The 72,089-nt window shown below is 42.6% G+C and overlaps 1 protein-coding gene across 1 annotated transcript; it reads right to left on the bottom strand.

Annotated features, from left to right (window-relative positions):
* Positions 1–22,416: 22,416 nt before the first annotated feature.
* Positions 22,417–39,339, bottom strand: LOC126456856 (hexamerin-like). The gene is made up of 10 exons (XM_050092670.1): positions 39,195–39,339; positions 33,054–33,187; positions 32,810–32,968; positions 29,967–30,144; positions 27,700–28,007; positions 27,450–27,608; positions 27,200–27,364; positions 26,989–27,117; positions 26,568–26,883; positions 22,417–22,931 (listed from the first exon to the last, which is right to left on the bottom strand). Exons 1-10 carry the CDS (start codon positions 39,268–39,270, stop codon positions 22,534–22,536), a joined length of 2,022 nt encoding a protein of 673 aa, XP_049948627.1. The 5' UTR covers positions 39,271–39,339; the 3' UTR covers positions 22,417–22,533.
* Between the last annotated feature and the right edge of the window lie 32,750 nt (positions 39,340–72,089).

Below are 72,089 nucleotides of genomic sequence, written 5' to 3'. Positions count from 1 at the left end.
TTCATTTTTTAGAGGTTTGTATTCCCTTCCGCCCATTTCATTTGCTGCATTTTTTTATTTTCTCCTTTCATAAATTAAATTCAATACCTCTTCTGTTACCGACGGATTTCTATTAGTCTTCGTCTTTTACCTATTTGATCCTCTGCTGCCTTCACTATTTCCTCTCTCAAAACTCTCCATTCTTCTACTACCGTATTCCTTTCCCCTTTTCTTGTCAGTCGTTCCCTAATGCTCCGAACAACCTCTAGTTCTTTCAGTTTCTCCAGATTCCATCTCAACAAAATTTCAATCTTTTTGTAATTTATTCAGTTTTAATCTACATTTCATAGCCAATGAATTATGGTCAGAGTCCTCATCTGCACATGGAATGTCTTACAATTTAAAATCTGGTTGCTAAATCTCGTTCTTAACATTATATAAGCCCTCCAGAGTCTCCAGTTATCTTGCACGTATGCAACCTTCTTTCATGATTTTTGAACCAAGTGTTAGTTGAGAAGATGTGGTATCATAAGCATTGAGATGCAGCAAAACAGCGGTATGAGGTATGACGATATAATTTATCACAATTTTGATACTAATAATATTCGTAACAAATTTTGGAGACACCACCCACTCATACCCTGTACCACTGAATGTACCTGCAAAATTATATCCTTGTACGACTCACGGTTCAGGAGAATGACGTCATAATTACTGAGATATGTGAAAAATTAGGTTTTCTTAAAACAGAGCTCAGATTATTCCGACTATAATAGCCCAGTGTTGGTTCTGAGAGCACTTAGAGACTTCCAAGCAACTTTAAACTAAATTTCAAATCTTTACCTAGCCTTTTCTGATTTACATCCTGAATATTGAAACTAATTCATTTATGAAGTAAGCAAAAGTTTGAAGCTGTTTTATACAGCCGAGTCGATCATTAAGGAATCGAGACTACTCGTTACTTACTATCAGGAAAAAAGAAGCGCTGTGGGTCCAAGACCTATGTAGATTCCGTAGGAGTGGGAACGAAGAGGGGGTGAATTTGGAGCATATCACAGGAACACATGGAGAAATTTTAAGCAAATCTGTTAGGTACGTTGCTATTATTCGCGTGAAAATATTGTGGGATTACGATTCTCCACGACCAGTAAGGGGATGTGTGGATGACAAGAGGTGACGTAAAATTGTTCTAAAATGACCTATTGATATTTATTTCCTGTATCTAGTTGAAATGGGATAGTTTTAAAAGTATGAACTGCAATTTCTCTCTTATTTATGTTGTTTAGTGTGTCAACTAGGTCGCGAGAATGGGCACTGAAATAAACCAATAATTTTGTCAACGTGTTTCGGGAACAAAGCTCAAGCCCCACGGCTGGGTATTGTAGATAAATTCCATGTCCTCTCTGAAGTCTTATAGTGCAAAAGAGTAAGAACCAGATATGCACGTGTGCATTTATCTGACATACACATATGTTCAGCATGTCCTCGTAAGCCCATGGTTCGATTTCAATCAAACTTGGTAAAACTGTTAGTTAGTATCTGGAAAGAAATAATCTGGGGAGAGGGGGGAGGGATGGGTGTGGGGTTGATAATGGGGGATTGACAGAGAATGGGGAAGAGGAAGGTGGACAGGTAGAGAGTAGATGAGGAGAACTGTACAGAGACAGAGGGCGAAAGGAAACGCTCATTATAGAGAGAGGAGGCAGGAGGCGATGTGCAGAGTGAAGGGGTTGGAGGGGGAGATGTGGGAGGGGGGAGTGTGTAGAGAGAGGGTAGAGGAGGAGATGGACAAAGAGATGGTGGGGGGAGGGGGCTGATGTTCAGGGGGGATTGATAGAGGTGGGAATGGAGGAGGAGGTGTATAGGAACAGGGGAAGAGCAGATGGACAGAGAAGAGCGAGAAGGAGACGCAGTAACAGAAGATAGGGATAAATAAATACCCAGACAAGACCATGTTTCTCCGCTAGAACTCTACAGAGGATCATATATCACAACTTTTAAATTTTATTTCGTGGATTAATCAGAAGAAAACAGTCAGAGAATGAATATTTTGTTCTGAGAAATAAAGGGAAATAAAAGATAAGTTACTCACTACACAGTTTCTTGAAGCAACCTGATCCGTTGCAGCTGTAGAGTGTCCAAACGTCACTTAACTATGTAATTTGTATTCTGAAAATAAACTATCCTTCACAATGATGAATTCATTGACGTAATTTAGGAAATAAAAAATTACGAAAATCGCACAAACTTGTAGACTAAAATTAGCATGTTACCTCTACAATATAAATATACCGCTTGGATATCCCATGAGAAGCGAGACAGAAAAGAAAATAAGTCATTTTTCCCTCAATTACTTCGCAATAAATAATTGCCAACATTCATAAGGAATTCCGGCCGACATACTGACTTCATATGTAGATGTCTGCATTATATAAATATTGCAAATGACAAAAAATTACTTGCTTCGTTTGATTTGACAATAACTGGTATCAAATTGAAGTGTTGCCGCAACTGGTAGATAGAAAGGAAGCATAAACAGTCAAAGAAAACACTACGAGTATGTCAACCAATTAGCAATCATGAACTCTGTGAATTTTGATGTCGAATCTTTATGTGTTTCCGCGCCGGACGAGACTACATTGGGCTCTTGATGTGCTCGAAATACTGAAGCACTTGCACACACAAATTTAGTAACCCACTATCACTGACTATTTAGTAAATGACAGTTATTTCTAATACCGTGGATTAAAGTTGAAAATGAGCATTTCTAGACGGAGGCCCCATTGTCCACGTGGATATCCAAGCAAAGACGAGCTGCAGAGGTTCTGCAAAGCTGGTCGTGAAAACTTAACAAACTCGTTTGTCCGGCTCCAGATTTAGGGTTTCCCGTGATTTCGCCAAATGGCTCCAAGCCAATGTCGGTAGGGTTCCTTTGAAAATGCAAGGATAATTTCTTTCCCCATCCTTGAAACAATCCTAGCTTCTGCTCTATCGCTTATGACATCGATGTCGGTGGACAGTAAACCCTTAATTTCTCTCCTTCCAACTGATTTTCCTTCTTCTGACTTTGCGACGGATGGATTTCAAGTTTCTTAACAGTGTTTTTTCCACAGGTTACGGGAAACAGAACCAAAATCGTTCGTCTCTTGTTATCTTGCTTCATATGTAAATGAGTGTATAATTCTGTTACACATCTGTAGCCGACGTTTCAATGCAACTTCGAAAGCTTTACTTTGCGTTATGTATCCTTGCATTTTATTATCTATAAACAGATTTATACGGGCCAATAAATAAAAAATATAGGTCTTCCGTGATGAAAACGCTTTCGTTGTTACTCACACTTTAGTTTTGGCGAGCATTTCCCCATAATCAGCGGACTTTTATTCTGAAAAAATAGTGGGATACGTGATGAAACTACGTTTTACAGTTCACAGTCGCCTGATCGGGAATGTGAGACAGTTTCCGTTTCAAAATGAAGTATAACTGGACTATTTACTGGCAATAACATAAAGGTCGTATTTTGACAATATATCGACATTTTTGGCCTGTGAAGAGAAGCTGCTATGCTACCTTTAGTGACTATAACATCGTCACCAACAATCCTCGCCTTACTTTTGCGATTCAAACTGTAAGCCATGTACTTATTGGCCAGCTCCCAGAAACCTCAAACAATATGAAGGCATTTTACAAATGAGCATAGTTTACAAATCCTTATGAAGCCAAATTTTCGAAAGTTGCTCCCCAGCTCTAGGAGAATGAGGCCCTGATAAATTTTATTACTAAGTAGATATATTCCTTCTCGCAGTTTTAAGTAGCTGAGAGAAGGACTGTGTGAGTGAGCAAGCAGTGCAGTTAGCTCTCTCTCTCGCTCTCTCTCTCTCTCTCTCTCTCTCTCTCTCTCTTCCCCATTCTCTACGTGTGTGGTCTGTGGTCGTATGGCGGATGACAGCCAGGTTGGCATCCCACCGCTCTCCATGGCGCCTCATCTTTGATGGTCATCGCGACTCAGTTCGAAGCGGGAATCATCACTGAAGACAATTCTACTCCAGTTAATGAGATTCCAGGCCGGAGGCCTCTCTGGAGACGCCCCAGGCGGTGGGATACCAAGTTGACAGTCGTCCGCTGACTTATTTTGAGTCATCAGTCTTCTGACTGGTTTGATGCAGGTCACGAATTCCTCTGCTGTGCCAGCCTCTTCACCTTAAATCAGCACTTGCAACCTTCGTCATCAATTATCTGCTGCATGTAGCTCAATCTCTGTCTTCCTATACAGTCTCTACTCCCTAGCACCATGGAAGTTATCCCCTGATGCCTTAACAGATATCCTACCATGTTGGCCATTCTTCTTGTCAGTGTTTTCCATGTAATCCATTCTTCGCCAGTTCCCTGGAGAATCTTCTCATTCTTTTTTTAATGAATCAACCTAATTTTCAATATCCTTCTGTAGCATTACATCTCAAATGCTTCGATTCTCTTCTAGTCTGGTTTTCCCACTGTTCATGCTTCACTATTGTACCATGTTGTGCTCCAAACGTACCTTCTCAGAAATTTCTTCCTGAAATTAAATCCTATACTATTAGGCTAGGATCCCCTTTTTGTAGGGCTAACCTGCTTTTTATGCCTTCCTTGCTCCGTCCATCATTGGTTATTACGCTGCCTATGTAGCAGAATTTCTTAACTTCATCTACTTCGTGATCGCCAGTCCCAATATTTAGTATCTCGTCTTTTTCGTTTATGCTACTTCTCATTACTTTCGGCTTCCTTCAATTTACTCTCAGTCCATATTTTGTATTCATTAAACTATTGGCACCTTTCAGCAGACCTTGTAATTCATCTTCAAAAAATGGTTCCAATGGATCTGAACACTATGGGACTTAACATCTGTGGTCATCAGTCCCGTAGAACTTAGAAGTAATTAAACCTAACTAACCTAAGGACATCACACACATCCATGCCCGAGGCAGGATTCGAACCTGCGACCTTAGCAGTCAATTTCATCTTCACTTTTACTGAGGATAGCATTGTTAACAACGAATCTTATCATTGATATTCTTTGACGCTGAATTGAATCTTTCTTTTATTTCCGTTACTGCTTCTTTGATGTGTCGACTGAAGAGTAGGAGTGAAAGGCTACGTTCCTGTCTTACACACTTTTTAATCCGGGCACTTCGTTCTTGGCCTTCTAGTTTTTTTGCTACCTCTTGGCTTTTGTACATATTGTATATTATCTGTCCTTCCCCATAGCTTACCCCTATTTTTCTTATATTTTCGAACCTCTTGCATCATTTGAAATTATCAAACACTTTTGTAGGTGGACAAAGCCTTTGAACATGTTTTGATTTTTCTTCAGTCTTGCTTCAGTTCTCACCTGCACCGGCACAAATGCCTCTCCGTGGCCTTAACCTTTCCTGTAGCGAAACGGATCGTCATATATCGCATCCACAGTTTTCTTTTTCATTCTTCTGTGCATTATTCTTATAACAAATTGGATGCATGAGCTGTCAAGCTGATGGTGCGATAATTCTCGCACCTGTCGGCTCTTTTAATCTTCGGATGTATGAGGATGATGTTTCTCCAGAAGTCTGATTGTATATTATCAGTTTCATATATTCTACACCCCAACGTGGATAGTCATTTTGTTGCCACTTCGCCCAGTGATTTTAGAAATTCTGATGGAATGTTATCTATTCCTTCTTCTTTATCGGATCTTAAATCTTCCAAAACTCATTTAAATTGTGGTTCTTTTACTGTTTCCGCTGCCTTTTCGACTTCTGTTTTGTCTTCTATTTCATTATGAGACAAGTCTTCCCCCCTCATAGAGACCTTCAGTGTAATCTTTCCACCTATCTGCCCCCTCGTCTGCATTTAACAGTGGAATTCCCGTCGCACACTTAAAGGCGACTTGTATTTCTGTATTTATGAATTTCGATGGACATTTTTGTACTTCCTTCTTTCATCGATCCAGTAAAGTATTACTTCTGTTACCCCAGCAATCTTCGCAGTTACCTCCTTTGTACCTATGTTTTTCTTTCCCACTCCTGTGATTGCCCTTCTAGTGAAGTCCACTCCCCTTCAGCTGAATTGCCAATTGAGCTTTTCCTTATTGCAGTATCTATAGCCTCAGCAAGAGAATCATTTCTTAGTACTTCCGTATCCCGCTTCTTTGCGCGTCGATTCTTCCTAACTAGTCTCTTAAATTTAAGACTACTCTTCATCACTACTAAATTGTAATCTGAGTGTACAAGGTGTTTCACAATTCATGTTACACACTTGCAGAGGTTGTAGACTTATTAGATCAAGTTTTACATAGGAACCCACGTTCGGAAACGTCATCCAACGACGCTACAGACCATCAAAATTATAGGCGCTGGCGCCTGTAAATGTATATATATATACAGGATTATTCCATGATGATGTTACTAACTGTCTAGGATGATGAAGGATAAGTGCATCAGTCTGAGATAAGGGTCCCTGTACCGGAAACGAACGAGACGAAAGTCTTGAGCGAAAACCCTTCTCATACCTCTAACAATGGAATGTTACCGTTATTGCTAAGGTTGTAAGTTAGATAACTTTGAGAGAGATACTATGGACGGAAACAAGGAAAAATGTCCAGAAAACATGGTCTCTGCAATTTATAGCTAAGGAACTATGAGCACTTGTCCATCTTCGCTACCGTGAAATACACTCCTGGAAATGGAAAATAGAACACATTGACACCGGTGTGTCAGACCCACCATACTTGCTCCGGACACTGCGAGAGGGCTGTACAAGCAATGATCACACGCACGGCACAGCGGACACACCAGGAACCGCGGTGTTGGCCGTCGAATGGCGCTAGCTGCGCAGCATTTGTGCACCGCCGTCGTCAGTGTCAGCCAGTTTGCCGTGGCATACGGAGCTCCATCGCAGTCTTTAACACTGGTAGCATGTCGCGACAGCGTGGACGCGAACCGTATGTGCAGTTGACGGACTTTGAGCGAGGGCGTATAGTGGGCATGCGGGAGGCCGGCTGGACGTACCGCCGAATTGCTCAACACGTGGGGCGTGAGGTCTCCACAGTACATCGATGTTGTCGCCAGGGGTCGGAGGAAGGTGCACGTGCCCGTCGACCTGGGACCGGACCGCAGCGACGCACGGATGCACGCCAAGACCGTAGGATCCTACGCAGTGCCGTAGGGGACCGCACCGCCACTTCCCAGCAAATTAGGGACACTGTTGCTCCTGGGGTATCGGCGAGGACCATTCGCAACCGTCTCCATGAAGCTGGGCTACGGTCCCGCACACCGTTAGGCAGTCTTCCGCTCACGCCCCAACATCGTGCAGCCCGCCTCCAGTGGTGTCGCGACAGGCGTGAATGGAGGGACGAATGGAGACGTGTCGTCTTCAGCGATGAGAGTCGCTTCTGCCTTGGTGCCAATGATGGTCGTATGCGTGTTTGGCGCCGTGCAGGTGAGCGCCACAATCAGGACTGCATACGACCGAGGCACACAGGGCCAACACCCGGCATCATGGTGTGGGGAGCGATCTCCTACACTGGCCGTACACCACTGGTGATCGTCGAGGGGACACTGAATAGTGCACGGTACATCCAAACCGTCATCGAACCCATCGTTCTACCATTCCTAGACCGGCAAGGGAACTTGCTGTTCCAACAGGACAATGCACGTCCGCATGTATCCCGTGCCACCCAACGTGCTCTAGAAGGTGTAAGTCAACTACCCTGGCCAGCAAGATCTCCGGATCTGTCCCCCATTGAGCATGTTTGGGACTGGATGAAGCGTCGTCTCACGCGGTCTGCACGTCCAGCACGAACGCTGGTCCAACTGAGGCGCCAGGTGGAAATGGCATGGCAATCCGTTCCACAGGACTACATCCAGCATCTGTACGATCGTCTCCATGGGAGAATAGCAGCCTACATTGCTGCGAAAGGTGGATATACACTGTACTAGTGCCGACATTGTGCATGCTCTGTTGCCTGTGTCTATGTGCCTGTGGTTCTGTCAGTGTGATCATGTGGTGTATCTGACCCCACGAATGTGTCAATAAAGTTTCCCCTTCCTGGGACAATGAATTCACGGTGTTCTTATTTCAATTTCCAGGAGTGTATATTCGTGTGTCGAACGAGGGTTCATAGTTCTTAAGGTATGCATTTTAGAGCCTGTGTTTGCTAGACTTTTTATCTTGTTTCGTCCATACTACCACTTCTGAAAGTTACCTATCCCACAATCTTAGCAACAATAGTATCAGTACATGTGTTCCATTGTTAGAGCTATCAGAACGGTTTTCGCTGGTAACTTTCGACTCGTTCGTTTCCGATACAGGGACCGTTACCTCCAATTAATACATTTATCTTTCTCGCTCATCTTAGAAAGATTATAACAGCATCAAGGAATCCCTGTTTATGTGCATGCATTTACAGGCGCCGTCACCTATAACTTTGACACGCTGTAGCTTCGTTGAATGACGTTTCCGGTCATGGGTTCCTATGTAAAACTTGATCTACTAAGTCCCCTCTACAACCTCTAGAAGTGCGAAACATGAATTGTGAAACACCCCGTATACCTCCTCCTGGGTACGCCCTAGAATCCTGTATCTGATATAGGCATCTCTGCTTTGTCATGAAGTAATCTGACATCTCCCCGTACCTCTCGGCCCTTTCCAAGTATACTTTCTCTCCTTGTAATTCCTGAACATATTCACTGTTACTAGCTGTAATGTATTGCAAAATTCAGTTAGTCTTCCTCCTGTCTCATTCCAAGTAGCAAGCCTAAGTTCTCCCGTAACCCTTTCTTCTACTCCTTCCCCTACAACCGCATTTCAATTCCCCATAACAATTACATATTAATCTCCCTTTCCCAACTGAATTAAGTGTTCCTTATTCTCACTTATTTTGTCTTCAACTTCGGCTTGAAACGTCGGCATGTACACCTGAACTGTCGTCGTCTGTGTTGGTTTACTGTCGATTCTTATGAGAACTGTTCACAGTAACTCGGTCTCTGCCCAATCTTCCTATTTATAAGGAATCCTACTCTCATTACACCAATTTCTGCCAATTTCTCAAATGATAATAAATTCCTGTCTTATTTCCATTGTGCGTCCCTGTCTCCTAGTATTTGTAGACTCAGCCTTAGCCTTTCCTTTTTCAGATTTTCTTGTTTCCCTTCCACGTTCGACTTTCTGACATTCCACGCCCCAACTCGTAGAACGTTACCTTTCATTGGTTATTCAACCTTTTTCTCACGGTCATCTCCCCTTTGGCAGTCGCCTCGCGGAAATCCCAATGGGAGACTAGCCCGGAATCATTAGCCAATGGAGAGATTATCAAAACACTTTTCAATTAAAGGCCACATATCCTGTGGATTCACAATATATGTCTTTAATGAGGTGGTTTCCGTTGCCTTCCGCAACCCCATGCTGTTAATCATGGCTGATTCTTCCGCATTCTGGGGCAATTTCCTGCCCCAAGGACAAGAGAGTGCCCTGAAACTCCGCCCGGTCCTCTGTTCTCTTTGACATGGCCGTTGAGGGAGGATGACTTCATGACTTCATATGACAGAAGACTTCGGCCGCCAGTGTGATGATTTTTGTTCACCATTTAAGCGGTGGTGGGGTTCTAATCCATGACCGAGGATGTTTTGTTTACTCATCGAAGACGCTATCCTTAAACCACGGCCGGACAACCTGGAGTAATATTCTAGGATGCTATTTTTTTTTTTACAGCAGGACTCCTTTGGTTGTGATCCGCAACATCGTTATAGCCCAGCAATACGACGTCGATATTCCACGCTCTGTTTTGTTTCCCTTCATGACGATCCGTCCTGCACATACATTTCAACAAGATATTGCCAGCCCCCACACGGCGAGAGTTCCTGCTGTTTCTCTTCATGCTTGGCAAGCCCTACCTTGGCCAGCAATTTCACCAGTCTCTCCCCAATTAAGAATATTTAGAGCTTTATGGGTAGGGTCCTTGCGAACTTGGGATTTTGATGATCTAATGCGCCAGCTGGGCGGAATTTGGCACGATGTCCCCCAGGAGGACATCCCAAAATTCTGTCAATCAATGCCAATCCGAATAACTGCTTGCATAAGGGCCATAGGTAGACGTGCTAAATTTGTGACGATTTTTCTCTTGAATAAATCATCCAACATTTCTGAAATTGTAATGATTTTTTTGTTTTTACATGTACATCGCATCTACCGATTTCCATCGCATTCAGATAATTCATTCGTGTTTCTTCGTTTTTTTTTTTTTTTTTTTTTTGTCTTCGTGTGCACACAAAAAAGAGAACAACGACTGCGAAAAAAAACTCCATTAATTAATTATTCGTATGCTCCCGTGCTGATTTAAATTGGTTTCGTTCACTACCTAAATTTTCCGTCGTGTGAACTAATAATAAAAATGTTTTGCTGGCAATTTATTGACTATTTTATTAGAAGCCTTAAAATTTCTGTGATTGTGAAAATCGTATTTTGCAAAAACAGCACATGTACAATCTACATAAGTCTCAATAATTGCCTGATATGTCACATGTCGGAGCAGTGTTCCTTTCAGTATTGTGGCAAAACATGATTTCAAAGTTGCAGGAAAGTTTCATGATCAAATTTATTGTGTTTTAAATTATGTGTGAAGTTTTTTGTGTCTATTGATCATTTTCATTTTTGTGAGATATGACCTTTTGAAACTTCTTTATTTAATAATTTTTTTTTTTTACTTAAACTGCTGAGTGAAACTGAATGTAAGTAAACCTGCTTAAACTGCTGAGTGGAACTAAACGTACTGTCTCTTTGCTTGTCTTTATCATCTCAACACTGACCTACAAAAGTTGCCTTGACAAACAGAACTCAAACTTTCAGAATGAGATTTTCACTATACAGCGGTGTGTGCACTGATATGAAACTTCCTGACAGAGTAAGACTGTGTGTCGGACCGAGGCTCGAAATGGGGACCTTTGCCTTTCGCGGGGAAGTGCTCTACCATCTGAGCTCCGTAAGCATTGTGGTATGCACATTCACATTTATACTCACCTTTCATAACTCCTAAAGAACGATTCTTGGTTTCCAACATTTTTTTCACAAACCAGAGTCCCTAACCACTACTAATTATTCCTTACCTTATCACACATGTACATACTCATCCACACTTCTTCAATATTTCATCATAATAAACATGTAGCATAATCAAATTCCTCACATAACATCATCTCACTGATCATAAACATACCTCAACATTATAATACACATCGTCGTCATAATAATGTTACCATAATCATATTCCCGTGCAAAATATATCACTCAAATCTCTCACAGTATCACAATGGTTCAGAAAATATATGTGAACAGTTCACAAAACGCAGACAAGTTACAATTTCATAAGTGTGAAGTAATGTAACTGTGTAATTACCTAGACATATGTCAGTGACGTAGCAAAAATAATGTTCAATTCCCTCTGCCAAATGACCAGATAGCTGTGTAATTCTGTGTTAGAGAGATATGGTACCAATGTGTAAAATTGTATAAGCAAATACAATATTAGCTAGGGCTCCTTGCACTTGCCACACACATAGTACAAAAAATAGCTGTACCCCCATGAGAGCTAATGTAATTATACCTTCAGATGCTACAGATGGAAATTGCTGAATAAAATGTATCACCGAAAACGTTTTCTCTATCACAGTAGTTCAAAAATATTTCTTAAAAATGTTCCAAGTACAAAAATTAATCAATCAAATGCGTTTCCTGTAGTGGTAAACTGTGCTTCTTGCTGTAAGATAATTTCTGTCATTGCTTAACGGTAAAAATGTACCAAGTGTCGTAGTTATCGTCGTTCATAAGCAAAGTTCTCCAAAAATCTATGTACTTACCTTTGTCATATTGAAAAGTAAAGATCTATGCGTATAACCGTCGTAGTTATTACGTACATTGCCGTGACCGTGAAAGTACTATACTGTAACGTATTGTTCTGTCACGAAAAATACCTGTCTCACTGTGGCCATGCCACAAAAGTCATCAGCAAAACATATATTACTTTTCAGAAGAACGCAGAAAAACTGTGCAGACATAAAACAGATACAGCGCAAAAGCAATAATGAAAATTGTGTCACTCCTTAGTAGAGTCGCATTACAATCGTGCAGCTGTCGAACAAACTAAATACTGTGTCCTATGTGACCTCTCCGGAAGTGCTTTAATTAAAAAATGTCTTTTCAAGTAAACCAAAGTATTGCATAGTACGTGTTACAACAATGTGAACTTTATAGTCGTGTCGTAATCGCGCAACTAACAAGCAAAAATGTACACATAAAACGACTGTGTCGTCTGTTCCCTGTAAAAGATTACTGTATTAATAGGTTCCATAGCTTCTTGACTAGATAGTTAACTTCAAAACATCGCTGCATGCGAAATGTGACAAACCGTAATAGTAAGTTGAAATGAAAAATTTGATAGCAACCACTAAGTCAGAAAACAAATTATTTCTCAATAAACGGTTTTATACGAGTAATGTGGTATAATCTTTTGTTATTTTCTTTGTTTGTGATTTAATGACCAATTAGGAGGAAAGCAATAAGGAAACTGATGAAACCATGCCCGTGGATGTATATCATTACCACAATTCTTGAATGTTCTAAATTTAAGCGTTGTGGTGAAAAACCTACAGTCAAAGTCATCATTACGCCGAGTAGCAAATCTGTCGTTCTTTCGTCGTGTCGGCGGTTTCATCTCAAAGTTCGGTGCACCCCGACGACTCCTTTCAAAATCTCCAAAACACCCTGTTTTGTTACTTTCTGACTTTTCCTTATTTCTAAATCCCTCTCCCCGTGTCAGGGCGCGACTCTCCTCTGAAATGTGTAGTTCTTGTCCCACATATGACAACTGAACTTGTACCTCCCGCATTTCTCTTTTGTATTGTGTATTAATATGATTTTGATTTTGTTAGAATTTCCTAATTAACTTGCACTCCTCTGTGTCAGCGAAGGCTACGTTCGTAGATAAATTTCTTAACAGGTCCGAAAGTTCGGCTACTGTTTCCGATAACGAGCTAATTTCCTCCGTGTGTTTTTCCGAATCAAGTTTTAGTGTGTCCATTTGTGTTGTAATCGTATCTACTGTGTCCTTTCAATTTTCCTGACTTTTTGCAAGTTGCGTAACCGTATTGGTAGATGCAACTAAGTCAATTTTGGCCTGCAAGGTGTGAATTTCGCGAACAATAATCTGCCGTTCATTTATGGCTGCTTGATGATTCTGTAATGCGCTTTCCTGTCGCGAAAAGCATGCTCTGAAAATTTTCACAAATTTGTGTTTTTACATCTTCAGAAACTTTTTGATGTTTCGACTCGATTTCGGATGTCTCAGCTGTTAAATCTTCACGTGTTTGTTCAAGTGGCTGTTCAGTTGTGTTAAATTTTTGCTGTTGTTGCAGTGTTTGTTTCTGATATTGTTCCATTTGTTGATGCATTTGTTTCTGATTTTGTTCCATTGTTTGTTTCATTTGTTGCATTAATTGCAATAACAATGCCTTAGTGTCTGAAACATGTTCCATTGTGTCTTTCGTCAGTGTGTTTGCACCGGCAACATTCATATTTTGAAAAGCAGAAAATGTGTTTTGAATTAATTAAGAAAAGGGTGATGACGCGAAACCTGAATCCACAGTATTTGCAAGATTTTGATCTGTCATTTCGCATTCCTGAGGCGAATAGTTAGTGATCGATCGATCGACAATAGTTCCGAACTCACTTGATTGTTTCCATTTCTACATAGTTATTTACTACCTGATCCATGTCCTTACACACAATTACCCAATTATTGTTTTAAATACTAATGACTTCATTACTAGATGGAACTAACTAGCTACATTCGTCTTCACTGTCATCTCTCAATTTACTTTCAGCCTAATATCACACTATTACACACGATAGTACAAAAAAAACAACACAATTTTAAAAGCACAAAATAAGAAGACACACTAAATTAACACTGAAAATAATAAATATCTAGTTTGTTGCAAACGCGACTGCGAGATACTTAATGCCATTTCACATGCATGACACAACTGCTTTGCTCATTACAGTACTGAACAACAATAAAAAACTACAAATACAAAGGAAATTCTCTATACAATTACACACTAGCATAAACAATAACTAATTTCTAATCGTGCACTAATTATTCGAACTACAAGAAAATCATAAGATTCTAGTGAGGTTTCCTCGGCTATGAGTCAGGCGAAATACCCTCAGACTTCAAGAAGAATATAATAATCCCAATCCCAAAGGAAGCAGGTGTTGACAGATGTGAAAATTACCGAACTATCAGTTTAATAAGTCACAGCTGCAATATACTAACGCGAAATCTTTACAGACGAATGGAAAAACTGATAGAAGCCGACCTCGGGGAAGATCAGTTTGTTTTCCGTAGAAATGTTGGAACACGTGAGGCAATATTGACCCTACGACTTATCTCAGAAGAAAGATTAAGGAAAGGCAAACCTACGTTTCTAGCATTTGTAGGCTTGGAGAAAGCTTTTAACAATGTTGATTGGAATACTCTCTTTCAAATTCTGAAGGTGGCAGGGGTAAAATGCAGGGAGCGAAAGGCTATTTACAATTTATACAGAAAGAAGATGGCAGTTATAAGAGTCGAGAGGTATGAAAGGGAAGCAGTGGTTGAGAAGGGAGTGAGACAGGGTTGTAGCCTATCCCCGATGTTATTCAATCTGTATATTGAGCAAGCAATAAAGGAAACAAATGAAAAGTTGGGCGTAGGTATTAAAATCCATGGAGAAGAAAAAAAAACTTTGAGGTCCGCCGATGACATTGTAATTCTGTCAGAGACAGCAAAGGACTTGGAAGAGCTGTTGAACGGAATGGACAGTGTCTTGATAGGATGGTATAAGATGAACATCAACTAAAGCAAAACGAGGATAATGGAATGTAGTCGAATTAAGTCGGGTGATGCTGAGGGAATTAGATTAGGAAATGAGACACTTAAAGTAGTAAAGGAGTTTTGCTATTTGGGGAGCAAAATAACACTTCAGATTTATCGCGTAATAACTTCATTACAACATTTCCTTTGTTAAAAGCTCAGTGTCCGAAGGAATAAGTATATCGAGTGGCAAAAAAATAATAGTACACATCAAAAAAGAAGGAGAAACGTGGTGAACGGTGCGAAAAAGTTCAGAATACAAAATTGTGCTTGCGTGTCGGTAACAAAGTGGTAGTGCGAGCTCCATACCAGATGAGAGGAGAGCAAGATCACAGCAAATAGTAAGTAATTACTTATTTGCATAAAAAATCGCGACGTTAACTGTTTGATACTCTGAAAATAACAAAACTGTATCGCTATAGGCCCCACTGATGATGCCTAAGAGCAAGAAAAACGCGAAACGCGTCTGGGAAAAATATGGCAATGGGAAGGAAAGCGTTTCTGAAGAAGAAAAATTTGTTAACATCGAGTATAGATTTAAATGTCAGGAAGCCGTTTTTGAAAGTATTTGTATGGAGTGTAGCCATGTATGGAAGTGAAACGTGGACAATAAATAGTTTAGACAAGAACAGAATAGAAGCTTTCGAAATGTGGTGCTAGAGAAGAATACTGAAGATTAGATGGGTAGATCACATAACTAATGAGGAGGTATTGAATAGAACTGGGGAAAAGAGGAGCTTGTGGCACAACTTGACTAGAAGAAGGGATCGGTTGGTAGGACATGTTCGGAGACATCGAGGGATCAGCAATTTAGTATTGGAGGGCAGCGTAGAGGGTAAAAATTGTAGAGGGAGACCAAGAGATGAATACACTAAGCAGATTCAGAAGGATGTAGGCTACAGTAGGTACTGGGAGATGAAGGAGCTTGCACAGGATAGAGTAGCATGGAGAGCTGCATCAAACCTGTCTCAGGACTGAAGACCACAACAACAACAACACCCTCGGCTTAGGGTCGACAGATGAAACCTCTGTATTTAATAATATACTTTTTTTACTTAAACTGCTGAGTGAAATTGAATGAAAGTGAACCTGCTTAAACTAATTAGTGAAACTTAAAGTACTGTCTCTTTGCTTGTCTTTATCATCTGAACACTGACCTACAGAATTGGTCCTGACAAACAGAAGTCAAACTTTTCCTATTCATTAATTACTCACAATATTCAAGGATAATGCGATCTGACTGTTTTAAAATTAACTCAAAAGAATGTCCCTGAATTAGAGAAAATCCTAACAATAACCTATACATTACATAAGTGACTTACTTCACAAAAATCTTCATTACATGAACTACAGCAATGCCGCATGCACCAATACGGCTAGCTAAATAATAGATTCTAACTACTTAAGGCTCAATAAAAGATTCTAACTACTTACGGCTCTAACTACTCATAGGCATTTGGTTAGCAAAGGAAAAATTTTGTTGTCAAGCAAACAATGTATTTTTACCTTAATATTGTGACATCCAGTTCCAAAAATATATATAATAGTCTGTGACATCAAGTTCCTAAAATTATATAATAATGAGTAATATTCAACCTCCAAGTTGGACACATGCAGATCGTCCGCTCGCGCTAATACTGCAAACCTCCAACACTGCTAATTATTAACCTCTAACCTCCATCACTGCTGACTACTGACACCCAATTTCGATCACTGCTGGCTGTTCACCTCCAAGTGCTAGTGCGACCATCCACAGAGTCTCTTACAAAGTGCTGCATAGCGCTGCCAACATCAAACACACAAACATGCTACTTACACTTTCTGCAGCTTGCAATTCAAATGTGCTATCTTGTTTGGCACGGCACAGCAGGAAAATCATTTACTAATGGCTGCATTAAACGTGGGTTCCATCTTGTTAGGTCACCAGTGTTGCCAACTGCCGGACATGAGACAATAGCAGGCGAAATCGAGAGACTTCTGTCGACTTGGACCGTGATTGAGGATGTTTTGTAGCTAGCAGTTACGGTTAGAAAGTACTGAGTGTTGAGATGTGCTCGTGACTGATGCGTTAACGACCAGTTTAGTCACGAACAATGAAAGCATACCTAACGGCCACAGTCATACTAAAGGACGTCATCTTGACATACCTTACATATGACACTCACGTGGAATAAGGGTAAGAAAAGCTATACAAATATTAGTAATGTATCGGATGCCTCTCATTTGTTGGGAGATATTACTGGTATGTTGCCTAGAAACTTCAAGCCAGAAGTGACGTAACAGTCCAACGCATATTATACTCACCAAATTATCAGAACGACTGAGTGAGAGCAATGTGGAACAAGTGTTGTAGCAGTTTTTTTGCGGTAATTTCATATAGGAAGTGGATAAAAGTAAGCGGATCTCTTGAATTCTGCTGCCTGAACCTAGTTCAATCACATCACATGACAACTTTCGACTGTACGACTGAAATTTAATCTACGTGTTGGACCGATGCAGTTCGTAAGTTTCATTTCAAGCTGTCTACAGACTGCACATGAGTCCACAGATATCGAGTTACTCTCAAAGTGTAACTACACGACAATGTCGCTTTCCTTCTCTAGAAGAGCTTCCTTTCAAAATTTATCAAGTTATTACGCAGGGGTTCCGAAAAGGTGACTTAGATGATACAGTGAAACGTTCAGTGTTCAGCGAGGAGAGCGTTTTGAAGAATCTTAAAGAACTATGTAGGTAAACGTAAACATTGGTGCATCATTCATGAAATGATTCTCGTAGACAACTTTCAATCTAACTGGATGCACTTTTTTTTTTTTTTTTTGGCGGTGTTCGTAGCGACAAGCAATTCGCTGTAGAACGGCTTACGAAGTCACCGCCACACTTTTAATAGCGGGCCGACCGGTCCGCTGGAACAGTGAACAGAAAGATGAAAGCCCAAACACTCATATTAAATAAAAGTCGGTACTTATCTTTATTAATGAAGATACAGTAACACAGTAGTGAACTCGGTGTCTACAGAAATCTGTCTAGTTCGAGTCGGAGCGGCTAGGTCAGCGTCGGCTGACGACAAACAACAACTCTGCTGCGATGAACACACAACTGACTAGCAAGTACACAATTCGGTGGCGAGTATACAACTGAGCGGCGAATACAGAACTGTCCTAGCGCTCGCGACTCCAGCGCTTAAGAAGCCAGAAGCCAGCGGTGGCGCGCGCAGACTTGCGGCGATTTGCTGTCTCGCTGGCGCTGCTTATGCGGACGGCGTCCGGACTTTGATGCTGCCAACCTTTTGGCAGCGGGCTCGGGTGGCATTACTGGCTAGGACATAACACTTTTAATATAAATGTGTAAAAGCACTATTTAAAATTAAGCCTTGAGTCTAATATTTGGCGGTCTTTATGAGAAAAGACGCGATTTCTCCTAAGCTTTTTTTTACTAACTTTTACCAGTTATTTGCATTCTCTCTGTTGTTTTCATCATGACAGCAGTCTGGCAGACAGTAGCTCTTTAGTCATTCACACATATCCTTCATATAATTATGTATGATGAGATACTGTGAAAGACCATGGGACAGGTGTGAAACTGATGTTGTATAAATGAATTTGTAAGCGATAAGCATACTAGTAACCGTAGGATTCAAAGTAGGGAAGAGTGAGATCTGTTGGAGCTCTCATCTGGGAATATAAGGTGGAGATATTTCGATAGTGATCAACGGGAGGGACGATGGCGCTTAAAAATTCCTCAAGGTCTAGAGTGTTTCGAGATTAGAAATTAGTGGGATGTGCTGATACATCTGCAGCAGTGGGTCAGGATTTTCAAGGAAGGAGAATACAGTACGGGCTGTTATTCAGGTTCGCGTGGGATATAGGGCAGTTGGATACGGAAAGAAAGAGGGAATGCTATAATGTTTGGGGAGAGGAGATCCAAGCAGTATGTGCATTGCTCAGAACTGGACGAACGTTTTTATTCTCCATAGATAGTAGAGTGTTGGGCTTTCTTTTTGATGGCTAATACACTACAAGCCATTAAAATTGCTAAACCACGAAGATGACGCGCTACAGACGCGAAATTTAACCGACAGGAAGAAGATGCTGTGATATGCAAATGATTAGCTTTTCAGAGCATTCACACAAGGTTCGCGCCGGTGGCGACACCTACAACGTGCTTACATGAGGAAAGTTTCCAACCGATTTCTCATACACAAACAGCAGTTGACCGGCGTTGCCTGGTGAAACGTTGTTGTGATGCCTCGTGTAAGGAGGAGAAATGCGTACCATCACGTTTCCGACTTTGATAAAGGTCAGACTGTAGCCTATCACGATTGCGGTTTATCGTATCACGACATTGCTGCTCGCGTTGGTCGAGATCCAATGACTGTTAGCAGAATATGGAATCGGTGGGTTCAGGAGGGTAATACGGAACGACGTGCTGGATCCCAACGGCATCGTATCACAAGCAGTCGAGATGCTAGGCATCTTATCTGCATGGCTGTAACGAGTTGTGCAGCCACGTCTCGATCCCTGAGTCAACAGATGGGGACGTTTGCAGGACGACAACCATCTGCACGAACAGTTCGACGACGTTTGCAGCAGCATGAACTATTATCTCGGAGGCCGTGGTTGCGGTTACCCTTGACGCTGCATCACAGACAGGAGCGCCTGCGATGGTGTACTCAACGACGAACCTGGGTACACGCAAGGCAAAACGTCATTTTCTCGAATGAATCCAGGTTCTGTTTACAGCAACATGATGGTCGGATCCGTGTTTGGCGACATCGCTGTGAACGCACCTCTTGTTCGCATTAATGACACTTTGAATGGTGGACGCTACATTTCAGATGTGTTACGACCTGTGGCTCCAATCTTCATTCGATCCCTGAGAAACCCTACATTTCAGCAGGATAATGCACGACCGCATGTTGGAGGGGCCTTTCTGGATACAGAAAATGTTCGACTGCTGCCCTGGCCAACACATTCTCCTGATCTCTCACTAATTGGAAACGTCTGGTCAATGGTGGCCGAGCAACTGGCTCGTCATAATACGCCAGCCACTACTCTTGATGAACTGTGGTATCGTGTTGAAGCTGCTTAGGCAGCTGTACCTGTACACGCCATCCAAGCTCTGTTTGACTCAATGCCCAGGCGTATCAAGGCCGTTATTACCGCCAGAGGTGGTTGTTCTGGGTACTGATTTCTCAGGACCTATCCACCCAAATTGCGTGAAAATGTGATCACTTGTCAGTTCTAGTGTAATACATTTGTCCAATGAATACCCGTTTATCATCTGCATTTTTTCTTGGTGTAGCAATTTTAATGGCCAGTAGTGTAGTTAGGGAATCAACGTTAATTTCTCATTCAACGAGCCAAGATGTAATTGAACGAAAGGCAAGAAAGTAGTAGAAAGATAATCTCTATATATTATATTGATAATAACTGCTGTGTTGCTTAATGTTACATATGCCCATAACAATTAGATGCAATCAAGTCTATAAAACAAAAGTTTCTATTTTGAAAGAAGCTGCTGTGTCCTTACTTATATCACCTGCTTTTTATTTGCTATTCGTAATTTGTATAAGTGTATTGCTGTTTCTCAAAGATGATACTCTGAGCAGCTCAAAACTTTTGGGTCAAATTGAATCAGGTAATAGGCGGTCCACAGTTGATTATACTGAGACAGAGAACCAATGATCGGAAATGCATATTTATTATATTATAGGCATACACAGTGTACACCGCATTACTACAACGTAGCTCATAGTAATTGTTCAGAGTGAAGACCGCCAGTATCAGTGCATGTATCGCATTGACGCATGCAGTTCTTCTGCACTCTTGCAAAGACCCTGGTTGACTGTCATACAATGGAACAGGCAGTGGGTGACAAACAACATGCACCCCTGACAATCAAACATACATGCTCTACACAACTTAGCTCAGAGTACGTATGTTGTGTGACAACTGCATGCATCGCACCAGCGCATTAACCATTGCCACAGACACACTATTCTTGGTGTCAGTTGTCCATTGCCTCAGACACCTTGTGATGTGCCCATGGTGAGGTGTGTTACTGTCTAAAGTGCATCATGTGTAGCCAGAGATGGTACACTACTCGTCACATAAGTTAGCATAAATGCATTTAATGTATGTTGCGGCGGGATGTAGTGCCCGTAAAGCAGCACGAATCTACAGAGAACCCTTTTACAACAGGCGTCATTCTAACTAGAAAACGTTTACCACCGTGGATACCAGCTTACGACAGATGGAATCTTTCATGCCACATGAGTTGGCCAAGGTTCCCGCCACAGACATGTCCTTATGCAGTGTATGCTGTGTATATCCATAAATCAACAAATACGTATTTCCGATCAACGGCTTCCTATCTGAATATAATCTGTTGTGGACCCACCATCACCCCAGTTTGATCTACAAGTACTGGGCCTACTTACAGTACACCACTAATTGTCTTGCAACTTCACAATGAACACAGTTACTTACCCTGGAGCTAACAGCGCGTTTCAAGATTTGAATCTAGATATTCATTTGTAGAAAGAGTTCAAAATGTGTTCCTAATTCACTGTTGAATTCCCAGTTTCTGGCTTTAGATTGGATGTGTGGTTGTTGAAAATCTTCCCACTAGAATATATAGCTCTGTTGTCAACTCTAGACAAATGGTTCAAATGGCTCTGAGCACTATGGGACTCAACTGCTGAGGTCATTAGTCCCCTAGAACTTAGAACTAGTTAAACCTAACTAACCTAAGGACATCACATACATCCATGCCCGAGGCAGGATTCGAACCTGCGACCTCAGCGGTCTCGCGGTTCCAGACTGCAGCGCCAGAACCGCGCGGCTACTTCGGCCGGCAACTCTAGACAAGCAGGTAAAGTCTACACATACAAGATGTAACCGATACATGTGCAGATATTTCTATATGTGTTACATTAATATGTACACACGTCAGTATATTGGTTGCTTTAGCTCTGCGTCGAACAGTCTTCCCACAAACACGTGCCAAACTATATGACCTGATGTTTTCTGCTTGCTCATATTGCATCATTACGTGGACTACACCTTTCACTGTAGACTAATCGTATTGCGTGCACATGTTCACATATCTTCAAGACTTGACAAGCTGCCCATGGGAAAATAAGCATTAATAGTTTGAACTTTCCACATGTATTTGGAGGTACTAAGCAACCCAAAAACGCCATACTTATAATGGCTATAATTATTAGTCTGCAAATGATGTAAATACTGATGTTATGTTGTTCAGTACACCATCATGTCACCAATATCAATATCTGCGCTTTTGCCCGGTAAACCATGTATAGTTCATAGTATTTTCTTATTTAGTGAGCCGGACGAGATAGTTGTAGGTTGTTTGACAGGCTTGCGATGGTAGCTTTCCTTGTAGTTTTCCCAATAATTAATATCTGATTTTCTACTGCTTTGGTGGACAAGTGTTTTCTTTATTGATTTTTTCTTCTGGGGAGTTGAATAAAAACATGAGAGACACACATTCGCTTCAGTTTCAGACTTTTATTTTTGGCGAAAAAGTAAAAAAGACGTATAAAAAATGTCAGCGAGAGTCGATGAGCAAGTAGGTCAGTCTGATGGAGATGCTCGAGGAACTTTGGCTGTTCAGGCGGTGGATGCGATGTCCTCCTGGCGGCGGTGCACGACGAACGTCTCGTCGAAGTGCGCGTTGGGTACGTCGAGCTCGAACTCGACGACGCGCCTGTCGAACGGGAATCCGGCGGGGTGGTTGTCGCCGCGCTCCAGGATGGGGTGCTTCTCCTCCGAGACGGCGGGGGTGACGATGGCGAAGACGCTGAGTGGCAGACCGCTGCGGGTACCGCGGGGCAGCGCCAGGCGGTTGGGGAAGCCGAAGTGCGAGCGGAACTCGTCCAGGAAGAACTTGCTCTCGCCCTTGAGGGCGGCGACGGTCGTGTGGAACAGGTCAGAGTGCCTCGGTGGCTCCTTGCCGTACAGCAGGAAGTCGCTGCAGCTGCGCTTGATGTCGTTCTCACCAACGGACACTGCAAAAGACGAAGCATCGGGTCAGCACGAATTACCTGCGCCTTCTTGTAAGGGATTCAAGAGCGCTGTGTATAAATCTTAATTTTCACTGTGTTAGCTGCACTCGTCAGGAAAATGGCCATGAACAGCCATCGCGGCAGTGCGTAAAGTAGAACAGATCGGGCTTTTGCTATTCTTTCTAGTTCAGGTACAAAATCAGGAATAATTGAACCGTTGGATAACGATATGCCCACTCACAACCAAACTGTCACCCTCCAACCTAAACTAGACCTCCAGCTACATTCTGTCACAAAAATCTACATCCCAAAAAATAACGTGGATGCAGACGACATTGTGAGTGTTCCTTTATCCATCTGTTTTCACCCTCTAATGTTACATGCCACATTATCATTACATTATGCGACAAAGCTAGTAGATTCACAACTGTGGCAGCTAAGTACTCTGGGTGCAGCTACTCACAGAGGTGCAGTGTGGGTTGTAGTTGTCGTATGGAAGCGAAACTTAGTAGATGCTCTAAGGCATTAATGCAGATCAGATTTACACTGCAAAAGAATAGTTCCAAAATTGGCCACCAGATGCAAATCTGGCGCTGTGAATCCAAGAAATGTGTATAGAAATATTTCCAAATGTAACGGATTAGGAACTAGACATGGCAGAGGAGGTAAAAAAAGTGAGAAAGGTGTACTGTTGATTTTACTATTAACTGCCGTTTACATAGTTTGTTGAATATGAACATCAGAGACGTCGAAGAAACGCTGCACAGCGCTAGATTTGCACTTGGTGACAGAAACTGGAACTATTTTCCCAGCGTAAATGGGTTCTACGTTAACACATTACAATGTGCACCAAGTTTCGCTGCAATACGATAATTACAGCCCACACTGGATCTTCGTCAAAAGCTGCACTTTCATTATAACCATCTGGTACCTAGTGCCGGATAAGAGGAAGTTTTAAGTAATTGCAATATATCTAATGTTTGTTGGGCTGAGGATTTCGATCACTCTCGTTTAACGGTAAAGGAAGAAATTGCAGATGAAGGATATCACAACGCAACTGGAGGCAGTGGACCACTGAAGAAACGAAGCCAGACCTAGAATTCAGTACTGCAAGTGTTCATGAGCCACGCCGACTTTTCGCTTGCCCCCTCCCAAAATTGTCATACTTTAAATAAGGAAACGGTGAGCTTAAAAATCTTTGATCAATCTTCTCCTGTCCACAGGTAAAAAATGTTCCTCAGCAGGAACAGCGAGAGGAGAAGCAAAACCGAGAGGAAGAGAGAAAAAAGGAAATACTGCGTTCTAGAAGGGTGAAATCTTCATTCTGCAAAAACAGAATCGCTCACACCTGCTCACAGAACTGATTCCACACAAAACTGCATTTTCGCAGTCTGTGGATGCGACTTTGTTGATGATTAGTCATAGAGTAATAATTGTGAAGAAAGGAGGCATGAGGATTGTACAGGTTAGAAGGTGTACTGTTTCAATTATCACTACTAAAGAATAACACTGGTGAACTCTTTGTAGCCAAATGTTTCGTACCCACGCGTCTAGAAAATATCTACCTTAAGAGCAAATATGGATTTATTTTTACAGTGAATACTTTGTAGGAGCTTAAATGACTAATTGGTGTATAACTAAGTTATAATAAAAGGTTAGATTTCTTTCTTTAATTAAGTGCTATAGTTTGTGATCTTCTTTATAATGCTACTAGTATTCAAGGAAACCTAGACTTTGTAATCTTGTTGGCTTCTAATTGGAAGCATAGATCAATATTTTTCTGATCGGTCTTTAGAGAAAGACTCCTGGTTCAGATAGGCTAGTATCCTTGAAGGAAGAGACTGTGGTCATGTTAAAGAAACTATCCTAGAAATAACCTCAATTAATTATACATAAGGGAAGCACAGTTCGAAAGAGAATGAGACAATGTTGTAGCATGTGTCCGTTGCTATTCGGTCTGTAGATTGACCAAGTAATACTGGAAACCCAGGACAAATCTGGATACGGAATTTAAGTTCAAGCAGGATGTACTAAATCCTTTAAACTGTCGTGAAGACATTGCAGTTCTGTCAGAGACACAAAGAACTGGCAATAATTGTTGAATGGGAAGGAGTGTGCTGAAAAGAGGTATAGGAACTAAATCCTAAATTTGTACAGCTAAAATGAAAGTATTTGATAAAAACAATGTATAGCTGTAATCTGCGGTGTTATCGGTTTCATATTGGATTATTAGCCATTGAGTAAAACCGGTGACTGCCTTAGTATAACAGATATAACTCGAATACATTCTAGAATTGTTATTAAGCTGACTGCAGCTACTATCCTCCTAGATTTTAATTACTTTCGGGAATAACGGTATGGATATCAAAGTATTGATTTAAGTGTATGAAATATAAGTCATCGAAAATAGTTCTTTCTTGTCTGAAGCCGGCCATTGTGGCCGAGCGGTTCTAGGCGCTTAAGTTCGGAACCGCGCTGCTGCTACGGTCGCAGGTTCGAATCCTGCCTCGGGCATGGATGTGTGTGATGTCCTTAGGATAGTTAGGTTTAAGTAGTTTAGGGGACTGATGACCTCAGATGTTAAGTCACATAGTGCTCAGAGCCATTTGAACCATTTGAACCTTGTCGAAAAGTGGCAGTTGACCCTAAATAACGAAAAGTGTGTGGTCATCCACATGAGTGCTAAAAGGAACTCGTTAAACTTTGGTTACACGATAAATCAGCCTAATCTGAAAGCCGTAAATTCGACTAAATACCTAGGTATTACAATTACGAACAACTAAAATTAGAAGGAACACATAGAATATGTTGTGGGAAAGGCTAAGCAAAGGCTGCGTTTTATTGGCAGGACACTTAGATAATGTAACAGACCTACTAAGGAGACTGCCTACACTACGCTTGTCCGTCCTCTTTTACAATACTGCTACGCGGTGTGGGATCGTTTTCAGGTAGGAGTAAATCGAGAAAGTTCAAAGAAAGGAAGCACGTTTTGTAATATCGCCAAATATGGGAGAGAATGTCAAAGAAATGATACAGGATTTGGGCTGGAAATCATTAAAAGAGAGGTATGTTTCGTTGCGATGGAATCCTCTCACGAAATTCCACCAACTTTCACCTCCGAATGCGAAAATATTTTGTTGACACCGACCTACATAGGGAGGAACGATCACCACGATAAAATAAGGGAAATCAGAGCTGGTATGGAAAAATATAGGCGTTCATTATTTCTGCGCACTGTACGAGATTGGAATAATAGAGAATTGTGAAGGTGGTTCGATGAACCCTCTGCCAGGCACTCAAATGTGATTTACAGTGTATCCGTGTAGATGTCGATGTCTTTATCTTTCGTGCTTCTGCTTGAAATTTAAAAAAAAAAATTGGAAATTTGGGGTAAGGTCTTATGGAACCAAACTGCTGAGCTCATCGGTCCCTAAGCCTACACATTGCTTAATCTAACATAAACTAACTTACGCTAAGGACGACACACACACACCCATACCGAGGGAGGACTCGAACCTCCGAAGGGGGGAGCCGCGCAACCAGTGACAAGACGCCTAAGGCCAAGCTGCTAAACCGCGCGGCTTCTTGAAATTAGTAGAGATTTTGTTTCAGGTAAGAAGTATTCGGATCGGCACTTACGCTTATGGTTGAAGATGTCCAGCAGAACGTAGTACTGCTTCCTCTCCTCCAGGCTGAGTTCGCGGCCGAGGACGTCGTATTTGGGACCAATGAAGACACGGACGACGGTGTCGACTTCCTTGTCGCTCTTAACCTTGAGATGATAGAAGAACGGCTTGTGGTTGAGGCGGCCCTGGCGTGCCAGGAAGTTCACCTTCTTGTACTCTTCGGGGTCAGAAAGTGGCAGTGCGTTGTTAATTTCAAAGTCGATGGTGTCGAAGTAGGTAACGAGTTTGTCGAAGACGACATCTTCAACAGTGACACCTGGCAGCAACAGCTGAAATTAAATAGAAGGTTTACCTCGTGACAGACGCAACACTCTTCGAGAAAGTATACATCTAAGATTTTGATACTGAGTCTTTCTCTCCATCTGTATACTTACCTCCTCGTGAGTGTAAGGCTTCAGAAGGTTCTTGTAGTGGTAGAAGATGGAAAGAACGCGTTTCGCGATCCTGTAGAAGAGTGGGTCCCTCAGCTGGGTTTCTGGTAGTTCAAGGACGCTAACAGGAACCTAAAAAAAGAGTACGTTATGCATTCTCGCATCCAAATAAGACCAGTGTAACTTCAGAGAGGCAGACATCATGCGGACATACTCCGTATCGGTGGACAGGGTCGACAATGTGGCCGAAGAGGGAGATGAGGTTCCTGAAGAATGCGCCGTAGAACTGCCTGTTGATGGACTCGTAGTTGCCCTCGACGATGTTTCCGAGGATGTTGGTGAGGTCCTTCTCTCTCACATTGTGCCTCTCGAAGTCGTACTGTTGTGTTGGAAACGTAAGCATTACTGATGGACGCATTCTGTACGAAATCATATTAGAGACAAATTTGCGAGAACACACTTACGCCTGCCAGGTAGCCGTAGTCGATTCCGTCACGGATCCTCCTCTCGTAGTTCCTGATCTGTTCCACGTATAGGATGTCGACGTTTTGGGGGAAGACGCCCTCTGGGCGAGCTGGGGCCTCGAGTCCGTTCTGCAGCCTCAGCTCAGGGTAGTAACCGACCTGCAAGCATGGCAGAGAGTTTAGTGTCGCCGTTGAACGGTGAGGCCATGTCTTTGCAACAAAGTAAAGCTGGTGCAGGAATTGAACGTACCAGCACTGGGTGTCTGTAGTCGATGGCCTTGACATCAGGCAAGTGGTTGGACAGCCTCTCCAGGTGGTAGCGAGCCAGAAGCTGCTGCAGGACGAAGAAGAAGCTCTCGCCGCGGTGCTTGTACTCTGGAAGGCTGTAGTTGGCGGGGTTCAGCCAGAAGGGGTACTTGTAGTTCAGGTAGGCGTAGAAAGAGTTGAGGCCGACGTCTTCGGTAAAGTAGGAAACCAGCTGCTCGGGGTTGCTCGGCACTGGGTAGCCGCTGTGGTTGGCGTGCAATATATAAGGAGCCTCCTTAGAGCTGACTTGACCTGCGGAAAGGAACAAGTGAAGGTGTTAAATGTTTAAGGGTTTGATTGTCAACTTACGTTCAGCTCATATACTTGTTTGTACAATCAATAGAAATACAACAACAATTTCATGTAAACGGCGACAATGATTGCAATCTATGACAAGTAACCCCTCAGTAAGTATTGTAGTATTCAACACAACTTTTATGTGACAGCGTAGCCATGTTGCTATACATAACAACGTCTGAGCCATTGTTGTAAATACTTTATATCAGTCACCCTGATGGAGGTCACTTGCAACTCTCGTCAAAATGCTGATTTGCACAACAACGTGACGAAGTGATCACCTCTACGGTTAAGATTTATTCGAGATGACAATGGCCGCAGAAGCCTTCGCTCGCACGTAAGACAACAGTCATTTTTAGTGTTACCTACAGTTGTTGAGAAGGGAGAGACAGGGTTATTGCTGTCCCGGGGGTGTTTCGGTCTGAGAATTTAACCAGTTTTCGAGAAAACCAAGGAGATACTTGGAAAGAGAATAAAATTAGAGGGGAAGAAATGAAAATTGTGAGGGTAGTTGTAGACATTTAAATTCTTTCAGATATGGTGCATGATTTAGAAGGGATAAAGTCTCGAAAAAAGCTGGAAAGTAAAACAGAGGCAGTGGAACGTGAGCGAATGAAAACAGGCGATGACGAGGGAATTATAATTGAGAAATGAGATACAAATAGTAGTACATGAGTTCTGCTATTTAGGTAGGTAAATAATTAATTGATGGACAGAATAGATTTTCATGCCCTCTCACTGACTACGTGCATCCTGTTAGTCCTGTATAAAAAATGAACTTGTTCTTTAAGTAGGTAACGTAATGTAGTTAAATTTTGTATTGGAATGCGTTTTTCTAGAGGCCGTAATGTTCGAATTATTCAAGAAAAACGTACAAAGGTGACATTCAAACGCGATTTTCTGGAATAACTCGGAAACCATTCCCTGTAGCGGAAATATATGCCAGAACCAAAAGTAGCTACTTTACATTTCCTACAAAAAGATTCTGTACATATTTTTTCATAGGACTAATAATTTGCACATAGCCAGCGAGAGAATATCAAAACAATTCTCATGGTACTTGAAAGCTCTGTGAGCTGCATAAAGCTCACATACACGGGCAACTGAATCACAGTATGTGCATATAACACAGACTAAAAACAGCCAGAAAACCATTTATGAAATAGATACATTTGCAGACATCGAATATACGGGTTTAGACGTTACGAAATCTTTTCTCAAGGTATTTCTCTGGAGTACAGTCTTGTTTGGAGGTGAACTGTGGAAGGTAAATAGTTAACAAGTGGGGAAAACTTTTAGAAACATGGTGGTTAGCGAGAATGATAAATAATACATGGATAAATAGAATTGGGAAGAGAAATAAATTTGTTGTTGAATTTGAGTATAATAAGGGGTCGGTTGATAAAATTAGAGAAAAAGAACGGATCAGTTGATAGAACACGTTCTGGGTGACCTAAGAATAAGCAGTTCGGTAATGGAGAGAAGCTGATTTGGGGGGGGGGAGGAGGGGGGGGAGGAGAGGCACAAGTAGTAGAGGAAAGCAGAGGCTTGACTGCCATAAGTAGCTTCTTACGGACGCTGGTGTTTCACTAGTTACGCAGAGGTGAAGAGGCTTGCACTGGGTGTTCTAGCATGGAACCAGTTTATACCAGCACCGCCGCCGCAGCAACAAAAATAAGAACACGATAGTGCTGTCCGAACAGGTAAGTGCTCCGTAGACGTTCGTAAGTATATATGTACAATTATTACACGTGCGATGGAAGAATGAGAATCATCTGTCTTTGAGCCTCCAGCAGAAGCAGCTAACTTCAATAGTTTTAGAGAAAAAGAAATTTATAGCTGAACTGATGTTTTGCTTTGCACAGTAATGGTGGCTCTGTCAGTCACACATTCGCATAGTTTGCGTGCACACACCTCGCAGGCGGGCGTCATACGCCTTCTGGATGACCTCTGCGTTGACGAAGAGCTGCGGGTAGATCTCGTAGGGAGCTGGCAGCGTGACGTCCTTGGTATCCTCGCGATGCAGCACAGCGACCGTGAATGAGTAGGCGAACAGCGCCTCGTTCAGGTGCTCCCGGGCCCAAACGGCCGTCTGGAATCAAAAGGACACTCGCTGTACAAACGGAATATTTCGAAGAAATGCAAACTTACTTTCCTAGGATGCAGACATAGATAATGATGCAGCTGAAGGCAGCTGGCCCTCAGTGACTCCTTCACATTACTGGCGGCAGGGAAAGCCTGACAACACGAGGCAGCAACAAACAGTCTCAAGGCGTTCCAACTAAGATGCTGACACTGAAGTGACTACTTCAACATTGTCTGTTGTAAGCATCCACTATTACCTGCAGCCAATCCTGATCTCCAGGAGGCCCATAAAAGAAGACATTTGATCGAGAGTTGTCTCGTGATGGTGCTATAGGAATGAGGACGCATAGCGGAGACTGAGGAGTTACGACGATTTAAAAGCCTAGAGATGCTACATCTATGATGATGATGATGTTTGGTATGTGGGGCGCTCAACTGCGCGGTCGTCAGCGCCCGTACGAAGTCCCAATTTTCAAACAGTCCAAGTGTTTCACATTCCAATCTAACCGCTGTTACGAATGATGATGATCATGAGCGTGATGGAATGATGAGGACAACAGAAACACCCAATCCTTGGGCAGAGAAAATCCCCAACCAGGCCGGGAATCGAACCCATGACCCTGTGGTAGAAAAGCAGCAACGCTAGCCACTAGACCACGAGCTGCGGACTCAACTATTACGTTTACTTGTGCACGTGTCGGACATATTTCCCTAAAAATCGGAGGCATTTCAGTATATTACTTGAATTGCACAAGTACTTTTATACGAAAGATAAAACCAGGTCGAACCTGATGACAAACTCAGGCCTAAACCAATCATTTGGTGAGATTATGCAAAATAATTATGGCCCTCTCTGTGCATTATAATTCAGTGCTTACCTAGACTTATGTCTAGTGACAGGTTTATTAAGGATTACGATTGTGATGTTCGTCAGGCGTTGATGTTAACTAATAGCCGTGTTCCGATATTAAGAGCTGTTAATTATATATTGTACCGAGAAAAGGAAGCTCCAGCAAAATAAGGAACGAAACTGAAAGAGACGGATATATGGTAATAACAATGCTCACAAATGAGATTTTCGATGTCCTAACTCCAAAAAGTTAATCTTATTCTTCCTCCTAAACCGTGACAGTGGATATTTCGGTGACTGCGCATTCATTAACGATTTTGAGATTTGTGAAATTTACTTCGGATGAACGTCTCAGATATGTTGGCCACGTTACTAAAAGCGCTTTAGTTGGACAGCCAGATGAAAGCCATCATGCACGTTATGAAAAGAAACGTACGCCCAAAATTTCTTCCTAACTGTGAAATAATGTTATTCGGCGAAGGGTTTTATACCAGTGTTAGACAAATAACCTGGAGAAAAAATTTGCTCGGAAACAAAACGAAATGGTTGAAAGTATATTATTCTTTACAGTATATACACTATGTGGTCAAAACTATCCGGACACATGGCTGAAAATGACTTACAAGTTCGTGGCGCCCTCTATCGGTAACTCTGAAATTCAATTTGGTGTTGGCCCACCCATAGCCTTGGCAGTTTCCACTCTCGCAGGCATACGTTCAATCAGGTGCTGGAAGGTTTCTTGGGGAAAGGCAGCCCATTCTTCAAGGAGTGCTGTACTGAGGAGAGGTACCGAAGTTGGTCGGTGAGGCTCGGCGCGGAGTCGGCGTTCCAAAACATCCTAAAGGTGTTCTGTAGGATTCAGGTCAGGACTCTGTGCAGGCCAGTCCATCAGAGGGATGTTATTGTCATGTAACCACTCCTCCAGAGGCCGTCTAGTATGAACAGGTGCTCGATCTTGTTCAAAGATGCAATCGCCATTCCCAAATTGCTCTTCAACAGTAGGAAGCAAGAAGGTGCTTAAAACATCAATGTAGGCCTGTGGTGTGAGAATTCCACAAGGGGTGCAAGCCCCCTCCATGAAAAACACGACCACACCGTAACACCACAGCCTCCGACTTTTACTGCTGGCACTACACACGCTGGCAGATGACGTTCACCGGGCATTCGCCATACCCATACCCTGCCATAGGATCGCCACATTGTGTATCGTGATTCGTCACTCAACACAACGTTTTTCCACTGTGCAATCGTCCAATGTTTTCACTCCTAACACCCAGCGAGGCGTCGTTTGGCATTTACTGGCATGATGTGTGGCTTATGAGGACCCACTCGACCATGGAATCCAAGCTTTCTCACCTTCCGCCTAACTGTCATAGTACTTGCAGTGGATCCTGACGCAGTTTGGAATTCCTGTGTGATGGTCTGGATAGATTACACATTACGACCCTCTTCAACTGCCGGCGGTCTCTTGTCAGTCAACAGACGAGGTCGGTCTGTACGCTTTTGTGCTGTACGTGTCCCATGTAGTTCCCACTTCACTATCGCATCGGAAACAGTGAACCTATGGATGTTTAGGAGTGTGGAAATGTCGCGTACAGACGTATGACACAAGGGACACCCAATCACCTGACCACGTTCGAAGTCCGTGAGTTCCGCGTAGCGCCCCATTCTGCTCTCTCACAATGTCTAATGAGTACTAAGGTCGCTGATATGGAGTACCTGGCAGTAGATGGCAGTACAATCCACCTAATATGAAAAACATATATATATATATATATATATATATATATTTGATTAGCATTTTGTGTCGAAGTATACATACCTTGTAGAACGTTTCAAAGTCCTTGGCGAAGTAGAATAACTCGAACACTGACCGGGCCTGGTAGTAGTGAATCCGGTAGTAGACGGAAAACACTTCTCCTCTGGGCAGGAAGCCATAATTGACATAGTACTTCCAGAATAGTTCGATCTTCTCCTTGTGCTGAAACGTTAACCACGGAAGATCGCTATAGTTCCCTCCTGATTCAAAACATCAGATCGTGAGTGCCAACGTTACATATTTATACCTCATAGTTGTCGATGTGTTCAATAGGTTTGTAAGACTTCGCTATTTCCTGTTCTTCTTTAACGAGTGATGGTTGCTGTACGTGGTACAAGAGCCGTAAAAGCTTCACTTGTTTTTCCAGAAGTTCCTTACCAGCTGGAACAAAAAGAAAGAAAAAAATATGTAGACTAACTCTCGTCCTGGTGGTGAGATGACATGAAAGTTTTTCAGTATATGATATTTTATTCTCTCTCGACAGTGGCGTATTGTACACGCACAACATTTGACGGTAGCACCTGTTTTAACTATAATTCATGTACCGTACGCAGTTTCTTACACCGAGGGAGGCGAAATAATGGGGCATCCTGTTCCCCAGTCCCCACTCCAGCAATCTGGATGTCAAGCCATCTGACCTGTAAGCGCGCACTTACATATTGTTTCGCGCCGTTTCGAATGTACTTCCCATAGACAGTTGCAGAACGACTTAGAGCTATAAAACAGTGTACCTCTTGTATGCTTATACATATTCCGCTTACAGGACTAAAAAAAATGTTCAAATATGTGTGAAATCATATGGGACTTAACTGCTAAGGTCATCAGTCCCTAAGCTTACACACTACTTAACCTAAATTATCCTAAGGCCAAACACACACACCCATGCCCGATGGAGGACTCGAACCTCCGCCGGGACCAGCCGCACAGTCCATGACTGCTGCGCCTTAGACCGCTTACAGGACTCACATAACAGTTTTGCTGTGTACCATATTCACCGGTGTTTCAGTGACAGCTTTTTTTTTCTTCATAGACGTCAGTGATTATGACACTATTCACATATTACGTAATTTTCATGAAAATCTAGTCAGGCTACTGGGCATATTAAGAAATACAGAGAAATGAAGACAAAGCGAATGAGAGAATATAATGTTTTCTTTTTCTCGTTCTAGCTACCAGCTTTATTTTATAGCAATCATTTCGAAACCTTTGTGCCTTGATGTAGACAGATGTTACCGTCTTTATTTCTTCCATATATATGTTTTGGTTGGTGTTATTGTATACGATTTAAGGATTTTGTGCTTAAGTCTTCGTTATTTATTTCAGCGTATACTGAATATATTTTTAAAGCATTCTACCCAATCTCATAGATGCATTTAGCAACTGAGTAAAAACGTTCTTTTATACAGTTCATAACGAAAGCAGCAAAATTCCTACGAGAACTTCTATTTTCATCGACTGCTTCCTTCTACAGGCCTCAAATTACGATGAACACTATCCAGTAATGATGTACAGCATAACTTCGATTCATCTGTTATTTCATAGGACAAAAGGCATTTCACACCGGGATCGGTGAGTCAGTGGTCATCGTCAGTCTAGAAAATATACTGCAGGTTATGAAGTAGATACTTACGTTTACAAAGCAACGTGAACGTTACAACGCTAGCAGAACATGCATTAAGTGCGTGGTCACTGATTGGTCAAATAGGTTACTACAATGTGAAACGCTTTTGTGGATGCATCGTAAAAATTAAAGGGAGATAATCAGTCACTTAATCTCCACTGGCAATTTGCCATTTTTTTCTACACGTTAGGACAAGCCTTGCAAATGGTGCTGCATTGTTCACGAACGATGACTTCGATCCACTATTTCTGAATACCGTGAACTTCAATCATAATATTTATATCAACACTCACAGTGATCAAGTGTTGCCTCTCGCTCTACATCTTCATGATGACTATGCTGTGAACACTCGTGTTCCAAGATGACAACTGCCATGATCAGTGAGGGGGGAGGAGTGACACGCATTCATTCACGTTCTGAAAAGCATCGAGGCACCTTATCACATCTCGACTGGACCGTTAAATCATTTGATGTTAGTCCCACACGAAATGCCTGAGACTACTTGTTTCCAGAATGTTTATGTTTGGATTATCGCAAGAGGGTGTAGCAGTAATGTCGCACAGTATACGAGTCATGGGCGTTGTTAATTTCTCCACGATGAGATGTCGAACATACATGTACTCTGCAATCAATCTAATACGTATGCTACTTCTGCTACCACCATCATTCTTCCACCTTCCCTCTGCATGAACCCTAATTCCCCTGATTTTCTCGTCATTGTCACTTCATGAGAAACACGTGGAAGAATTAATACACTTGCTAAGAAACAATTGCCATTGCCACGGAAGAACTGACAGTTGTTATGGAACACTTGACCCACGATAGTAAAGGAAAATGTTGAGGGCGGGACGCGTTAACCACAGCGCCAGATCATGCAGTAAAATGTTTGAGGAGAGTTGTCGTGGAATCGACTAGTTCGACATTCCGTATAACAAGACAACAAGCTAAAGACGAATGTTGACAATCAGGTGGACTGATAAGGTAGGGAATGAGGAGGTTCTGCGCAGGATCGGAGAGAAATAACTTCCGTGGTACTAGGAGCTGCAGCGGGTAAAACTTTAGAGCAATACAGAGATCGGAATACATCCAGCATATAACTGAGAACGTACGTTGCAAGTGCTACTCTGAGATACAGAGATTGGCACACGAGAGGGATTCGTGACCGCGCGGTTTGAGGTGTCATGTCACGGACTGCGCCGACCCTCCCGCCGGAAGTTCGTGTCCTCCCTCGGGCATGGGTGTGTGTGTGTGTGTTGCTCTTAGCATAAGTTCGTTTAAGTAGTGTGTAAGTCTAGGGACCGATAACCTAAGCAGTTTGGTCCCTTAGTAATTCACACACAGCCGGCCGGGGTGGTCGAGCGGTTCTAGGCGCTACAGTCTGGAAACGACCGACCGCTACGGTCTAGGGGACTAATTACCTCAGACGTTAAGTCCCATAGTGCTCAGAGCCAAAAAAAAAAAAAAAAACAAAATCACACACATCTGATCACTTGGAATTCGTGGCGGGCTGCATCAAACCTATCGCATTACTGATGACTCGGAAGAAAAAAACGGCAACATGTCTTCGAGACATCATTTGAATGCTTACGATTGTGGACTAGTTAGACAGTTCGAAGGCAGTCAACTTGTCACTACTGTGGCAACAGTAACGGGTGTGTCCAAAAGTGTCATCTCGCTAGTAAAAAGGGTCATTCAAGGTGTGAATGCTACACGTAAACATGTAGGAAGTCGCAGACTGACCACCACACAACAAGAGGATCGATACGTAGCCCTAGTGTCAGAGAGGAACAGCATCTGACTCCCAGGCAGATCAGTGCAGACTCTGCTACCGTCACCGGTACACGTGTCTCTGCGACGATTAAATCCGGCTTTTTTGTATACTCGGTAGCCTGTTAAATGCATCCCACTTGAACCACGTCATCGTCGAGAAAGAGTTCATTGAGGTAGGGAGCACGTAGGTTGGGGTCAGTAACAGTGCTCCACAGTGATGTTCTCAGAAGAATCTCGCCTCACTGTGGCAAGTGACTCTGGCCACCAGTTAGTGGGGAGGAGAGAGGGCAACGCATCACATACCACAGAATGTTCTTGGACGTCATCGGTGTGCCCTAGGCGCTAGGGTGTGGGGCGGAATTATGCAAAATGGCCGAACACCGCTGCATTTCTTTGCATAAGATACCGTTACGGCACAGCAGTGGGAGGCTATTCTAGACGATGTCCGTCTTCTTAGGGGTGGGGTAGGTCCCGCGTTTCTGTCTATGGACGACAACCCCCACCCGTACACGAGGTGTGAGGTGCGTTCGGAACATTGGAAAGTTGATATTGAATATAGGGATTGTACTGAATACTCATCAGACCTAGAAGCTATATAGAATACCCGGAGACCTCTTGACAGACGTATTTCTCAATGAACATTCTCTCCCCGAATGGTGCAAGGACTGGAACCGCCTTGAGAGACGACTGGGACATTATCTCTCAAGGAGTCCTCAACAATTTGGTAGCCAGTACGAATAACAGATGCAAAATGTGCATTAGTAGCCGATATCGAGCTGTATGTTGAGAGACTGACCAATATCAAACATGAACGTTACTTCTGCCTATAACCTGCTGTCTCGTATGGTGCGATCTGCACCATTTTTCGTTATACGTATGTCACTATACTTGTATTGCGGATATGTTGTGCTTCATGTTGTTCATCATTACCTTTGATTACTGCTGTCCAACAATGTCTGTTCCTTAGCAGGTATCAATTAGTGTATATTGCCTGACATACAAAGTAAGCTTTTGGAACTTCTATAGCAAACCTCACCGTGATACACAACGCAGTGCTGGGCATGAAAGCTTGACATTTACCTTGACTTAGGTAACCAGTACTTAAACTTGTATAGCGTTACAGTCATTAGCTACACTACTGGCCATTAAAATTGCTACACCATGAAGAAATGCAGATGATAAACGGATATTCATTGGACAATTACATTATACTACAACTGACACGTGATTACATTTTCACGCAATTTGGGTGCATAGATCCTGAGAAATCAGTACCCAGAACAACCAGCTCTGGCCGATATAGCGGCCTTGATACGCCTGGGCCTTGAGTCAAACAGAGCTTGGATGGCGTGTACAAGTACAGCTGCCCATGCAGCTTCAACACGATACCTCAGTTCATCAAGAGTAGTGACTGGCGTATTGTGACGAGCCAGTTGCTCAGCCACCATTGACCAGACGTTTTCAATTGGTGAGAGATCTGGAGAATGTGCTGGCTAGAGCAGCAGTCGAACATTTTCTGTATCCTGAAAGGCCCGAACAGGACCTGCAATATACGATCGTGCATTATCGTGCTGAAATGTATGGTTACGCAGGGATCGAATGATGGGTAGAGCCACGGGTCGTAACGCATCTGAAATTTAACGTCCACCGTTCAAAGTGTCGTCAATGCGAAGAAGAGGTGACCGAGACGTGTAACCAATGGCACCCCCTACCATCACGCCGGGTGATACGCCAGTATGGCGATGACGAATACACTTTTCCAATGTGTGTTCACCGCGATGTCGCCAAACACGGATTCGACCATCATGATGCTGTAACCAGAACCTGGATTCATCCGAAGAAACGACGTTTCGCCATTCGTGCACCCAGGTTCGTCATTGAGTACACCATCGCAGGCGCTCCTGACTGTGATGCAGCGTCAAGGGTAACCGCAGCCACGGTCTCCGAGCTGATAGTCCATGCTGCTGCCAACGTAGTCGAACTGTTCGTGCAGATGTTTGTTGTCATGCAAACGTCCCCATGTGTTGACTCAGGGATCGAGATGTGGCTGCACGATCAGTTACAGCCGTGCGGATAAGATGCCTGTCATCTCGACTGCTAGTGATACGAGGCCGTCGGGATCCAGCACGGCGTTCCGTATTACCCTCCTGAACCCACCGATTCCATATTCTGCTAACAGTCATTGGATCTCGACCAACGCGAGCAGCAATGTCGCGATACAATAAACCGCAATCGCGATAGGCTACAATCCGACCTTTATCAAAGTCGGAAACTCCTTCTTACACGAGTCATCACAACAACGTTTCACCAGGTAACGCCGGTCAACTGCTGTTTGTGTATGAGAAATCGGTTGGAAACTTTCCTCATGTCAGCACGTTGTAGGTGTCGCCACCGGCGCCAACCTTGTGTGAATGCTCTGAAAAGCTAATCGATTGCATATTACAGCATCTTCTTCCTGTCGGTTAAATTTCGCGTCTGTAGCACGTCATCTTCGTGGTGTAGCAATTTTAATGGCCAATAGCGTAGTAGTTATACAGGACAATCCAGCACTTCGGTAGATGCTAAGGAGAACGCGAAGTCGAGAGCGAATTGCGAAGCAATTGCACATGACGGAGATGCAAAATGTTCAAAATGCCCCGAAAGATCTCTCAGAGGAGTGTGGGGGGGTTGGTAGAAGCAATCTCCGTCCATCGACTCCCAGCACTAGGGCGGCCGAGAGGTAGTAGGCGGTGAAGGGGAGCAGTCGGATCTACCCAGTCAGGGAGTGCTGGCACTAGACATGTGCCCAGTGGTTTGGCACGAAAATCACTTCGTGATGTCTAGAGCTACACGGGTCCTGTATTCTTGGATCGCCAGTGTTGCGTCAGCCTGACACACACAGAATTAGCGAACCGAACTTGACCGATCTCTCACCGACTTCTGACGGTCCAGTACTAGGGAGCCATGGCTCCAGTGACTGAGAACAAGCAGTAGTGGAATGAAGAGCGCCCGACTTACCCTCGCTGTGCGGTACGACCGCGGCGGCCGCAAGGGCTGCCAGCAGTGACAGGACGACAACGGTCGCAGTCCTCATGTTGCTCGCAGAGGAAGTACGGACTCTGCGCCGGTCGGAAGGCCTCTTATAGAGGCTGAGGTGGACGATAAGCCGGCATATCTGCGCTTGTGTCGGTCGAGGCAGCGACCCAGCGACCTGTCCACGGTAAAAATCCCGGAGTTGCAGCTTACGCAACAAACGACATCTGCATCTTCCCCGTCCGCCACTACTGTACGTAATGGCACAGTAGTCACGGCACAGGACTAGCTTTCAAGAGGAATGCTGCTCAAATACCGGCCGGGCAATCCACCTTCCATGTCACAGACTGCATACAAGTCGAAGACTACACTGCATTTCACACTTAAGATACTCTTAGAGCTTTCATAGCACCAGTTTTAGACAGTTTCTCGGCGTCTTGTTGTAACCTTGCCTTCAGTTACACTATGACATTAAGACTCGTATGCTTCATGTCATGCAGGATCTACAAATTTTGCCTCTGGTTATGCCTTTCAAAAACTATGGTAGAACTCGTATTGCATGGAAATTTTCGCTTCATTGAGTAGCATTTAGAGACCTTACGTGAATATAATCCATGTTACATTCCCGAAGAGCTCGTGAGTAAAGTGAACACCTGAATATTACTGTGCGAGCTGTGATTACTCATCTTTTATTATGATGGGTGATTTCTGTTTATATAGACAGGAGTCAGAAAAATATTTCCACATTCAGAAGACAAAATTTTCCATTGAGATTTCGTGAAAAGGTCTCGTCGCAACGAAAAACTCCTTTTTCTTTTAATGATTGCCGTCCTGTCTCGCGTATCATATCCGTGACACTCTCTCTGCTATTCCACAATGTAAACAAAAAGCTGGCCTACTTTGAACTTCTTCGATATACTACATAAGAGGAAGGACATTCGTAGTGTAGGCAATCAGTATAATGGATTTGTTTCATTTTTTCTGTACTCATGTGGACGATCTCACACTTTTCATAGCTTGTGCCAATTGGCACTTTCTGCACCATGCTAATACCCTGTGTAAATCGTTTTGATTTTCTGATCACTTTACTAGACGGTAAATGACGCCATCGTCTGTAATATTCTAAGGAGGCTGCTTAGATTCTCTCCTAAATCTTTCGTATACATTGAGAACAGCAGAAGGCCATGGGAAAAGCGAAATAACGTTTCTGTTTCGGTAGACTCCAGATGACTCACCAGTTACGTGGAACTGTGACATTTGTGACAGAAAGACTTTAAAAGTGTAGCATTGGAATCCAAAAGTAATGACATTCACCTTTTTTCCATTGGCGTAAGTTCCTTTAGCAGATTGGGCCTTTTTCCCAGAGTAAAAATAACTGTTAAAAACGTCGATTCGACCATCTTTGCAGTGATTCTCAGTAGTGGGATGATGGCGGTAAAGGTGCGATATTGATATCAAGTTGATTTGCAGATTATTTAAATTGATCAATTAATTACCCCACTCCCATCCACGGATGATGTCATGCCAGCACGTGGGTCCCGGCCGCACCTCTCCCCCACATGTTCCCATGAGCGAGAATTTTTAATTTTGGTGGGAACTTCGAATATTGGCGGGAATTTCTTTGTCCCAGGGCTGTGCGACGTCCCGCCCCGCCCGGGAAATCCCAAATGGCGGTGCCCTTTCCGGGACTCGAATCCTGGTCTTCCCAGATGGAAGCCCAAATGCACCACCTCCAACCACCCTCCTCCTCAAAAACAATAATACAACCAGAGGCGTTTGAAATTTGCGGTAATCAAGAGAAATGCAGCATCAGGTCACCCTGGGTGGGCCCAGCAGCCCTTCAGCCTCAGTTGCAGGAAGTCAGTCAGCATGAAGTGCCAACCAAGATCGTCCACTGCTGCCCAGCTGCAGCAGTAGCAGAACAGGAAGAAGGTGTAGAAGAGTAAGTACTACCTGTTTAATGTCTGTGTTTACTGCTGTGTGAGGAACATCAAGTCTTTGTGCTGATATCATCAGTGGATGCGACGTCCTCCAGACTCTGTCGGGGTCTGCAGCAGTCATGTGTCCCAGCCCGTCCAGATCCATGACAGCAGCAGCAACCTGGGGTCCCATCGCGCACCTGGTCCGCTTATTGGAGCTGGACGAAGAGATTTTGCTGTCGGCTGAAGACACCCAGCCAGCCCCTGACTCGCTGAAGTGCACTGGAGATCTCAATCTCGCAGGTCGGCACTGGACCCCCATCATACGGGCCATCACAGAATATTCCAGTGATATTGCATGGACAGAGTGAGGATGTAGTGGATGAGAAGATACCAATTATGCCCTGTGCACCACTACTGTTCACTTCAGTGTATGATTTAACCAGTAGTGATTCGAAGCGTTTACCTATTCGCATAGAAGAATCCACAGACAGAGACTGTGGTGTTCTAATAGAGATCGAGAATGCAGCTAAAAGTGTTAAAGTGCGGTTTATGGAGGTGGAATGGGATCAAGTGCGTCTTGCAAAAGCCTGCATCCAGCAGCAGTTGACCGTCCAGTATCACCGGAGCTGTTCTCCTCTGGACATTTACTCTGCTGCTCTAACTGTATCCATTACAACAGTGTATGATGACTCTCCGTGTGAAATCGGGTGACACATCTGTTTACCTACAGCACTCCACCGTTACAACGTTGTTTGGTCTACAGATGGTGCAATCCATTGTGTTGGAAAGACTGAACAGATGATAGCCTTGTGTTAAACTTATGTATAAGGACATTGCAGAGTATCTCTGTACGAACAATGTGCAGGTAGAGGACTTCGAACAGTGGGTCAATAAGCTGCCAACGGAAACTGATATACTGCCAATAAGTTTTAGAGAAATACATGTTGAATTCTCTGTTCGCAAGAAGGTTTTTTCATCTGTATTCCGTATTGGTGTTAAGATAAAGAAAGAATCCGTTGGTGTAGTGCACCCATGTATGATTACTGAATAAAAGTGTTTATACCCAAGTGTGTGTTTTATTTCTTACCTCTTATTATATTACAAGTAGTGTCTTCGGCCTGACATGGCTGCTTGTCCTGTTCCAGAGGTTGCCCCTCAGTCTGCAACTGCTGTGTTCGGATGCAGGCTGAGTTGGCATCCCTTCGCTCCCAGCTTCAGGCAGTGTTGGCTTCGGTCACACAGCTTGAGGCTGTTGTCAATGGGCATCACTGTGGGGGTCCGGATGGGGGTTTGTCGGGGACGGCCAGCTCGTCCCACGCATCCCCTGATCGGACTATGACTGTGGTTGCCCGGGATACTGCCCGCATTGAGGCTGATCCCTCACCTGTGGTAGAGTGGGAGGTCGTTTCAAGGTGTGGCAGGGGGCGAAAGACATTCCGGAGGGCTGAACGGAAAGCCTCTCCAGTTTGTCTGACGAACCGGTTTCAGGCTCTGTCTCAGGCTGATACTGATCTTCGGCCTGACATGGCTGCTTGTCCTGTTCCAGAGGTTGCCCCTCAGTCTGCAAGATCCGGGCAGTCGCAGAGGGTGGGCTTACTGGTAGTTGGGAGCTCCAACGTCAGGCGCGTAATGGAGCCCCTTAGGGAAATGGCAGCAAGAGAGGGGAAGAAAACCAATGTGCACTCAGTGTGCATACCGGGGGGAGTCATTCCAGATGTGGAAAGGGTCCTTCCGGATGCCATGAAGGGTACAGGGTGCACCCATCTGCAGGTGGTCGCTCATGTCGGCACCAATGATGTGTGTCGCTATGGATCGGAGGAAATCCTCTCTGGCTTCCGGCGGCTATCTGATTTGGTGAAGACTGCCAGTCTCGCTAGCGGGATGAAAGCAGAGCTCACCATCTGCAGCATCGTCGACAGGACTGACTGCGGACCTTTGGTACAGAGCCGAGTGGAGGGTTTGAATCAGAGGCTGAGACGGTTCTGCGACCGTGTGGGCTGCAGATTCCTCGACTTGCGCCATAGGGTGGTGGGGTTTCGGGTTCCGCTGGATAGGTCGGGAGTCCACTACACGCAACAAGCGGCTACACGGGTAGCGGGGGTTGTGTGGCGTGGGCTGGGCGGTTTTTTAGGTTAGATGGCTTTGGGCAAGTACAGAAGGGGCAACAGCCTCAACGGGTGCGGGGCAAAGTCAGGACATGCGGGGACCAAGCAGCAATCGGTATTGTAATTGTCAACTGTCGAAGCTGCGTTGGTAAAGTACCAGAACTTCAAGCGCTGATAGAAAGCACCGAAGCTGAAATCGTTATAGGTACAGAAAGCTGGCTTAAGCCAGAGATAAATTCTGCCGAAATTTTTACAAAGGTACAGACGGTGTTTAGAAAGGATAGATTGCATGCAACCGGTGGTGGAGTGTTCGTCGCTGTTAGTAGTAGTTTATCCTGTAGTGAAGTAGAAGTGGATAGTTCCTGTGAATTATTATGGGTGGAGGTTACACTCAACAACCGAACTAGGTTAATAATTGGCTCCTTTTACCGACCTCCCGACTCAGCAGCATTAGTCGCAGAACAACTGAGAGAAAATCTGGAATACATTTCACATAAATTTTCTCAGCATGTTATAGTCTTAGGTGGAGATTTCAATTTACCAGATATAGACTGGGACACTCAGATGTTTAGGACGGGTGGTAGGGACAGAGCATCGAGTGACATTATACTGAATGCACTATCCGAAAATTACCTCGAGCAATTAAACAGAGAACCGACTCGTGGAGATAACATCTTGGACCTACTGATAACAAACAGACCCGAACTTTTCGACTCTGTATGTACAGAACAGGGAATCAGTGATCATAAGGCCGTTGCAGCATCCCTGAATATGGAAGTTAATAGGAATATAAAAAAAGGGAGGAAGGTTTATCTGTTTAGCAAGAGTAATAGAAGGCAGATTTCAGACTACCTAACAGATCAAAACGAAAATTTCTGTTCCGGCACTGACAATGTTGAGTGTTTATGGAAAAAGTTCAAGGCAATCGTAAAATGCGTTTTAGACAGGTACGTGCCGAGTAAAACTGTGAGGGACGAGAAAAACCCACCGTGGTACAACAACAAAGTTAGGAAACTACTGCGAAAGCAAAGAGAGCTTCACTCAAAGTTTAAACGCAGCCAAAACCTCTCAGACAAACAGAAGCTCAACGATGTCAAAGTTAGCATAAGGAGGGCTATGCGTGAAGCGTTCAGTGAATTCGAAAGTAAAATTCTATGTACCGACTTGACAGAAAATCCTAGGAAGTTCTGGTCTTACGTTAAATCAGTAAGTGGCTCGAAACAGCATATCCAGACACTCCGGGATGATGATGGCATTGAAACAGAGGATGACACGCGTAAAGCTGAAATACTAAACACCTTTATCCAAAGCTGTTTCACAGAGGAAGACCGCACTGCAGTTCCTTCTCTAAATCCTCGCACAAACGAAAAAATGGCTGACATCGAAATAAGTGTCCAAGGAATAGAAAAGCAACTGGAATCACTCAATAGAGGAAAGTCCACTGGACCTGACGGGATACCAATTCGATTCTACACAGACTACGCGAAAGAACTTGCCCCCCTTCTAACAGCCGTGTACCGCAAGTCTCTAGAGGAACGGAGGGTTCCAAATGATTGGAAAAGAGCACAGATAGTCCCAGTCTTCAAGAAGGGTCGTCGAGCAGATGCGCAAAACTATAGACCTATATCTCTGACGTCGATCTGTTGTAGAATTTTAGAACATGTTTTTAGCTCGAGTATCATGTCGTTTTTGGAAACCCAGTATCTACTATGTAGGAATCAACATGGATTCCGGAAACAGCGATCGTGTGAGACCCAACTCGCTTTATTTGTTCATGAGACCCAGAAAATATTAGATACAGGCTCCCAGGTAGATGCTATTTTTCTTGACTTCCGGAAGGCGTTCGATACAGTTCCGCACTGTCGCCTGATAAACAAAGTAAGAGCCTACGGAATATCAGACCAGCTGTGTGGCTGGATTGAAGAGTTTTTAGCAAACAGAACACAGCATGTTGTTATCAATGGAGAGACGTCTACAGACGTTAAAGTAACCTCTGGCGTGCCACAGGGGAGTGTTATGGGACCATTGCTTTTCACAATATATATAAATGACCTAGTAGATAGTGTCGGAAGTTCCATGCGGCTTTTCGCGGATGATGCTGTAGTATACAGAGAAGTTGCAGCATTAGAAAATTGTAGCGAAATGCAGGAAGATCTGCAGCAGATAGGCACTTGGTGCAGGGAGTGGCAACTGACCCTAAACATAGACAAATGTAATGTATTGCGAATACATAGAAAGAAGGATCCTTTATTGTATGATTATATGATAGCGGAACAAACACTGGTAGCAGTTACTTCTGTAAAATATCTGGGAGTATGCGTGCGGAACGATTTGAAGTGGAATGATCATATAAAATTAATTGTTGGTAAGGCGGGTACCAGGTTGAGATTCCTTGGGAGAGTGCTTAGAAAATGTAGTCCATCAACAAAGGAGGTGGCTTACAAAACACTCGTTCGACCTATACTTGAGTATTGCTCATCAGTGTGGGATCCGTACCAGATCGGTCTGACGGAGGAGATAGAGAAGATCCAAAGAAGAGCGGCGCGTTTCGTCACAGGGTTATTTGGTAACCGTGATAGCGTTACGGAGATGTTTAATAAACTCAAGTGGCAGACTCTGCAAGAGAGGCGCTCTGCATCTCGGTGTAGCTTGCTCGCCAGGTTTCGAGAGGGTGCGTTTCTGGATGAGGTATCGAATATATTGCTTCCCCCTACTTATACCTCCCGAGGAGATCACGAATGTAAAATTAGAGAGATTCGAGCGCGCACGGAGGCTTTCAGACAGTCGTTCTTCCCGCGAACCATACGCGACTGGAACAGGAAAGGGAGGTAATGACAGTGGCACGTAAAGTGCCCTCCGCCACACACCGTTGGGTGGCTTGCGGAGTATAAATGTAGATGTAGATGTATTTTCACTGCAATCTTGCAACAGCAGAAAATTATATCATTTAACTAAATTCTCTGTAAAAGCGCATTGCACGCCAGTATCTGACTTAGTAGGTATCATGATAGCGCATATTGTGCATTATTTTCCGTAAAACCCAACTGCACGCCAGTACCTGATGTAGTAGATATCATGGCAGGGTGCATGAAGCATCAAGACTTTGTTGTAAGACCTGTGATGGCGTGCAAGGAGACCACAAGAAGAATGGTGTACTCCTTCCTGACAACATATGTGCAATAGGTCCATCAAAGACAAATGTTCTCATGTCGCTGCTAACACATCCAGACGGAATCCTCTTTGAGCACGTACGTGGATTGTCAAAACGACTGTTTCAGCCCAAATACATACTATTACAGGAGATATTGTAGGGTGTAGACGGTGTGACATATAGGACATTCAGTGAGAGCAGTGATATCCCTCCAGTTGAAAAAGTAAAGCCAAATAAAGTGTTCACATTTGACGATGTTGCTGTGGAAAACGAAATTGGACGATATTTCTGTTTTGGTCGCCATATGGCTGTTGATGTATTTTACCTGCGTCAGACATATTTCAGAATACCAAAACGACTGGTGAGGGATACTGAAAACCTAATTATAGCACTATCTGAATTCAAAACACATGCAGGAACCGATACGTAGTTCAATGATTTTGTAAATATGAGTGCGCATTGCTGGAATCACTCGCAGAGTGCACATTGCGGGAATCGCTCACAGTTTTGGATTCTAGTTATCGATATAACAAGAAAACAGAATGATGGCAGGTCTAGAGGGAGCCTACAGGAGTTTCTATATGCACTGAAGCGCCAAAGAAAATGGTATAGGCAAACTTATTCAAATACAGAGCTATGTATACACACGGAACGCAGCGGTCGACAACGCCTATATACGTGTTATAGTCGACGAACGAGTGACGGGACACAGCATTTCCGAGGTTGTGATGAAGTGGGGATTTTCCCGTACGACCATTTAGCGAGTGTACTGTGAATATCAGGATTCCTGTAAGACATCAAATCTCCGACACAGCTGTGGCTGGAGAGAGATCCTGCAACAACGGGACCAATGACGACTGAAGAGAATCGTTCAACGTGACAGAAGTGCAACCATTCCGTAAATTGCTGCATATTTCAATGCTGGACCATCAACAAGTGTCAGAGTGCGAATTATTCAACGAAACATCATCGATATGGGGGTTTTAGAGCTAAGGCCCACTCGTGTAGCCTTGGTGACTGCACGACATAAGCCGGCCGAAGTGGCCGTGCGGTTAAAGGCGCTGCAGTCTGGAACCGCAAGACCGCTACGGTCGCAGGTTCGAATCCTGCCTCGGGCATGGATGTTTGTGATGTCCTTAGGTTAGTTAGGTTTAACTAGTTCTAAGTTCTAGGGGACTAATGACCTCAGCAGTTGAGTCCCATAGTGCTCAGAGCCATTTGAACCATTTTTTTTGCACGACATAAAGCTTTATCCCTCGCCTGGGCCCGTCACCAGCGACATTGGACAGTTCATAGTGGTGTGTCCCATCACTGGTCGGACGAGTCTCGTTTCAAACTGCTTCGAGCGGATGGACGTGTACGGGTGTGGAGAGATCCTCATGAATCCATGGACTGTTCAAGCTGATAAAGGCTTTGTAATGGTTTGGGGCATGTGCAGTTAGAGTGATGTGGGACCTCTGATACGTCTAAATACGACTCTGATAGGTGACACGTACGAAATCATCCTGTCTGATCACCTGCATCTATTCAAGTCCATTGTACATTCCGACGGACTTGGCCATTTCCAGCAGGACAATGCGACACCTCACGCGTCAAGAATTGCTACAGAGTTGCTCCAGGAACACTCTTCTGAGTAGAAACATCTATGCTGGGCACCAAACTCCAAAGACATGAACATTATTGAGCAGATCTGGAATGCCTTGCAACGTGCTGTTCAGAAGAGATCTCCACTCCCTCCTGCTCTTACGGATTTATGGACAGCCCTGTAGAATTCAATGTGTCGGTTCCCTCCAGCACTACTTCAGCCATTAGTTGTGGCACTTTTGCGTGCTCTTAGGGCCCTACACGATATTAGGCTGATGTACCAGTTCCTTTGGCTCTTCAATGTATTTGAATATAGCCACGGAAAGAGATGAATACATCTGTATACGCATCACCATGGACAAATTTCGAGTAAGCCGGAGCTTGGTCTGATAGGGTGGATGTGCCTAGACAAAATATACGCTTGTACATGGAGACAAAAATTCAAGCTCTCGAACGTAAAGTCGGAGGCGCACGCAAAAACGAAAGATTTATTGTGATACTCTTCTGGGACTGAGCAATACATTTAATGATCGGGTTAATGTAAACGACTTAACTGAAGAGGAAATGGCTGTTTAGAGAAGGGGGAACAGCATAAGAAGAAGAATGGTGGATATATAGAACCTTACGCTGTACACAAGTCCGATTAACGTACAACAAGTTGTTGACCAAGCATAAAGTCATCGAGGCACGGAAATCCGTTCGAGAGAAATTACGGTTGTTAAGGTTAGGCCACTTGAAGCTGGGGCAGACACTGTGAGAAACATTTAAACTCCCAGCGAAAATGCACAACGACGACGATGACGCTATTGCCAGTTTCACTAACTCTCATCGCGACACTATGACAAAACCTTCGATGTCACTGGTGAAAAACCGTACATGCTTGGCACGTAGCTTATAACTGTCACTGAGAACACAATACACATAGGCGATAGACAGTTTCAAAGAACGCCCGGTCCATTTTCCTAAGACCCACAGAAGCTGTAAATTAAAATGGTTCAAATGGCTCTGAGCACTATGGGACTTAACATCTATGGTCATCAGTCCCCTAGAACTTAGAACTACTTAAACCTAACTAACCTAAGGACAGCACACAACACCCAGCCATCACGAGGCAGAGAAAATCCCTGACCCCGCCGGGAATCGAACCCGGGAACCCGGGCGTGGGAAGCGAGAACGCTACCGCACGACCACGAGATGCGGGCGCTGTAAATTATTCTTCTAAACGTCTGGAATTGTATCGTGAAATATTGCTTTTGTCTGATCTGCATATGAATACAAAAATCTAAGGAAATGTGTAATACAAATCCATTATAAAACCTATAATGGATGGTGAGGAAAATAGCAATGGTGATAGTAAGGGCATTCCGCATAAAAGAGTGAGCAATCGACTCCCGCAGAATATATATATATATATATATATATATATATATATATATATATATATATATATATATATATATATATTGACGACCTCAATGAGATAATAGAACGGCTACGACCGCTCATGGCATCAGCTGCCGCTGGTAATACAGCTCAATCGAATAAAGTTGTTTCAATAATTTCTGAGCTTAGAGAGAGAAGCATCGTCGAATAAGTATGGAGACTGTAGTTCGAGAACTGCACAAGCCAGCCCTCAAAATGTGCCTTCGTAAATACGTTATGAGTTCGGGTTTGGACGGAATGTGGTAGGCAGATCTTGTCGACATGAGGGAATATTCACGTGTGGATAACAGATTCAAATATATTTTAATGGTCATTGATACTTACTCTTAATGTGTGTGGATATTACCCTCAAAAACGAAAACAGGGAGCATGTCGCGCATGTGTTTGAGCAATTGCTGCAGACAGGGTGACCTGAAGTCCAGACAGCCTTAAAAGAGAGCACTGTGGCGACTTTTACAGTAGATATTTGAAGACTGTGATGGAGTGGTATGGAAAACATCACTACTCGACATTCATCCACCTGAAGGCGAGTGTCGTGGAACGTCTGAACAGGACAGTGAAAGCCAAAATGTGGATGCGATTCAATTTTTGTTGCTCACACAAATTGACCAATCTCCTCCCACAAATAATTGCAGAATATTATTGAACCAAACATCGCACAATAAAAAATGAGCGCAATTGATGTTCGTGATATCAGATTGCTAGATAAAGTTTACAATCGTATTAAAATGCTAGCTACAAGCAAACAGTAATTTAATGTAGTTGATTTCGTACGTATTTCAATATACAGGACAGCATTTGAGGAGTCATACATGCCAAACTGGTCAACTGATCTTCACAGTTTCCAAAGTGCAGAAAACGAATCCTAGAACCTGTCTCTAAAAGGACAACAGTAGTACTTAAAACTAATGGTACTTTCATACAAAAGAGTTACAGAAGAGCTCATTACGAGATGTGCGTCGAAGGAATAAAGCGTTAGGAAATGGTTTGGTTTTCGCCCACCACATAACAACTGACGATTTGCTATATAATAGGGTGCGCAGACCATTACCACCTCAGTAGCATAACATGTGTGATAGGAAACACATTAGAAGAGGAGGCGGTATTCTCGACACACTACCAGTCGAATTACACATTCCTCATATAACTACCGCAGACCTGGTACAAAGAATCAAAACCAATTGGCACGCAGATGGGATACATCTGCTCGATTAAGCGTGTGTGGGACACCACATCGCATACCCTTTACATAAAGCTCGTCACACAGTCATCGAACTTTAGTTGATAAAGCTCAGGCAATACGTGAGAGAAGGGATACTGGTATAGGTCAACGTATTACAGCATTTTCAGTTGAAAAAACTATGCGTGGTAAAGTTGAGTTGGGCTTGGGTGTGAAGGTCAGCCAAGTTACGAGCGCTGCACGTAGGCCGCTAAGGAAGAAGATGATAATCAAAGGGGGCATGAAAAATTGTATGCTGACAGCGAAATATGGAGGTAAAAGCGTCCTGAAGCAGGAAGGAGTGATAAAAAGAAGACCGATTAAACTATCCAGGGTTCTACCAACACCCAAAACGTCGAGTGGAACTATTCCCTTCCTCATTCCTACCTTAGCCGGTCTCTCAGCGGTGGGTTCACTGGCTGAGGGTGCTGCGCTATTGCCACGACACTCAAGAATGCACAAAACTCTCAGGAGCAACTGCAGGAGGCAGGAAGACATAACAGGATGATGGAGGCAGCAGTCATTCGGAAAAGGACTATACTTGAAACCATACAAGAAAGGACTAAGGGTCTTCATAAGCAAAAAAGCCCTCTAGCAGTCCAACCAGACAGGGCGCTTATAAACACGTATCTGCTTAAGTTTATTAAGAAGAAATTCAACGTTCCAAGATTCCGAAGTATGTTTATGTGGAATACACTACCGAATACTATGTGGAAATCAGGAGAATGCGGAACTGTGAATCGGGATGTAGCAGGAGGGCCTGGAACTCGTTGGGTAACATACGTTAAAAAACTAAATACAAATAACGTCTACTACTTCGACTCATTCGGCGACCTGTAACCCCTAGAAGGATTACAACAATACTTCACAGTCACAAGACCTGTTCTACAATTTTCTACGCTACCAAGACTTTAGTACGTTCCTGTGTAGTCATCTATGCATCCTAACGTTCACGAATAATATACAAGGACAAGCATTAAGCATCCATTCGTCCGTTGGTGTTCAGATGCAGTGTCGCACAGTATGACTTCAAAAGAACGATTATCTGTATTACAGATAATTACTTCCCACAAATTGATTTAAGCATTGGAGCTTGGAGTATCGCACTGATTGGAGTGCAGACATACAACAACATCCAAAGTATCACATAGGCTGACCAGAAAGTGCGTCTAGAAATTAATGGGACAAACGAAATTGTGCAAATTGAACATAGTGAATACGATATCGACGAATTAAAATACATTTTAAAACAGTGTGGAAAAGGGACTGAGCTCCGTGCAAACATCAGTACACTTAAATCTGAAATACAGACTGTGAATGCATCGACCGGCTATAAGCAGAAAGATTCAATGGACCCACTACTGGGTTTCACAAAGGGCAGTTTTTTAAGACTGACCCTAGCAAATTTTATAGACCTGATTCGACAGTGGATATTCTCCCTGTCAATACAATCCGTGTTGAGTGCAAAATTTCAGTGAACTCATGTCTCAACTATAAATTTATACATTCAATGTACGGTTTCTTACCATCAGTTGGAACAGGGTATAAGATTGTTTTGATTTTTACCAACGCTATATACCTTCCAGAGACAATTCATACTTTGGACTACCTGGAGCTGGAGAATTTCGTGGTGAGGAAATCATTGTACGACAACATCTAAGACTGGAAGGACGTAAGGTATAAAACCGGCCACACAGCGCACAGCATAGCACGTCATAACAGAACGACAAGGTGATAACACGTGCGAACTACCAGTTTCTTAAATCAGTTCAAAAATGTTCAAATGTGTGTGAAATCTTATGGGACTTAACTGCTAAGGTCATCAGTCCCTAAGCTTACACACTACTTAACCTAAATTATCTTATGGACAAACACACACACCCATGCCCGAGGGAGGACTCGAGCCTCCGCCAGAACCAGGCGCACAGTCTATGACTGCAGCGCCTCAGACCACTCGGCTAATCCTGCGCGGCTCTTAAATCAGTAGGCTAGAAACTTCACAATGACGTCATCGCTGAGCCCAGTGGAATATGGTGAGCGAGTCATACGCCAGGAATATTTTTCTCATAAACCTTATGCTTCAACGACATTTGACAAGAACGATGTAATTAGGATTGTCATCCAGCACCAAGACGCTTTAACTCCTCCATGCAAGAGATTCATATATTTGGATCATTTAAGAAAATGGATGGTAGTCATACAGTGGGATCATAGCTTACATGTAATGCTTCGCCATTTCTGTTCCAGGAAATACGATATGAACTTAATAGGGTAGAGATTGATCGCACATCTAAGGTTGGCATGGCATCGACCCTTAAAACTTATGTCTCATCATCACCGTTGGACGTGAATGGTTTAGAAAGTGCAGGATGATTCACAGACGAGCCTGTGGGCAGAACAGCAGAAGGGTACTACCGATTTACTGCATACATATATCTACAAATGCTTATGGGGTACTATGGAGGACATGCAGCGAATTATTATGAATGCTAAACAGGAACTTATTCTGGTACGGAGCGCAACGGATAGCAACTCATACATTCAAGGAGCTCAAGAAGAGAATCAGATCATCATCAGTAGCACTATATGGAAAATGCCGCATATCACTGTGGTGGACAAAGAGCATTTGAAGCTTTTAAAAGCTCTGAATACTGGTATATATCTGCCATTAACTTTCCGCTCATGGGAGGTTTTGGAGTTCCAGTGCTACCGACACTGAGCAAACATGGGCTTTTAAAACCTCCGTGCAGCTGAGATTCATCATCCTTGCGTTTCAGACCAATAGAAGGGGGAATTTAGCAAATTATACCTCCATATTTGACAACCGTAATATAACTAATCCCAATGTCTACTTGAATTTCGAATTCTATCCATATCACAATTTACTGCTACAGTGGAGCCACAATGTATACAACCTAACACATGATATGTATACAAGGTTCTGTGCTTCTTACTGTGAAGGTGTTGAAGAGGAAGGCTGCCTACTCTGTCCAAGGAAATTCAAGGAGATGGCACCAATCATCGTAGAAGACTGTTCTAAGTAGAAAGAGATAATTAAGTCAGGACCAATAAATCTACGAATCGAATTTGAATACTCGTCAAATTTCCCACAACTCCTACCAACTGGAGTGTATGTTCTAGTTCTACATGACTGTGTAATTAACTATTGCACACTTACTGACGTTGTGCAGCGTGGTATATAAATGATCAAATGCTGTGGCATGCCCAGAGCATTTCACAATGACACCTTGCAGTGTGAATGTCGTTGCCGACGTTCAAGGTTCTATGTTGAGTGTAGATAATTCGTATTTAAAGATGTTCAATTCATAGCATACACAGAAGATTCTGGTATAACAGAGACATTGTCAGCAAGCTTTGCATCACCGAGGCCTTTCAAGGATGTGAATTGTGCTAAAACCCGGAAGAGTGCAAAGTGGCTAATACATTTGTTCCATGGACTACATTGCGACGATCCTGGTATACCTTACAAAGATATGATGACGTCACTACGAACATTCAATCATCCTGATACCATTATCTACGCCAAACGCGAGGAGAGGATCACATGGGTGCAATGAACCTTCAAGTTTGTGTCTATGCAAGAAATGGACTTCTACAGGTGCCCTGCTATCCGGCAGCTCAAGAAGAAGAAGATGTTGAAAATAATGTTGCGCTTGCTTATGTAAATGTAAAATTACTTTTACGTTGAGTTTATTAAAATAAATGAACTTTTTGCCTCTAATTCTGCATTTTTCATTCTTTCTACCTAGCCCCAATTGACAGGAATGGGGGAAAGAAATACAGTAGAAGAAGAATGGGTAGCTTTGAGAGATGAAGTAGTGAAGGCAGCAGAGGATCAAATAGGTAAAACGACGAGGGCTAGTAGAAATCCTTGGGTAACAGAAGAAATATTGAATTTAATTGATGAAAGGAGAAAATATAAAAGTGCAGTAAATGAAGCAGGCAAAAAGGAATACAAACGTCTCAAAAATGAGATCAACAGGAAGTGCAAAATGGCTAAGCAGGGATGGCTAGAGGACAAATATAAGGATGTAGAGGCATATAGCAGTAGGGGCAAGATAGATACTGCCTACAGGAAAATTAAAGAGACCTTTGGAGATATGAGAACCACTTGTATGAACATCAAGAGCTCAGATGGAAACCCAGTTCTAAGCAAAGAAGGGAAAGCAGAAAGGTGGAAGGAGTATATAGAGGGTCTATACAAGGGCGTTGTACTTGAGGACAATGCTATGGAAATGGGAGGGGATGTAGATGAAGATGAAATGGGAGATACGATACTGCGTGAAGAGTTTGACAGAGCACTGAAAGACCTGAGTCGAAACAAGGCCCCCGGAGTAGACAACATTCCATTGGAACTACCGACGGCCTTGGGAGAGCCAGTCCTGACAAAACTCTACCATCTGGTGAGCAAGATGTATGAAACAGGCGAAATACCCTCAGACTTCAAGAAGAATATAACAATTCCAATCCCAAAGAAAGCAGGTGTTGAGAGATGTGAAAATTACCGAACAATCAGTTTAATAAGTCACAGCTGCAAAATACTAACGCGAATTATCTACAGACGAATGGAAAAACTGGTAGAAGCCGACCTCGGGGAAGATCAGTTTGGATTCCGTAGAAATATGGGAACACGTGAGGCAATTCTGAAAGGCAAACCTACGTTCCTAGCATTTGTAGACTTAGAGAAAGCTTTTGACAATGTTGATTGGAATACTCTCTTTCAAATTCTGAAGGTGGCAGGGGTAAAATACAGGTTGCGAAAGGCTATTTACAAATTATACAGAAAGCAGATGGCAGTTATAAGAGTTGAGAGGTATGAAAGGGAAGCAGTGGTTGGGAAAGGAGTGAGACAGGGTTGGAGCCTCTCCCCGATGTTATTCAGTCTGTATATTGAGCAAGCAGTAAAGGAAACAAAAGAAAAATTCGGAGCAGGTATTAAAATCCATGGAGAAGAAATAAAAACTTTGAAGTTCGCCGATGACATTGTAATTCTGTCAGAGACAGCAAAGGACTTGGAAGAGCAGTTGAATGGAATGGACAGTGTCTTGAAAGGAGGATTTAAGATGAACATCAACAAAAGCAAAACGAGGATAATGGAATGTAGTCGCATTAAGTCAGGTGATGCTGAGGGAATTAGATTAGGAAATGAGACACTTAAAGTACTAAGGGGTTTTGCTATTTGGGGAGCAAAATAACTGATGATGGTCGAAGAAGAGAGGATATAAAATGTAGACTGGCAATGGCAAGGAAAGTGTTTCTTAAGAAGAGAAATTTGTTAACATCGAGTATAGATTTAAGTATCAGGAAGTCATTTCTGAAAGCATTTGTATGGAGTGTAGCCATGTATGGAAGTGAAACATGGACGATAAGTAGTATGGACAAGAAGAGAATAGAAACTTTCGAAATGTGGTGCTAGAGAAGAATGCTGAAGATTAGATGGGTAGATCACATAACTAATGAGGAAGTATTGAATAGGATTGGGGAGAAGAGAAGTTTGTGGCACAACTTGACAAGAAGAACGTACCGGTTAGTAGGACATGGTCTAAGGCATCAGGGGATCACCAATTTAGTAATGGAGGGCGGCGTGGAGGGTAAAAATCGTAGAGGGAGACCAAGAGATGAATACACTAAGCAGATTCAGAAGGATGTAGGTTGCAGTAGGTACTGGGAAATGAAGAAGCTTGCACAGGATAGAGTAGCATGGAGAGCTGCATCAAACCACTCTCAGGACTGAAGACCAACACACACACACCTAGCCCATAGTATGTAGCTTTTCCCAGATCCTATGTCTGTGACTTTGTTCAGTCACATATAGATGAAATAATTTCAGACATGTTTGCTGTATGACTTTTTCACAGTTTTATTTTGTTTTCAGCTATGTTAAACGTTACCTCCTTCAAGTTTCAAACTAATACATTGAGCTTCTTGCACACTGATAATGGTAGGGATTTGTGAAATAACAACAAAGTTGTATAGTAATGGGTAACAATTTTTTTATTCAGACATAAATAATCACAGTATTAAATCAGCTTAAATTCACAAATCTTATTTTTTAACAATACACGAAACAATACTGATTTTTAAATTCACAGTTCTTATTACTGTTTGAAATATTTTTTATTCACATTTATTGGATTTGCAAATAATAGTACACTTGAAAAAATGTATTACTTTGCACTGCAGTACTTATTACAGCTTTGTATAGGCACAGTTTCACTTGCACTAATACTGTTACTATTACTAGTGAAATTCCACCCAAACAAATGACTTTATACATTGAACTGGGTGGCTCTAAACATTTTCCAGCCTTAGCAACTGAAGTAATTTAATGATGCAACGAAGTTGATCGCTGTAAAATATTCATCCGAATCAGATGCACTAAAATAAACTGGGAGGATCTCACACATGACTTGGACAGTTAGCGGTAGGTGAAACTTAAAAATTGTTCTGTATATATATATATATATATATATATATATATATATATATATATATATGTATAACTGTTTTTATTCATACATAAATAATCACAGTAGTAATACAGCTTTACATTCACAAATCTTTTTTTTTTTTTTACAATTCATGAAGTAATACTGATTTTAAAATTCACAGTGCTTGTTAATATTCGAATTTTTTTATCCACATATATTCGTACATACGAATATATGTATTCAAGTAAATACTGTGAGTATGGGAGGGTTTCGACCTTCTCATCACAAATGGTCATGAGATGACGATCCAGCTTTAGATTGCAGCACGGTGTACACCTCATGCCTTCGCAATTGAATACTATTTTGCTGTACCAGACATGGAGTTTGCAGCAGAGCACTGCGAACACCATCGTACAGGCACTGTAAGTAGTCTTCAACCGTGAGGACACGTGATTCTGCAGGCTGCACACCCTTAGCCTCGTTCTGGGTGGCTCCATCTATTGTGTGATATGCGTATTGTTTGGATCTTAGAGCCAAAAACTTCACAATTGGCAATCAGTCCACCTTGTCTTTCATTAAGCCGGTAATCTTCTTGTTCTGAGGAACAGTACCTTAAGGATTTTTGGCTGTGTATCCCCATGTGGCGAATTCATTACCGTGACACCTAATTACTTCATATGGGCCACAGTTCTTCGTCCAATAGATGAAGCTGTCTGTATCCAGACAGAGTAGCTGTGAGCGAGAGCTAACAATTGAAGGCAGAGTAAGAGGAGGTGTCGGTGGTGAGCTCCTGTTGGAGCACCCAGGCTGTGGGGAGGGCGCTCGTTGATGCTGCTGTATGCTGGAGCCTTCGCCGTCGCCAGCCGGGGGTGGGATGGTGCAGGGACCAGCACTGCACTGGCCGCCGCTGATTCCGCTACCTCTCCCGCAACCACGAGTGGCTCTTTGTACGGCGGTGCAAGACGCTTGGGTGAATCGCTCAGGTGCATGTTTGATGACTGCCCCCACAGCCACCACTCCAGGTACCTGTGCCACGTCAAGCTGTTGTGGTAGCAGTGTCAGTGGTACTTATGTGACTTACGAATAACGGAAACGGTGGCGTTGTTTGTGGCACCTGTGTAACATATGAACAATGGAAAAAATTAAGTACAACACTGAAGATATTTTAAATATATGCTACTAACAAATAAAAACAATTAAGTACACCAATACTCCAGAATTATAATTATATGCTGTAACAACGACGTTTGCATTATAATCCCCTTTGACGGTCTGGGTCCCTGGGTTGAGCAGTTCAGTCGATCTTTCTGCTAGTTCTCCCACCCAATCAAATATATTCTCCTCCTCATGGAAAGTGGCGAAATGGGACTGCCTTTTTGGCAGCCGCCATATCATGCACCCACTAAGGTGTTTCATCCTCACCAGAACAGTTGTTGTGGAGCCACTGATCCATCTCATGGAAGTCGTCTACGACAAGATACGTGTTTGAGTAAGCACTGCATACGAAGACCGTTCAATAAGCAATGCAACACTTTTCTTTCTGAAAGCAGCTTGGTTTTATACAGGATTCCAGTACACCATATTATTCCCCAGTCTTTTGTCTACAAAACCCAGTTTTTCAACATAATTCCCGTTCAGTTCTATGGAGCTACGCCACCCTACTGGGAGGACTGCTGTGCCGTCATGGTGCCACTCCACTGGTCGACGTCGGAACCAACGTCTTGCTGCATCAATAACCTCCCAATCACCCACGTAGTGCTTCCCGCAGTGAGCATCCTTCATTGGGAGAAACAGATGGAAGATGGAAGGTGCGAGATACGGACTGTATGGTGCAAAGTGGAAGAACAGTCCGACGAAGTTTTGTCAGTTTTTCTCGGAGGCGTAGAGATTCTCTGCCTCGTGATGACTGGGTGTTGTGTGAGGTCCTTAGGTTAGTTCGGTTTAAGTAGTTCTAAGTTCTAGGGGACTGATGTCCATAGATGTTAAGTCCCATAGTGCTCAGAGCCATTTGAACCATATTTTGACATAGAGAAGGGCATTTGCATATTTGTGACGAAGAACACACTCAAGTCGTTTCTTCAGTTTCCTGATAGTACAGTACACTTCAGAGTTGATCGTTGCTTCATGAGGGAGGCCCAGAAGACCGTCACCATAGCTTTACCGGATGAGGGTGCTGCTTAGAACTATTTCTTCGGAGGAGAGGTGGTTTGGCGCTACTTTATGGATTGCCGTTTTGTTTCCGTTTCAAAGTGATGAACCCATGTTTCATCGCTTTTGACAAGGTTCCACAAAGAAACTGTCACGATCAGCCTCGAAATTCGGAAGCAATTCCACACAAGTGGTCCTTCGTTGCTCTTTACGGTCTCTGTTAGGCGGCGAGGAAACCAGCGGGCAGGCATCTTTGAGTATCCCAACTGGTGGACGAGTGTGGCAGCACTACCAACAGACGTCCAGTTGAAAAGAGAGGTGTTTGATTGTGACCCGTCAATCACCTCGAATGAGAGTTTCCGCACAGACGAACACTGCAGGAGTCACAGCTGCATGCATCCGGTCTGTAGTTCGGAATCGTACAGGTTACGGGGGACATATTGGGATGATCACAGACGGCTCGCACGATGATTCACTGTGCTTTAGCTTACTGCCAGGTCTCCGCAGACGTGCTGTAAGCGCCTATGAATATCTGCGATGCTGTGGTTTCACGTCAAACTCAAAGGAAACTCAGCTCTCTGCTTGAAAGGCACCTCTGTTACAGACGCCATTTTGAAGACTACGCATAGCGCCGCCACCTATCGGAACTTCATGAAACTTTAGGGGCTGATCAGGAATATTCCACGATGCCCCACGAAGAATTCCTCATTTTATTGACGGAGAATAAAAATATGTTGGTTATTTATTGAACTGCCTCGTATATATTTTGTTGCTACATCGCCAGCAATCCGTAACTTCCGATCACATTGTTTTGGTTTGTTAGGCATGAACTGATTCTTGTTTTTCTTGCTTCCTCATCTATGATTATGTTTTCTCCAGGAGGTTAAGAACGATATACTCTTTTCCATGAACTTTCCCCAAAAATTTGTTGACTGGCAGACAGTCAACAAAGTCGATGTTACAACGAAATGTAGGAATCAGACAAGCTCCTTAAATCTGCCTACTGGCATAACGTCCTTGATGAACATAGGTTCCAAACAACCAGATCAAAGATCATCTGCATGATTACACTTGTACAAATAACACCCTGAGCATATGTAACGGTTAACAGTTTTTACAGTTCATCATGTGACCCGGTTCAATCATTGTTGTACAGTATTTCTTCATCAGATGTAGCACCACTTCGTCAAAAACAGAGGAAGGCACTAATGACAGGGTCGTCTACCAATTGTAGAGCGTAGCCTGTGTGACCTCATCTGTCATTTAGAACTTTCACAGCCGACCTTCTTCCCTAAGATGAAAAAATGATGGCAATCTCCCACTCGGCTCCAACCCTAGCGACCAACTTTGTTGAGGCAATCATAGGTCAACATCTGATTCCTCCTCCACTAATCTCTACTATTTGACAGTGTCTACATCGTCATTTGTCTCTGGTAGAAAATCATCTTCGTCAGTGAAGTCAGTTTCCAGTTATATATCATAGATCTCCAAGACAACACACCTTCATTAGAAAGTCCACGGTGACGAGACATGGTCCAAAACGTCTGTCATGGACAAAGAATATTATCTGAATGAAATGTTTAAAACGGGCAGACTGGAATGTGCACGTGTCAAAAAAGACGTAACAGTTAGCGCCAACAATTCTACGAGATTGCTGATAGTTGTCTTTTCAATGTTGAGTTACTTACATGTATTCAGAAGAGAAATTCCGTCATTCTAGGTAAACGTAAAGTAAGCTACGTCCACAGGCCATGACGAGGACAACGACCGCTGTTTCATCTTTACCAGTACAGTCGTTGGATACAGCATGAAGGTATTTAGGTGGCAGCCTGCCATTGTCAGTTTTCGTGACCTGGAGCAGTTACTATTTGGTCTAGCAGCTCCGCAATTGCAACTGTGATGCTGAGTGCACGGCGTACCAGGAAGGAAAAGTGCGGTAATAGAGCCCGGTTCCTCTGCATGGCAGACAACCCTCACGACCTCTTAGCTATGGAGACGACCGCCATTCTGTGTATATCAAATGAAATGTCCAAGAAAATATAAATACTTTGTAAATCCTAATACATCAGCGTAAATAAGTGAATAAATTAGGAGAAATCACATGATTTCATGATCGAAGTAAAAAAGAACTGGACACGACATTGAAGAAAGGCGCATGACACGGGACATTTTGACCCCTTCCGCCGTTCTAGTGTTAATTTATTAGATAATGAGATGCACTGCCGAAACAGCGCTGAAGTACGGTAGTCCGCGTGTCTTATTTGAAAACGTAATATTCCAAAGACTGAAATCTATATTCTATACATTCTAATTTTCTTTAATCATACATAATTGTCGTAAAGGAGTGTCACTATAATATAAGTCAAATGTTTATTTGACATTACAATAGTGAAGCAATAGTCACAGTGACTATGGCTTCAATATTGCAGTGTCAAATAAACATCTATTCTGATCTTTAGAATTGTATAGAGAGCGTAACTGAAATATTATTCTAACAAAATAACTATGAACTCGTATACTGCTTTTACAGTAACTATTTGCGTTTCTCCCACCAACAAGGCTGACATGACTGTATAAATGACTTCTTCACTATGTCAGAAAAAGTTCTACAACGTCACAAGAAGGCAGGAGATTATTGTCATGGCCTCTAAAATTTCTTGCGACCTGTCCTCAACAGGTGACAGGTGTTTAGAGTCTGCATAGAATAACATGGCCAGTAGATGGGCAGGCAGCAGGGCATGTGTGGGGAGAGTGGTAGTGGTGGGGGCTATGGGGAGGCGCTGTAGGGAAATTTCCGAGTGCTGGAGGGGAAATGCCACTCTTCACCATCTCCAGAAAATACCTGCAACATCACAAGAAGTCTAGACATTATTGTCACGGCCTCTTATATTTCTTGCGACTGTTTTTCACCGATGTTTAGAATAACATCGCTGGTAGATGCACAGTCGGCAGGGCACGAGTGGGGGGAGTGATAGTGATGATGATGATAATGACGATGATAATGATTTGGTTTGTGGGGCTCTCAATGGCGTGGTTAAACTATCCAGTTTCGCCATTTAATGAATGATCATGGTGTATACGACACGGGACAACCAGGAGATCCGGGAAAAACCCGGAAATTTTTTCATCCGGGAGAAAACCGGGAAAAACCCGGGAATTTTTTAGAATTCTGGAAATTTTTCGTTGTTTTAGTTTTCAGTTAATTTTTCGTAATTTTGACTGGTAAGAACCGATACTCTAACAAAGGATATTACTACTTCCCGTTGCTGCACCATAATACTGCTGCATTAAAAGATGTACGAGAGAAAAAAAGGAAATAAAACTTAAATTGCAAAGGAAATGCGCCATATTAAATAACACAGTGCACGTACGAGTGTCTGAAAACAGTAAAGTGTGTCAAAGGCTTTAGGAAGACTATGCAATGCTTCATAACAACAAATTGCCTTCGATGAGCGTGACGTCATAACTACTTACTTTAGATTCATTTAAGCAGTTACGAGCGGGTTCATGTACACGCGCAGTTCAGTCGCGTAAGAGTAATACCTTCTCCCTCTTCGGGCTGCAGAAATGTGGCTGTTGGCTGTGTAAGCAGCAGTAGCAGCAACCAGCCACATGGGGTACCCGGAAAAATTTTAACGGCGCCCAAGCTGCCACATTCACGCGTGCGCAGCAGGCCGGGATCAAGTGCTGGGGAGGAGGGCGGGAGGGACGGCAAACCGCCGTATCTGAACATGGCGGCATTTTCGGGAGGGGGGGGGGGGGGGCAATTCATATTCTTGAGGAAAGTAAACCTTCTTTTACAAAGCACCTAGCATGCAGCGCACGTCGGTCTATCGATTATTCATATGATTTTGAAACGCACCCATGCTGGTTTTTGGACATTTTTGAACACATTCTAAGTTGATTTCCGAATGAATTATAAGTTGATTTTTGAATGCGTGCTTATTGTACGTGATGTCACTGCCAGAGAAATCCTCGTCACATCTAGACATGAACTTTCCTGCAGACAAAACGGGTCTGGGCTATACGAGCTGAGCGGAATAAAGCCCAACCGGTGAATGCCAACTGCTGCTTGTTTATGTGGTTGATTCGGTTTGCAAATGTTCAGCGTTGATATAATTACTAGCGAAATCCATAGATTTAGACTACCAGAGTGGAAATAAACGACTGACAGGAATAACAGGTAAGAAAGATTATCTATTATCTTCTCGGTGTATCCAAGAAAGTGAAATTTAGACAGAAAATTTTTGGCCAGGTCGCTACACTAGAAAGGACCAGTTGTCGTCCCCGGCTAGCAGCCGCTTAAGTTCCACTCTGGGAGTAGCGCGGAAAACGCATTGTACGAACACGTAATAACGCCTACCCGGAGAATAACCGCTGGATAACTAAACCGGTGATTGTGGCAGGGTTAGTAAAATTAACCGGAGAATGAGTTTTGACAGTGGTAGGAATACTTACAGAATTAGTGATGACAAGATTGTATGTTACAAAGAGGAAGGAGAAGAAACGGGGACATCGCACAAGTTGTGGAAGAATTTGACGATTCTGAATTTATACATAAATTTCGTTCTACTACTTTTCGGTCTCGTGCATGAGAACTGGAGCTTATGAATGAAATGTGAAACTATTTCCTAACATAAAGCGTTTTGATTGTAGTAGGTCAAATAGGTATTTCGTATTGGTACTTCGTGAATTATATTGTTGTACTATAAAAATGATCATTATTGCCGAAAGAGTCTCGCTTATTCGATGTGTGTTACAACTGCTGCAATATTAGAAAGGCCTATTTTATTATATCCAGTATACAGTGACAAAATAGACGTAATCAGATCGAGAAACCACACCAGTCTTGGGGACTATTTGTATTAACAGCTTCTTCAGTATTAGACGACGACATTTCCATTTTTCATGTAGCAAAACGTTTCACCAACTTTGATGAGGTAATAGTTCTTTCGCAGAAAGGAAAGCATGCCATGTAAAGCTGTAGCAAGAAAAATCGCTAAGACCTAAGGATTGAAGAAATGTGTACTGTCTTGGCTGTCTCCTGTCTTTACTGGTTTTAGGTACCTATATTTAATTTTATGTCACACAGAAGAGCAAGTTATTAGCAAGTAGGCAATAAAGAGTCCAGATTTTCTGAAGAGTTCTTGTTCTCCCTGTTTCAAACAATCCCATCCAGTATTAATTGCGATTTTTTTATTTTTATTTTTAAGAGGGGCAGGATGTGAAACCTGCTGACTGGGAGCAGGAGAGGCACTACAGGACATTTTAATTTCCACTGTCCCGAAATAGTTTGATGACATCCATTAAAAATTATACACGTTTGAGTTCCACAGAGTGAAATACAGTGACGTGCGGTACAAGAATGTTGTTTGAAGAGGCGTGGCACTGCACTTCGGCACACTTAAGACCAAATAACATCTCTCACATTTCCTCGAAGGTATATGTTTTATGTATCAGACTCTTCAGAAAGATGTGCGCTACAAAATGAACTTATTTTTGAAAATTCATTTTTGTTTTTGTTTTAATTTTTGTCGACCTGATGCGCAGAGCACTCTGAGTTATAGGGTTAGGGGGAGGGTGGGAGGTAGTCTCCACGTGGCACGTGTTTACGTTTAGCGATTTTTCCGTTTCCTCTTCGTTTACTGCTCTCACGTCAAACGAAACGAAGACGGATATCTGTGGCTGGAAACCGTCAAGTGAATTAAAATACATTCGCATAATTACAGAAGGCTAAAATGTGTTACTAGTTTCAGATTTTATTTCATTTTCAGCTTTTGACAGTCAAGCATTAATCGCCTTTCAGAACAAACCGTTATTTTTGTCAGTTTGCTAAAGTAATTTGGCTTTTATTAAAATTTCCTGCTGAGGCATTTAATTTATTTGAAACGAAGTGTTTAATTCCACACTATTGTCTAGTTTCAACTGTTCGCAGCATTTCAGGTGCACGTTTTCATCTTCTAGCACGTATGGAATTATGCCATAATAAAAATCAAAAATGAGATAATACAGTACTGGTACTCCAAGAAAAGTTAGGTCCCGGAAACCACACCGAAAAGCTTATATCAGGTCGAGGCCTACGTCATTGGGAATCTGGACATACGAATGTGAGATTTGAACATACGGGCTTCTTACGTCACCGTAGCTGCGCAAGCGAGGTGACGCCTCTTATCTGGTGCTCTCTGCCAACGGCTGAAATGAATCTGTTTCTAACAGGTCGCGGAAAAACAATGCGAATTGTGGTTCGAAAAGCGTTAGTTTCAAAGTAAATTTCCTTTTACCCAAGATGAACTACGTGCGCGAATGTACGATGCATTTCTTAAATCACAGAGCGTTTGCTCTCATTTGGAAATCAACTCTTTGATGACGAGCCATTTAGAAGAATTTCAAGCCCAGAAGATCAGAGATATATGTCGGCATTAAAAATTTTACTGGCATATTTGTGTGATGTATCTTAATGTATAACATGCGCTGAACAGATCAACAGTATATGTGAAAGCTTAGCTTCTCTTGTAGCTTATTAAACTTTGAGACAAATATTATATGCGAAATCTTTGCTTTCCTTGTAGCAACACTATGTATATTAACTTAAACCATTAACTTTTCCTGTTGATGGAATTCGAATTTATACTTTCGTAATACGAAAATATGCAGCGTTCATGTTGCTGCACATAAAGGATCTTTCCGAAACGTTTTTCCCCCCTGAGTTTCGTTTTCTAAAGTGCAGAGGAACTCTACGCTGCTGTATAAAACCATATCCGTTCAAAGGATTGATAAGTTGTGCAGTTCCGACGGAAAGTATACTGTCACTTAAAGTGTATTTTCACCCGGGAGAAAATGTATTTTTAACCGGGAGATCCAGGAAATATCCGGGAATTTTTTTTCTTTGTCCGCGTATAACCCTGATGGTGATAAAATTACGACGACAGCAGAAACACCCAATCCCCAGGCAGAGAAAATCCCGGACCTGACCAGGAGTCAAACATGGGACCCCATGATGCTGCGGCAGCAACGTTAACAGCTATACCATGAGCCGCAGACAGGAGAGTGGTAGTGGCGAGGGTTACGGGCTGGAACTCGGCGACGGAGGGGTAGTGTCGTTCTAGACTGAAGCCTATGCTCACATTTTTGTAAATATTAAGTGGAGACCTTCCATATCCACATTTTCATGGTGATCATTCAGTAAGATCTGCAACCTCAGCTTGGTTATTATGAAAACGCGACAAAAGCAGCGGTTTATTTTTGCCTGATGTGTTAATCACTTGTAGCTTTTAGAGAAGCGCCATGAATGTCGAATTTCGAGTAAAATCTACACATTTTTCTTGTTGCCATGTTAAAATTTGCTTCTTTTGCCAAAAACATATCAGAATTTACACAGCGTCACCTTGAAACGTCCCCTTAGAGAAATTAATGAATTACTGTGCTGATAAACTTTTTACATTATTTGATTTTCAAACAGCTGAGCAGAACTGAACGTGCTCAGACATTTTGCTCTTTACCTATTCTGATCAACACTAAACTGACACACAATCTGCGCAATCTGACTTTCAATAATCCCTACAAAAGAATGGCCCTGACTGACATTAACCTATACCTTTCACAAATCACTTACCTCACAAAAATCTCCGTTACTCGAACTACTGCAATACAGCGACCGCCACTACTGCCAGCTAAATAAAAGATTCAAACTACTGAAGGCACTAACTACTGATAACTATAGTCAGCAAATGAAAGATTTTGATAGAGAACAAATAATGTATTTACCTTAATAGTGTTCAAAAGTCGTAATATATATATCAGTTCATGACATCCAGCCTTACAAATTTACTCTCTCTGATGGACACACGTCCAGATCATCCGCTCTCAAAACTCTTGCATCTCTCTCCCCACATCCACCACTGCTGGCGGCTCACCTCCAACTGCGCAACGCTACGCCCTGTTAACAGCTAACTGCCCAACACTACAATAGCCAACAACAATGCAAACCAACCACAGCCTTCACACAGCACAGTCAATGATTTTCATATAGAGTGCTACGTGGCGTTACCAACATAAAAACCTAAGCAGCCTACTTACAAACTCACTAACATGTTGAAACTTCCTGGCAGATTAAAACTGTGTGCCCGACCGAGACTCGAACTCGGGACCTTTGCCTTTCGCGGGCAAGTGCTCTACCAACTGAGCTACCAAAGCACGACTCACGCCCGGTACTCACAGCTTTACTTCTGCCAGTACCTCGTCTCCTACCACTAACATGTTGTACAGAGCCGGCCGCAGTGGCCGAGCGGTTGTAGGAGCTAAAGTCTGGAACCGCGCGACCACTACGGTCGCAGTTTCGAATCCTGCCTAGGGCATGGATGTTTGTGATGTCCTTAGGTTAGTTAGCTTTAAGTAATTCTACGTTTTACGGTACAGTCAAGAGAACTGACGAGCTGATGATGCTTAACATCTTCATGATCTGTTGTTAGTTCTGCAGCAGCAACGAGCATTTCGTACAGGATATCTTCTTTAATCGTGGACGTAGAAATAGGTTTCATGTCGATGGTACCATGAATCTGTTTGTACCATTCTAAGTACAAATGTGATGCGTCACATCTCCCATACATCCGTGAGTTACTGAGACGAAACAGGTGCAAATCACTCTCACAGTGCTTCCTGATCCGTAAGTCCTTTCTTGACATAAAACCACTCTTTTGTGTTATCGTCCGAAACGTGACACTTTCTGTTTCAATCCTTACCCATTGCCCTATACAGCGCACTAAACGTTTCTAACTGAAACACGTATGTAACATAGCAGCGATGGCGAGGCATTGTAGCATCTGTGACCAGAGAGTATGCGCTTGACCGCGCGAGTGTTGCGAGCGGTTCTCAGTCAGTCTGTCAGTCAGTCGTTGCGAGTCTGTAGCTCTGTCTAGTTGAGAGCAGTACTCTGTCAGTAGTCGTCGCGTGCTGTACGCTAATAGTCGTCATGCAGAGCGGTCGGTCAGTAGTAGCAGCCCAGTGCGGTTGTATGATGTAGGCGGTCGGCAACACTGGTCAAGATGGTGAATAAGGTATACCATTAATTAATATAATCATTAGATAATGTAAAAATTTATTTATTGTAATTATTCTCCAACAAGTTCCCCAATAATAATTTTTATTTCAAAAGCATTTTTTCAAAAATTTAATTTTTTATTGAACTAAAGATCTCGTTGCACTTCCCATTTCATTCCACTTCTTTTGAAGAAAAATTTCACTAGAATCAAAAAAAAAAAAAAAAGAGAATATTATTATTTGCAATGCAGTTCCTCCAAGCGGTGCGCAACAACAAGAGCAGATATGTGACATCCATTTATTCTGAGGTAAGACTTTAATTCTGATTGTTTTACACAGGGCCAAAGACCGATGTTTCGGTTTAATTGAATTTTCTTATCACTGAATAGACTTTAATTTTTTGTGAAGAATTTATATTTGAGTCAGATTGCTAATTTTTGTTTAATTGTCATTGTCACTAGATTCCATTGTGGGCAGGTTACGCTTAGCGCAATGTCCATTAGCATCCCTAAATAATATTGGCCATTCTTTTAAATTTCTGTGGGGAGGTTACACTCGGCTCCCATTTGTATTAAGTATTGTCCTTTCTTTTTCTTTTAAAATTTTGCGGGGAGGTTACACTTGGCGACACCCAGTCCAGGATCGTATTTCGTTGAGAGTCTTTTGAGCGACAGTCAGATATCTGCTCTTATTTGCTTAGATATAATTAGGATTTGGCGCAACGCTTTTATTAATCTTGTGACTTTCTTTCTACAGGTCAACGACAATTCGTTGCTCTGTTGTATTTGTGTGTTGCTTTTGCATTGTGCTCATTTGTTTTGTGAATAATTGTGACTATTGCAAAAATGCCGCGAAAGACTATGAATAGTGTATCGCGAGGTATTACGAGCGAAATTACCGGCTCAAACGACTTTACCGATAGGACATGTGACATGCAGTGTAATGATGACAATCCTGCGTCCACTAACAATCAGTGCATTACAACCATTAATGATGACTTTTATCTTAATGATGAACAAACGAACTCAATTGTCTCTTCTGTTAATTTGACGACAATTGATGACGCGGGACGCTCCATTGTAATGAGCGCTACCCAGCTTAACACACCCGATTTGGAAAATTCAAGTAACATACAAACAAATTTTTCGAATGAAAATGGTCAGTGTAGTGAAAGTACGATGGATTTATTTAATTCCGAAATAGGGACTGACAGTGTATGTTTAACTGGCAAACCTTTTTGTAAATTACAGAATGACCAAATGGTCACGCAAAACGAGACAATTCCAGATCGACCATTAAATAGCACAGAGAATAGAAATGCTAATTTTGAATCGGATCCAATTATGGCATTTTTGCGGCAAAATTTCAAACAGTTTAATGAAAAACTAGACAAACTTATTGAACGGATCGGACAACAGAGTGAAAGTTTCGACAACCATTACAAACAACTTAGCGAAACAATTGATAAAAGTTTCGAACTCACAAACGAAAAACAAGACGATCTTAAAGAACAGAACAAACAAGTTAGTGAGCAGATTACAGCTGTTACCGTGCAATGTCGGGACAATAAAGTACATTTACGTGAGGATACTGAGGCTTGTGCTAAAAACAGTAATAAAGAAGTTGGCACTGTTGCACAAGAATTAAGTAGCACACGTGTAGGCACAACAGAATCACATAAAGACGGGATTATTGGAGTCACCGAACAATGTTCAGCAAACGAAACACAGGTACACGAAATTAATGCAATCACTGAACAATGCCCTAAAAACGCAGTACAGATTTGCGACGAAGTTAATTTAGAGTCAGTGGAAGTTTCACACACTGCGAATACGGAAGTCAATTATAAGAGTGAACGACAGAACAACCAAAATGTCGAAAGTATTACAGTAACAGAGTTGAAAACTATTTCAGTCACCAATACGTCACAGAAACCGCCACTTTGCGAAGATTTGTCAGACTTACGCAGCGCGTATAATGTGAGCAATTTACAGAGACTACGAGACGTAAAATCCGAAAAGCCACGCGACTTAAAATATGAAAAGCTACGCAACTTGAAGTACGAAACGACTCAGACGAACAGATTCACACACAAACCTGAACGTGTTATCAAATTCAATGACGAGAAGGTTGATTATAAGCAATTTGCATTTGTAAGAAAATGTAAGGAATTTAATAATGGCAGAACACAGATACACGATTTGCACTGTATACGACAATTTATCTTTGTGCTTTCACCGCTATTACCTGTAATGCAGAAACTAGCTTTGAACCTGATGCAACAATTTGCTATTGTATTTTCATCAGCATTACGTATTATGCAGAAACTGGAGTTAGCAAGAATACAGCGATTTACTTTTGGAATTTTACCGCTATTGCCTGTAACGCAAAAACTAAAATTTATTTGCAGTGCGTAAACGACCTCAGGGGATTCATTACGCTTTAATGAATATGTGCCGTAGCGAGCATAGGGCCCCGAGCTGTAGTAGTGCTGTTTCATCTTTAGTTTTCTGCACTGCTGCCTTTTCTTCTACTATCCTTTATATCTATCCAAACTGCTCTTTAACTATTGCTCTACCTAGTATTAAGAAACGAGTAATGAAAACCGGATATGACAAATATTTTACCGAATGTGACAATTTTCAGTAGGCACTCCCGTGATGACAACTACCGCCGTAATTTTAATTACAGATAAAATCGTAATCATCAGTATGTATAAAATTTTGAGCAATCGGAACCACATTTTTGTAACAATAGATGTTTTTCACCACAATAGCATGAAAGTCAACCGCTTAGCATACCTAACCAACAATGCAGTCTACAAGGTCAACCAAACTTTAATGTTTCGCCGCGTGCACGTATAGTCCCAGCCCCAACAAATAGTAACGCATGGCAGCAAAGAAATAACTACGTACAGACAACACACTATTTCAACTCGTATCGCAATGCGCCGTATAGAAATTACTATCATGACAGACGTAAAAATAACGAGCACAATTTTCAGCGTACATTTAATAACAGTCGATCTTTTCAGCAGCAAGAACATCAGCAACAACGAATAATCATGAATGATCCAAACAATAGCTGTCATCCATAGCGTAACACGTCAGTAAGAAATAACAGAACAGTTCATATAGTGGATATGCCACAAATATCTCCCGTAAATAATAACACATACGATAGATTTTAACCAGATACAGCACAGACTGCATATTCCAGTAACGTAAGCAATAATTTAGACACGCAGAATTTTGTTCACGAAAATGTTATTAATTTTGACGCCATCCGACACACGTTTGCATTAAGGACAGAATTACGACGTATGTAGACGATATTCTTATTGCAGAAGCTAACTGGTCTGAACACAATATGATTCTTGAACAACTGTTGCAAACTTTTCATGCTCAAGGACTCACAGTTAATCTTAGTAAATCGCACTTTGGCAAAACTTCCATAAAATTTCTTGGACACGTAATTTCAGCAGAAGGCATTGCACCTGATCCGGAAAAACTTCAGGCTTTACGTGACATTACTGTTCCTACAACAAAAAAGCAATTACGCAGTTTTTTGGGCTTAATTAACTTTTTTCGCAAATTTATTCATCACTCTGCTTTAGACACACCCAGATTATGTCAATTAACAGGTAAAAACAGTATTTGGTCTTGGGATAAGCAAGCACATTTTGAATTCATGAACCTGAAACATGCTCTGTTGAATGCTCCACTGTTATCGCACCCCGATCTTACTAGAAATTTTTCCATTGCTACCGACAGTTCCAACACCGCTTTAGGCGTACACATTTTCCAGGAAATTGAAGAAG

The sequence above is a fragment of the Schistocerca serialis genome, chromosome 2 (assembly GCF_023864345.2).
Source record: "Schistocerca serialis cubense isolate TAMUIC-IGC-003099 chromosome 2, iqSchSeri2.2, whole genome shotgun sequence".
Classification (NCBI taxonomy): Eukaryota; Metazoa; Arthropoda; class Insecta; order Orthoptera; family Acrididae; genus Schistocerca; species Schistocerca serialis.
This window is presented reverse-complemented; position numbering and strand designations above follow the sequence as displayed.

Coding starts and splice junctions, on each gene's coding strand:
- LOC126456856 (XM_050092670.1), bottom strand. CDS start 39,270: ATGAGGACTGCGACCGTTGTCGTCCTGTCACTGCTGGCAGCCCTTGCG. Junction 33,188..39,194: donor GGTCGTACCGCACAGCGAGG/GTAAGTCGGGCG, acceptor TTTTTGTTCCAG/CTGGTAAGGAACTTCTGGAA. Junction 27,609..27,699: donor ACTACAGACACCCAGTGCTG/GTACGTTCAATT, acceptor CCATGCTTGCAG/GTCGGTTACTACCCTGAGCT.